The 72089-nt window shown below is 41.3% G+C and overlaps 1 protein-coding gene across 2 annotated transcripts; it reads right to left on the bottom strand.

The window, feature by feature from the left end:
- Nucleotides 1-45500: 45500 nt before the first annotated feature.
- TENT5A (terminal nucleotidyltransferase 5A) lies at nt 45501-53157 on the bottom strand. 2 transcript variants are annotated; one of them, XM_068183921.1, is made up of 3 exons: nt 52718-53157; nt 51383-51890; nt 45501-50387 (listed from the first exon to the last, which is right to left on the bottom strand). In XM_068183921.1, the coding sequence occupies exons 1-3, from the start codon at nt 53026-53028 to the stop codon at nt 49608-49610; spliced, it is 1599 nt and encodes a 532-aa protein (XP_068040022.1). In that variant the 5' UTR covers nt 53029-53157; the 3' UTR covers nt 45501-49607. The 2 variants fall into 2 exon arrangements, with proteins under 2 accessions (XP_068040022.1, XP_068040023.1); XM_068183922.1 differs by lacking the exon at nt 52718-53157 and adding an exon at nt 52098-52311.
- Between the last annotated feature and the right edge of the window lie 18932 nt (nt 53158-72089).

Here is a 72089-nt window from a genome sequence, read left to right on the forward strand (position 1 = left end):
GTTCATCAGTGGTAACAATAACATTCAAATCCATAAAAAAAAAACCAAACAAAAAACCCAAACAAACAAGCAAAAAAAAGGATTCATCTTGTATAGAGGGGCTTGGGTATATAATAGGAACTTTGCCAGATTTTGGTGGGGGATATTTTCCTATATTAAATAATTTGTATCTGACAGCGGTTGGATACTGAATCTTTGACAGAAAAATAAATCCCAAACATCTACCAGGTTCACGAATTGAATACAAACATGGACTTTGCCTTGGTTTTTCAGAACTGTAGTGAATTTGAAATTTTTGAGCTTTAGAGCAAAACATATCTGCATTAATGAGCTGTGCATTTGTAATGTTCATGAGGTAACACACAAAGACTAATGTGGTGAAATTTTAAGCTGCAGATAAGTGCTCCCAAGTCACTCATTATCTGAACATCTGGATACACATCTCAACTGAATCTACTGAAAATCTATTTTAACAATCTGTCACTGAGGTGCACATTTGTGATTTTTTCTGAAGACTGGAAATCATTAGAATGAATCTAATCAATAATCCCCAGAAACGCAGAAGCTGGATATTTCAGCAGCCAGCAGCAGGGGGAACTACCAAGTAGAAGACCAAAGGTGTGCAGAAAGGACCAGTTTAAAGTCAGGTAAATGGGAAATATACTTTTGGGCTCATGAACTAATGAGCAGACAATACACATGTTTTAATTGTCACTATCTAGTTTTAACACAGAAACACATTTCTGATTTCTTATTCCAAACAAATTCTAAAGCATGTATCCCTTGTATTCATGTAAGGTATCTTACAAGTGTATCCCAAGCGTGTTAGTACAGTGCACTTTATATTAAAGAATGTGTTTTCTGAACATTGCATTTTTCTCTTTGTGTCACATGAAAATGTGATAGTTTGTTAGTGATTAATTTGAACCAACTTAAGCGATTTAACCATCCTGCTTTATGGCTGTTCAAGATCAGTAAAACAAGTACAATACATTCCAATAGGAGGTATACATTAAATTGAGAAGGTTTTATTGTCAATGTTCACCACAAGCCTGGCCATTTTATGTAAGCTTCTGGAAGACAAAAATCACTGCTCCCCAGTCCTCACACAAATGATTTATTGGCTAGATTACATTTTGGTGGGAGTTAATGTAATCTCACTCCAAGTCGGAACTTGAATCTCTATGTATTTACTGTGAGATCACATGGAATAGTTATTACATTGACCTCCCTGCTTGTTGATGTTGACCAGAAATTCTGGCCCTTTGCCTTTTATCATCTCTCTCATAGTAAGGACATTCCAGAAAATCAAATCAGACTGTGGATCTTGTTAGAGCAACTAATTTGACCCTTATTTGAACATAAGCTGGTGTCAGCTCATCAGTAGTTTCCATTTTTATATAACCTGTGTCAATAAACAGCCTTAAAACAGAACTGCTACAGAAAGATTAATTTGTATTAATTAAAATACTAAAGACATATTTGATGGCAAAAAAAAAGCCCAAGAATTCTAGAAAAAAACAACAATAGAACAACCCTTTCCCCACCCCCCCCCCCCTTTTTTTTAATAATAGCCATAAAGGCTTTCTGGCTTTCCTTAGTGGAATAAAAACACTTGCCCCCTGAAAAGCTACTCACTCCTGTGAGTTATTATTAGGGTAGGCTATTCATTTACTGCTCATTTGTGCATGGATAATCAGTGTTATATACCCAAAATTGCATGTATTCCCATTTTTTCCAGTTCACACAAAGGTCCAAGCCACCACTTCATTCACAGTCATCTGTTATTCCCCTTCCATATGACAGCACACGAGTTGGGGGGGAAATAAAATTAGCCTAAACCCAGCTGTTTTAATGAGAATTACTGGGGATGTTTGCACTTTCAAACAAGCTCACTACTTTTTTTCGTCAATAGGTCACAGTTCTCATGCAGAGTATTCATGTGAGTTATCTCCAGAAGAATGAAGAGATTTTTCTTTATACAGAGGTTTCATGTTGCTTCACAGAGCATTTCCTTCTGTTCCACGATCTCCTTGAGCTCCCTTTGCTATCAACAGCTTTTCAGACTAGTGAAGCAGAAAAAGAAATTTAGGAGCCAGAACACCAGGTTCATAACATTAGTTTACCACTCTTCTCTCCCCATTTCCCAAGATCCTGAAGAATATAACAAACTTATATTTCTCGGATCCAAAAGGAATGAATTATCAGAGTACTTTAAAAGAATCTCCTGGGAAACATCTGTAAAATAATAGGAAAACAATTGCCTTACTCCATTTTCATTTTTTTTCCTTTTGAAGGGAAGCCTTATTTTATGAAGATATAAACACCACTAAAAAAAACTTTCCACTGCTTCACTTTTTCTGAGACATCTGGGTCTGAAGTACATTCTGGTTGACAAAGCGAAATACATATGCTTTTAGTTGTAAGAGTAAGGCATAGTGGCAAATATCTTGTCATCCTGCTATATCAAAAAGTACAATGAAAGCTACAAACATGAAAATCTTTAAGCAAAACCAAAAAAAAAAAAACCCACCAAAAAAAAAAAAAACAAACCCCAAAACCCAAAAAAACCCCAAAATTGTTGCTCATCACCTTTACTTACAAATATACTAGGCCAGGGCCAAGGGCCCTACGGTTCACTAGGACAAACTGCAGATAGCTGAGGAAGACCCTGATGGGGCAAGAAGTACATTACACTCCCAGAACTTCAGGCACAAAAGCTTCCTGAAATCATACTGCTTTCTTTGAATTTAAGTGCTAAGATAGATTTTCTTCCATAAATTACGTTGATAAAATTTGTGACATAAAATGATGTCTACAATGTCCCAAGGTAAGGAGTTTGGCAGAGTTATTGCTCACTTGGTGAATTATTCCCTCACCCATAAAGCTCATTCAATGCTCCCTAACTACTCTAGTGAGCAAGTCCCTGAACTGTTGTTCGCAGATCATCCTTCTCATAGTGCTTATGTGACACAATGTGACATGCTTATACCTCTATGGCCTTTTGTCATTTCCCTCCAGGATAAAGTCCTGGGATCCAAACCTGGCCACCCTTGTTTCCCTCTTCCTTTTCCAGCCATGACAAATAGTTTTGAACCAAACAATATGAAACGTATTGTGGCAAGCACATTTCTCTCTCTCTCAGGATTTTTCATAGAGGTGCACAGAGAGAAAGAAAGAGAAAACAATTTCTATTGCTGCTCCTTGTTTTGCTTATGTGGAATGTACTTGGAGAATTGTTTACCTGGGGTGATTGCTTGATTGGATTCTGGTGAGACTTGTTTGAGTCTGGTGGCCAATCGTATCCACCTGTGTCTGGACTCTTGAGAACAGGGTCACAAGTTGTGAGTAGTTAGATATGGTAGTTAAAGAAAGTAGCATGTAGTTTTTAGTATCCTCCTTTATGTAGTATATTAATGCATGTTAGCATAGTTATAATAAAGAAATCATTCAGACTTCTGAACTGGAATCAGACATCATCATTCTTCCCATCAGGTTCACCTGCATTTTGCAACAACGTATATTAAAAAAAAAAAAAGTATTTCCTAATTAGAAGAAACACTGATTTATAGAACATTTTGTACTTTCACTTTAAGTCTACTAGCCTTTGTTTGCTTTTCCCCACGCGTCCCTGAGAAGCAGTGAAGTAATGCTTCTGTAGCCTATTTTTGGCCCAAATCCTATTCCCAGGCACCAAAACAGATCAGCCTAGAAACAAGCACAGAACACTCAGGATTTAGATAATTTCTTCATCCCCTTTGTTTTAAATTTGACTGGATAAAACTTCAGCTTCTATTTCATTCTCTGGTATCAAGAAGTCCTTCTGTGACTCTCTTCACCTAGCACTTAAGATTCTAAATCCTTGGGTGTCATCAGCAAATTTTGATGCTTCACTACTACTCAAACCAGTTACTAAAATGTTGAGCACTGTATTTCCCAGAACACAGACCTGAAGTATTCCAATAAAACTCAGTTTTTCATAGTTTTCCAGTTTTTAAAATATTTTTATCCTTGTAAGGGCATTATCTCTTGTATTGCAGGAACTTAGACTCTTTAATTTTCAGTAGTTTGTCAACAGCATTAAGAAAACCACATAAGATGTATTAGCCAAATCTCCTTTGTATGCTCATGACTTCTGATGTAAGTTCTTTGAAGAAGTCCAAACATTTGGCTGTTCAGTTTACAAATACTATTTTGCTTTTTACTAGTAGCCTGCTCACAGAAAGAGAGAACTTTCAGCAATATAAATTGAACCCAGACCCTTCTTTGCCAAAAATTAAATGTCTTTTGACTTCATCAAAGTTGTAAGAAAAGAGCACTTTAATTGGTGTTAATATAATAAATGTGACAAGATGTTGGCAGCTTGTCCATGTAGGGTATTTAACTGAATGAGCAGCTCTCATGCTGCAGTCATTTTCATTTGGTCTTCACTTTGTATTTCCAGTCTCATGTCAATACAAAGATACAAAACCTCATTCACACCTTTGATTGCTGCTGATAGCTTCTTATAAATAAAGTCTCAAAGATGCAAAATGTGTATGTGATTGACCTAATGACTAACTAAAGACAAGGCACCACTGAGAGAATTTTTCAAGAAAGAAGAATAAATAGAAATCATCTTTTCTTGGCTTCCTTGATGACAATGACATTTAAATACAGTCATCAGGATGGTAACAAAATTATAGTTTGGAAAAAAAAACTCAATCAAAATAGAAGGTGTATACAAGCAAAGTGAGAATCAGAGACTGAAAAACGATCAAGTAAGATGTAAGAATCCCCCTCATTGCGTGACTGGAAGCCTGAATAGCCCTAAATAAGCTATTCATCCCATATGCAATCCATAATATTTTGTTGGTCTGATTTTTTTAAAAGGTCTCAACTGGAATTTCTTTTGTGAAAAAAATTAATTACATATTAAAAAAAAATGCACTTTCAAAAAAGTGGTCACAGTTCTATATAAGTCCCCAAAAAGAAGACTGATGTGGATTTAGGTCTCAGAATGAGGAGTTTGTGATTCTACTAAGAGATCATCACACCAGTTGTTTTCTGCACCAGTCAAAGCACAAAATGTAAACTTGGCTGACCTACTTTTGAATAGTTACTCATCCTGGAAAGTGTTCCTTAGTAGCCTTCCTTATTCCTAGTAAAAGCCAGTGAAATATATTAAATACGAATCACTGGCATGATAATTAGTCTGTTTCCTCAGAACATTTCTGCTACTTGCATTCTGCAGCAGAGAATTTGGCACTCTTCTTCCTCACCCCATATCACTAGTTGCTTTTATTTCCTTCAGGTGTGCAAGCAGGATAACTTACCACTTTGGCTGTATCTTCCAGAGAGAAGAAATCCTAAAAGGATTCCTGAAACAGCTCCTTCAATTCTCTCCAGCATTATTTTTTAGCAGAAAGAAAATACAAAGTTTGAAAGTTGAAAATTCAAATTACTTTATGATTCCCAGCATTTTACTTCTACCCCAAATGGAAAATATTGCCCAGTATCGATCTAAACTCAGGATACTCTCAGCTTTTGGAGATGACAGCAGCTAGGGGTGCTATTCAGTTTTCTCAGCCACATTAAATCCCAGTCATCTATCCTAACTGAAGCACCTCTGTTGTTAATGGTCAGCAGGGAGGTCTGCAGTCAGCTAAAAGGAAGGATGGCTCACAGAGGCCAGATCAGCCTGACCACCCTGCTCTGCTGTGGGATATGGTGAGGTTGCAATGTCAGTAAGGGGGCTCTCTTTCGTCCCATCACAATCCCACCTTCCTTTCTTCCTACACCCTCAATGCCATTTTCCATCCCCTCAAGGTCTCACAGATCTTCTCTGCCACCTTTGCCCAGCTATGGAGTTTCTAGCTGGCTTTACTCTCAGTGATTACAAAGTTTGGATTTTGGTAGTTCCAGCCTGCACGGGTTCTGTGCGTCCCAATCCTGTTTTTTCTGCTTTCCTGCACATACTTTACAGGTTATGAAAGCTCTAATAAGGTCAAAACTCAATCACTGAAAGGAGTGATAACAGGTTTTCCAGTCTTTCTATCTTCTTCCTTTTATATCAGCCCACCTTAGATGTCGTTAGTTATACATTAACTGCTTGCTACATGAAGCAGAAATTAAACATCTGGCAGCAGATTTAATGCAGTATTTTTAAACTGAGAAATTCTACACAATCAATCTGCCCACTGAATTCAAATGACAGAAAAGTATGCATTCATCAAAGAGGGTACATAGATGCTTGTGTAGATGTCTGAAAAAGATAAGTTTTTCTTCAAATTACATGTTACTGTTACAGGGACTAAAAGCAACCACGAATAGTGGTGTTTTTCCTTTTCATTTCCTACATACTCCTCCAAGAGTATGGAGGAAATGAAAAATACACCTGCAAGAGTCTGTGTAGAACACAGTTTTACCAGCGTCAAGTTTTAGCAAAACTTAATAATGCAGAAATTGTAAACTGTCCACTGAAGATGCAAAAGTAAGAAGATCTCCTATATCCATCAGTTGCTAAATTCATGAATTTATTATATTGGAAATCATCTGAAATGATAAGTAACTATAGTTATGAAATTGCTTTGAAATTAAAGGGGGATACCACCCCAAAAAGTTACTAGAATTTGCATTGTTAGCTCTTTTTTTTTCGTCTGTCAAATTCCTATAGTCCCATAGTCCAGATTCAGTATAGCAAAAGCTGACCAAAGTCAAATAAGCAGGTTCTGCTCAGTTTGGTAATTCTATAATGCATTCAAGAGAAATTCTACAGTAGTTCTGGGAAATGATAATTTATACTTTTTAAAAAACTGCTTATAGGTTACAAGTACTATGTACATTTTAAAGTTCCCACAATGGGTAGAAATGTTCAGTTTCCCATTTAAGTTGCTGGGATATCAAAGTTAAGTCATGTGTGCCAGCAATTATTGAACAATTACTTTCAAAAGTGATGATGACCTAGATTTATTTATTTTTGCATAATTGATTCCCTACACACCTCAGAGGAAGCACTTTCTGATTAGAATGTCATAAGTAAAAAGCATAGTTCATCCTCTAAATATGCTCTAAACATTATCTATTGCATTTGTTTACTGAGTTACTCTAGTTTTGTGTTCTCAAACCATAAGATTTCTTATACATGCACCACTCCATAAACCAGCCCTTACACACAAAGTAAAATTTTTAATTTTTTAAATTAAAACCATAACTTCAATATTTGAAATCATGACTAAAACCCATACAATCAGACAAGCTTCCTAACTTACAGCAGTGTCTCAGCAACAGAAAATTTTGAAGAAAACTAAAATTTTTCCAGTACTATAAATTAAATAAAGGAAATCTCATTAATGGAAAGATGTGACTATGAGTGGTGAACACTGACAAGCCTCAGACATTGTTGCTTGCACAGAAGACAAATTTGGCAGCAGGCAATACAGAGTACAAGTTTCTTTGCTATTGCTGTTGTTGCATTTCTGTCTGCCTTGCTGTTATTGCCATTCAGTCTCCTCTGCACTCCATTCCTTCATGCTGACTTTCAGATTATTTAGTAATACTGATTTCCATAGCTTCTAATTGTTAGATGTGAAACAGAAGACACCATTCAAAGAGAAAGGACAACATTCACCCTCAGCTTACCATCAGGAGCTCATTGCCTTATACAGTACTGCTCTTATCAAGGAAAGGAAAAATAAACAGAAGAGTAGCAAAGGAGCTTGTTGCTACTACTAAGGAGTCCAAGTAAATGGAAAATATACAGTGTAAGAGAGAAATGCTTTCTCTTGGTGGTTAAGATAAGCTTGCACCATATTTCATGATTTGTTAGTGGCAGCCAAAATTTAGGGGTTATCCAAAGTTATTCAAGCCCGAGTCAGTTAACCAAGCTGTTAACAGGGCACTATGCAGAATTTAAAAAAAAATAAAAAGGGAGAGGGCAGGGGAAGAGGAGGAGGAAAACCTCTTATTTGTGTAAATTGATTAATTGGACTAAACTCATTCATTTTTCCACTAGATTTTGCCAATATCTTCAGGGCCTCTGGTAGAGAGCAGTGGCAGACAATATCTTGCCCTGCAGATCTAGCACTACCAGAAAAAACAAGGGGTTAAACAGCCTGAGAGGTAAAAGAGCTGGGGACTGCAGGGTGAACAAATTCAGCACATCTCTGCGAGAGCATCTGGCAGCAAGAACACTTCCAGGGGCACAACGGCAAGAAGCAAACTCAGGTGCACTGGCACCACTCCCTCACCACTGAGCCCACGTTGGCACAGATGAATGCAAAACAATTTCACTGTCTTGTGACAAATTATATCAAGGCCTTTTATTTTGCTAATGAGTTCTGTATGTCTGTTTTAGTAACTTTAGTTGCTGTGCTGAAATGGAAATTTTGTTTCTCAATTACCGTTAATTTTTACTTAGAACATCTCTGCCAGCACTTTTGATCCAGGTGGAAAGAGACAACCACTCTAAAGGGTGACCTCAATCTATCAGGAAACCAGCTTATTTTTAGACTGTGACTGTTAGCTGTGCAAATGATATGGCAAGTTGAGCTTGCAGTTTCCCAAAGAATCAATCAGCAAATCATGCACTAGCAGAGCGGCATAATGTTAACACATCCCCTTGGCAACAAGATGACTACCAAACTAAAAGACAAAGAAGCAAACATATGTACAGAAAAAAAAAATCTTGTGCATGCTCTCATCCAGCTTTAAAATGGAGAAATAATTCAAAAGTCTGGGCATTAAGTAAAATAGTCACCTGTAGCAAGCAACAGCCCTGTGAGGTAAAATGTTTAGGTAATATCATAGCAGCAGTACATTAGCAGGCAACATCAAGTCACTCAAATGAAGTCATTATGTAAGATATTCAGGGGCAAAGTACCACCTCCAGTACAACTCTAAGCTCTGCTATAAAGAGCATGACTCCTATGCTTGGGTTATGGCTACTAAACCTAGCTTACTCAGAGGTCACACGTGACCTAAGCCCCCACTTCCTCCTGCAGCTGCCATGAGCCCTCAGTGAACTGCAAGGTGAACCACAAATAAAACGTGCTGCTTGTCATGTCTCAAGAGGAGAAAGCCTGGAACATAAGGTTTAGCTCCATTAACTCTTGAAGTGTAATACAATTACTTTCTTCACACCCTAATTTTTCCTGGGAAAACAAGTAAATATTTAAATATGAGGGAACTCCCCATTCAGCACACAGGGCTCAGAGCTGTGGATGACCTCTGATGGTTTCTCCTCCAGGGACACGGTACATGAGCTACCAAAGCACTACACCTTCTCTCATCAGCCAGATGAGCTTTATCCTTCCTGTCACTGTCCTGGACAGTGCCAGAGAAGAGAGAGCAGCAGGATACTGTAAAGGCCCAATGCTACCTCAGTCTGTTTTAAAGCTATGGCACCAGTACAATTGTCCTCCTGGGCCTCTGAGATTTTGTTCCATAATGAGCAGAAATCACCTACAGAGAACAAATAAATGGAAATAAACACATATCATCAAGTCTCCTAGATCTTTGTATTTGCACACATTTTCTTGCCCTCTGATGGGCAAGGATCCTCTCAGGAGACCTGCTTCCTACCACAGGTGCAAAACACAGTGTCTGTTAGGCCAGCCAAGCACCATTCTTCTTTCAAGGAAGGTAGCTGCAGCACCATTCCTAAATTACAGTGTACAGTCAGAAGAGCATAGCAAAAATTTCATCTTTGTTGTTTGTTTCCCCTACTTTTTGCACTTGTCAATTGGATGGGACAATCAGTTTCCCACAACATCAGTAAGCTATTCATTAGACAATTTAAATACAGGCTGGTGCAGCAGACAATGCAGGAGCTGTGCAACCAGTACCAGTGTTTATAGCACCTGAGTCATGGGCTAAAATAAGTTTCAAGGAAGGAAGCCACAAAAGCTTTATGATAAATGTCCTACATGGACACACGTTACACGTTTAAAAAAAAAAAAAAAAAGTATCCTGTTCAGCTAAGTTGAACAGTGAGTTGGCACCAACCTGATCCTGAAGTAGTGACATTTGTTCCACAACAGGATGGTGTCTCAAGGACAAATCTTTCCTGATGTCAATGGAAAGAGAGACAGATGCAGAAAATTCTCTGCCTCTGCTTTCTCCTGTTCATTCTTAAGCATTCAAAAGCTGTTGGGAAAAAAAAAAAAAAAAAAAAAAAAAAAAAAAAAAAAAAAAAACCTCCTCTGATTTTCAAATCTGCACTACTTAAACTTAATTTTTTTCTCCACATCTGATGTATGGAATGACCTCAGAACCATATGGGGCCACAGCACAGCCAAGGCTCACCCAGCTACATAAACTCTGTTACTAAGGAAAATGGATGCTCAAGTCTCAAAGAGAAAAAGAAATTATAAAACCAGCTACAACACAACCCAAAATCTGAGAGGTATCCTTATTAACAGCATGAGTTCAGCTCCACAGGTACTTACAGTCTGCAGTTTTGTAGTCCATAGCTCACAGTTCTTCCTCCTGAGTTCTCCCTGTTGCTTTGAGCTCTAGCTAAGTGTGCTGAAGTCTATAATGAATAAAGGATATATCTCAGCTCTTGCTTTCACAATTGCCCTCATAAATTACTGCATGGAACTACATGTACTGCTAAAGCCTGCAACACCCTTTACAGAAGAAAATGAAGAAGAAATTATGCAAAGGGACAGTAAAAATAATGGTGAATGATACAGCTTTCTTCCAACATCTATATCCACTTAAAGCAAGGGAACATTTCTGCTTCTGACTGTGCTGTCTTAGGGATAAAGACCCTATATGGAGGTTCTGGCTCTGTTACAATCTGTACCCTGAGAGCATTTTACCATCAGAGAGATGGTAAAACTTTCACTGTCTGCAGTGTCATTGTCCATGAACATTACAGTCACACTGACAATGTTTGAACAGGCACAGCATCCCAGCACTAAGAGTCATACAGACATATAGATTTATCCACCTCCAAATCAGTCTGTCCCCAAAGGTTTGCACCTTGCACTTGCTGTATTGCTTCCAGAAATAAGCACTGTTCACACCCCAGCTGAGTCTGAGTGCAAACTAATGCTCCTGTAGCACACACCACCAGGAAAGCATGCCCCCAACTTGAGGGCAGATAGGCTAATCTGACTCTGTATTCATGAAAATTCTTTTATCAAAAGAAAGTTGTCCCATTATTTAATTATCTTGGTAAATGAATCCACTGTTCCCATCGTCCAATTTCATGCTATGAAGTAAAACTACTCCATTCATTGTCAGACAGAGAAAGCAATGAGGAAAATTATATCAAATAAGAAAGTTGGGATTCACAAGCTATGTTAAAAAAACCCCAAACAAGCAACAACCCAACTATAAAACTGGGCAATAAAGAGTATTATGCTTGGTCACTCTGCTTCTCTGAAAGCTAATTCTTTGCTAGCACAACATGTGTAACTTGTTGGTAATTTAAATTTTTCTGAATTGTTATATCATTCTGACATTGGCAGACGTCAAGTCACATTGTTAGGCTCTCCTAGAAAGGGCTAAAATCTAGTCATTTGTTGAGCTGTATACAAAACAATCCCATTGCATGAAGTAATTCAGGCGTGAATTGGAAAAGGCACAGAATTAACCTGTGCCTGAAAACTTTTCTCAAGGAAGTTCACAAAGATGTCATAGCTTTGCTGGATTTCCAACAGGCTACAGAGATATGTCCCTACAACAGCAACAATTATTCTTGTTTTTCAGGGATGTTATTTACAATAAAGGAGCATTATTCAGTTACACTTTTTTATTCCAATTCTTGCTTCCAAAATTTTATTTCTTTTTCTCAGTAAAACCTGCATAGGCATGACAATGTTGCATTTCATCTTTAGAATTGAAAGTACATTGGTTGAAACTCCTGGAAACATTGCAAGGAGAAAGCAGTCAGAGCATCTAAGTAACATAAAGGTTTGAAGAATGTACATTTTTCTAATCTCAACAACACCCTTTTAAATAACAAGAAGATGCTCTCACCATAAATTGCCATATGCTATTTTTAAACTTCCTGTATGTTTTCCCTGACTGTGCCAGGGTGTATGTAGGTAGCACAAATACCACAAAGGCTTACTGTATCCTGGATAGCAGAACACTCAAGCAGTATAGTAATTAGTTTAATTTTTCTTACCCATAGATTCACTGCTTGCATCACATCCCTGGGCTTCTGCTTTCATGCTTCATACCTAAATACTGCTACAGCTTAGTCAGAAACTAAGTGATCTGTGCACATTGCTGACAAACCAGTCTAGATTCTAGGAAATACGCAAGTCAGCTTGTATGTCCTGGCTCGTGGATTATGCCTGCATGGCCTAGGGCACTTATGCAGAATTTTTATTGTCTCAGCAAACAAAAACAAAGATAAAACTGCAGTCTTCCTAAGGAATAAACAACAGCTTTGCTACCAGCACCTTTCAGCTCAGAGTTCCAGAAAAGCCTGTAAAGTCCTTGAACAAAACATCAGCCTCAGAGAGCATGGAAAGTCATCCTGCTTGGTAAAAAAAATTTCTTGAACAAAACAAAACACAAACCCCTCCTCCAACATAACCAAAACTCTTGGTTTTAAATATACATGTATGTTTTACCCTTTTTTTCCCCCAGCTTTAGTAAGGCAACTTTTACTACTGAAAAATACAGAATTAGATGTGCCTGAAACAGCACCTTCATGTTATTGAAAACAATGAATACCAGAGGCATCACATAAAAGTTGTCATCTTATCAAGAAGGGATCTTCTCTGACCACTTTTGGAAAGCTAAACATGTCCCAAGGGGGAATATTCAGACAAGCTAAAAAAAAAAAAGCATATTGCAGTACTTAAAACATGTTCCCTAGTCTGTGCAAAAGCACACAGGATCTCTACGCAGTCTGAAGGATATTCACAAATGCTTTGACATGGAGAGCACTACCTATACATTCAGGAGGAAAACTGCAGATATTTCAACAACATCTGAACTCCTTGGAGCCAAAACCAGGTCCATATAAATTTTCATCCAGCTACAACTTGAGTTATCCCAGTTGACACAAAACCACGATCAGGGGAAGTAGAGATGACAAACAAGTGGCAAGAGCCTTATCCAGGCATGAAATGGAAACAATGGCATCAAGTTCTGCTACCCTGGAGAGATTCAGGCCCATAACACCTGTTTTTAAGCAGACCTTCCCAAATCTGCCTATGCTTTTGATGGCTGATGCATTTTCTGATTCTTTTTTGAAGCAATCAGCCCTGGACTTGAGGGTCACTCCACCAGAAAGGCTGCAATGCAATACAGTGGTAGGCTCTGCTTCATAGGGATTACAGTGCCCACTGGAAAAGAGTAATGCCAAACTCTGCTTCCTTAAACTTTTGAGGTTTTTGGCTTTGGTTTTACTTGTCTTATGGAAAGTGCATATCTAATCCTAGAAACCAAACATTTCAAAAGCTGTATGTTCTAGAGGCATGAGACACCTGCCTGTGAACTCCAGTCAACAGAATTAGTGAGGATCAAAGAGCACTGCAGTCCTGAATGAATCTCCAGACCCAACCGTCACATTCCCCATCCATCTGCCTACAACACTCTGGGGTTTACTCTGAGGGGGTTTTTTGTTTACCTATACTGTTCAAGTTGCAACTGCTGAGAAGAAATGTCTTTTCTCTTTTGCCAGGTCAAACTAGATTCAAACTGCAAAACTTTCCTTCTTGTAAAAGAAAAGATATCTCCCCAGATACAAGCTTTGACAAGTGAAAATGCACTGAACTCCAACCCCTGCTGCCATCTACAGAGTGAGGGTCTAGACATGCAACCAGCAGGAATGACATTTCAAGAAAGTATCATCACATGGTGGCATTCACTGTTACATCCCAGCCTTAACAGGGTGTTATACAAACACAAGGACAGGAGTCCTTGTTTGCAGAGCAAAGCCACCAGAAACCACAAGGCGTTTAACCTCTGAAAAAACAAGCCCCACTGTAGGTATCAAAATCTGAAACTGGCTTCACCTAATCAGATATTTGGCATTACTGGAATCTGGCAGAGGTCAAGTATATCATTGTTTCCAGAGTAATTCTCTAGGAAGGATATGCTCTTAATTTTCTCATTTCCAACAGCACAGATAATAGTTGCTGGTACCAGCACAACTCATAAATTTGCTCCATGGCCTGTTTCACTCTTTATTAATATTGAAACTTTCTGGCAAAACTCCTTTCCAAGGATTTAAGAATTCAAATCTGGTGAGTTTATAAGTGAAGAGATCAAGAAACCCATAGATAAAAACAAATCCCCTAAAATCTTGCCAAATGTACTATGGGATTCCCTAAATGCTTACTTGAGAAAAAGAGATTCATTTAATTTTACCTCACTTAGAGTCAGAACAAAAGAAATAGTAACACTGGAAGATATTAAAAAAACAGGTGAAAAATAAATAAAAAAGATCTGTTTGGGGTTTGCATTACCAATGAAAATCCTAGCATATTAATCAATTTAACATTTAAATTACATAAGGTCAAGCATCTCACAGCAACGTTCTTGAAAAAATAACTATGCTATTGACTGGTGGGGAAATAGCAACTAATAAGTAACTGCATGTTCAGATTACAAGAAATGATTAGGCCTAGTAATAAGTGAAATAACAGATGAGTCCAAGTCATTAAAAAAATAGTCTTCAAATATAGTATCAGAATCCATTTCATGTATATGTTTATTATCATCTGGAATAATATTTTTTTGAAAATTGAAAAAAAATGCTCTAATTTTTTGTCTGTAATTTATGATTAAGGAATGCATCCAGATATTCTATTGGAAGAATAACATCTATTGTCATTTTTACAAAATGCTGTTGACAGATATAATATTTTAAATACATAATGTTTAGAATTTTAAATACAATTAATTAATAAGAAGTAAACTGATAACAGAGATCCTCATCTATCAGACCCTCTAAGTTAACCTCAGTAGAATTTGCCTAAGATTTTAATAAGGTTTGAAGCTCAGTAATAGTGAAGACTAACAGTCCCATTGTGAGTTGGTTATGCTTCAAAGCAGAAAGAGTTTTACTAAATTACTCTTATTAGGCTCTTAATTACATTTTGATGAAAGGCCAGTTACAAAAGCAGAAGAAATGGTATGTATTTTCTGTCTACCTTAACTCAAAGATCCTCTTTATACCAAGAGCTGCACACAGAACACAAAATTACAGTGCATTTTAAGATACTGACCTACACATTTGTGCAAACATGCAGAGACTAAAACAAGGTCTAGGCAAGAATATTGGGGGAAAAAAAGAAAAAGATGATTAAGTATCTTCACAGATTTCTAAGGTTGATTCCTTCTTGGCAGAAGTGTCTGCATATTCTAACTTGAACAAACATTGTCCTTTTAGTATGATGTGCTTCAGAATAAACATTTCCGTGAAAACCTCCAGCATCAAGTCACACAGGCAGCAGACACTGACATCTGCTCACACCTGGCACTGCCAGAGGTAAATTCCTTACTTCTGGTACTGAAGTTTGGTTGTTGCATAACATTTCAGGGGAGGCTGGACTTGGAGAAGAACAACTGATTTCAGCCTACAGCAAGTCAAATTGGGCAGGTTCCCACTTTCTCTCCAAATCATAATTAATTTTTCACTACCTGTCTCTGTCCCAGTGTTAATATCAAACCTTTCACATCTTAATAGCACATGGCTTACATTTATTGATCAGAAAAAAACACACAAGACTTATCAACCCTCCTCTTCTTCTCCCATCATCGCAGTCGTAATCAGTCTTGTAATTGATCCTGACCATAATTGATTGGGACAAATTTTTTGAGCTTTCTACCCCTTACTAAAACCTGCCCTAGATCATGTCCATGGGATATAGCCACAGCTTTCACTGTCTGCAGTGTCATTGTCCATGAATATTACAGTCACACTGACAATGTTTGAACAGGCACAGCATCCCAGCACTAAGAGTCATATAGACGTATAGATTTAACCAGCTCCAAATCAGACTATCCCCAAAGGTTTGCACCTTGCACTTGCTGTATTGCTTCCAGAAATAAGCACAAAATCAACATTATAGTTTTAGCTGGCCAAAGTTTCCAGGAAAAAAAAAAAAACAGCTTTCTTCGGGCAGTCAGTGCATAATGGCCAAGTGTGACAGCCAGCAACACCAGTAGGAAAGCAGCTGCAGGTTCATAAGGCACATTCAACTTGCCTGCCATAGCTTCAAAGTTAAAACCAGCAATGAGCAGCTCAGCTCTCCTGTTGAACATGTCAATGCTTGACTTTCTCAATAGTCATAAAGATGCTGGGGTCTCACTTCGCAGAATCATAGAATCATTAATTAGGCAAGACCTCTTGACCTAAGACCAAGTCCTTCACTAAAACATGTCCCCAGGTGCCACACCTATGTGGCACCTTTCAAATACCTCCAGGGATGGTAACTCCTCCACTTCCCTGGGCAGTCTGTTCCAATGCTTCACAACCCTTTCAGTGAAGGGATCTTTCCTAAATATCCAATCAAATTCTCCCCTGGTGCAACTTGAGACCATTTCCTCTTGTTCTATCTCTTGTTGTCTGGGAGAAGAAACAGCTACAGCCTCCTTTCAGGGAGTTGTACAGAGTGATAAGCTTCCCCCAGTTCCATCAGACAATCCTCCTAAGACTTGTGCTCCAGAGCTCTCAACAATTATGCTGCCCTTCTCTGGACACGTTCCAGCACCTCCTTCTTGTCTTTCTTGCAGTGCGGCACCCAGAGCTGGACACAGCTCATGGGCACGTCCTCAGAGCTGGTGAATATACAGGAACAATCCCTTTCCTGGTCTTTCTTGCTACACTGTTTCTGATGCAAGCCAGGATGTCTTTGGCCTTCTTGGCCACCTGGGCACACTGCTGTATCAGAAGGTCTAATTTGTACCTATTACAGGGTATCTGGATATGATCCCAGCCAGCAAAACAAGAAAGCATTACGAAACACACAGAGATATTCTTTTAAGTTTTCCCTGCAGTTTCCTTAGGGAGGAGGGAGTAGGCTAGGGGGAGAAAGTTGCTGTGCAAATGAACAAAAGACAAGGGAAGCAATTTGCCCCTGAGGGAAAACACTCCACTCCTGTGAGCAGTAGACATAACCCATGGCAAGAGGTGCTGCTGCAGTACAACCCACTGACCCACAACGAAGGCTGTGAACAACAAGAGCTTGGCAGGGCTAGCTTGCTCATTGAAAATGCTTTCTTACAAGTCAGAGTTCCTTGCATTTTAACAAGGGATAAAATAGGAAAGTCATAACACTTATTATTTAAAATACTACTAAAAAAAGATGCCTGTTCATATGCTTTCAGAAACAGATATAATGTTTAATGCCATCCAACCCATGTATGAAATTTACAAGTCCAGATTTTCCTCTTATCTTTTTTCTGTGGTGCAACTTTTGATTTGTCTTATGTTTAAAATTCTGTTTGGGTTAATTTTGCAAAGGCACTCAATCTATCCATGGAGGATGGAGGAAGGCAGCAGATCGTAGATGCAGGAACCCTGTGTGACCTTGCCTCTTGAGAAAGACATGGATAGACAACAAACTGACCTCTGTGAAAGCTAAAATTATAGAATATCCTGATTTGAAAGGGTCTCAGAAGGATCAACAAAGTCCAGATCCTGGCCCTGCACAGGACAGCCCCATGAATCACACCATGTGCCTAGATATTAGACAGGGAGATGGTGCAGAAAATACTCAAGGGAGATAAACTGTAATTTGTCCTCTCTTCCAGGACCCACTGCGAGAACCTCTATGGCTTGAACATAGTCTTTCCCCTTATTTTCCACCAAGCTCTCACAGTGACACTATTCAGATGAAACTTCTCAGGGATTTACATAACAAATTTTAAGACATCGAAGTGCCCATCAAGGCAGGGAATAAAAATGCAGCCTGGCAATTAGGGTGATTAATTTAAGATTACATGTTTATACTAAATAACTACTTTAAGATGCTATGATTCAATTTCATTTGAATTGCTTCTTGGTGAACTTGTAACCTTTCACTCCACTCCACCCTCTCCCTCTTGGTCCTGCTTTTACTGAAGTCACCTGGATCTCAGCCATAACATATATGAACTACAAGCAGTGGTGTAGAAAAAGCAGTACAGAAATCTTGTGAGATGGGAGAATTTGGCATCCTTTTCAAGGAGAAAAAGAATAATCACCAGCTTGGCATTTGAGTTTCTAGAAGCTGTTCCCCCCCCCCCACCCCCAGCCCCATTCTCCAATTCTGGAGCAAATACAAAAAAGCAAAAATAATCTTGATTTAAATAGTACTGCTTATAGAATCCTAGCTTTTGCTGTAAGGAGTGTCACAGATCTGGAATAATAGACATGTCAAACTTTGGAAAGAAGTTCACTGGCAGTGAAAATTAATATAGCCTCTATCCATACTTGGTCTGCTGCCTCTTAGCCAGTGCTGTGTTAGTAATCAGTCATTTACAAATATTGTCAAAATTTTGATTTAAAGTTACAGAAATCTACTAAAAGAGCACTAAAAGATCTCAGAATTGTATTATGTGTGTTCAGCTTGTATATCTAATAGCATATTTTTTTAAGACACCCCTCCCCTTCCCTACTTTTCTCATAATAGCTTCCTTTAGGATTCAATATGGAAGTCAGGAAAAGGAAAGTCAATTGCATCAAACTAATTTCTTACTCCCACTCTACATATTTGTTTTTTCTTCCCTGCATTTTACTGCCAATAGCATCAGCTTAAGAAATATCAAGGAATTAAAATGCACAGAGATGAGAAAAGCTTTTCCCAGAGGAGAAAAAATGTTATATGTAAAACAGTATCTCCACACACAAAGAAAATTACAATTTCCCAACTTTCTCACCAGTTCATACATACCAATGTAGTGAAAAATGGGAATGTATTCCATGCACCGAAGTATCTAACCACTATAGACTTAAAATGAGATAAAAAGGCAACAAAAGAATAAATACTTCTCTGTAGTTTCTTCATTGAAATTATTTGATGTAAAATGGAAGTAAAAATATCTTTTAACACCTACTGTTTCTGAGCACAGAGGCCTGGTTTGAAAGAATTCACTTACAAAACAATTTTAAATTTTGCTTTTAAGTGAGTAAGACTGAATCAGTCTTCCCTGTCTCACCACACCTCACTTGCTTGGCAAATATAAATAAATAATATTATTTTTGAAAGACTGAAGAAAGCCTGAGAAAGGAACTGTGTGGCTTGATAACTAAACCAAAGCACAAAATTTAAATATCTAAACAGCACTAGGTTATACACAGAGGAAAGAGTAGTGAAAATCTTTAGTGCAACCAGCAACAAGATTAATTTAAAGAAATCCAGTCCGCAGGAAAACACATGAGTGAAATTTATGTGTTTAAAACATAGCTGTGGAAGAAGAGTGTCAAAGAAAATATTATGGAACAGCATTCACTATTGAGTATTAATAATCTCACTTTATCTAGAATAAACTCAGCTCCACATGATGCCAGCTGCATGAAAAGCTTGAAGTGATAGCCAGCTGGATCACTGCACAACTTCCAGGTATCTAAAACTTATCTCTGCCTCAAAATAGTAATGAAGCTGAAATTTAACATCTGATCATTCTTTTAGACTCGGATGTCCCAGCAGCCTCATTTCCTCTCAGCTTTTCAGCCATCCCATTAAGTTACATGTCGACATACCCCTCAGCCAAGACAGTATTCTAATTGTCTGTTCCAACCTCCTGCATTAGACATGTCCATATACCAGCTCACATGGGAACTGAACTGCATGCCCTGAATTCTTTACTGGGACAAATCTTCCAAAAAAAAAAAAAAGCCTAGTATTCCTCCATTTACAAAAGCATCTCTAGATTGCACAAGGTTGTTTTGCAACCTGCACTCCACAGATTTCATCTGATACTGTTACTGACCTCTCTTGAGAGACCAGATAGAAACTTTACAAACTTGCTGATCTTCATCTTTCTAGCACCCCTGAATTATCAAAACCTCTGGAAGCAGCACCACCTGTGATAAACAGAAAACCTGTGTCCCAGCACAGCGGTCTGGTTCAACAGAAGGGAAACAAATAAAATAAGAGAGGGGAGGAAAAAAAAAAAAGAAAAAAAAAAAAAAAAGCAGCAACAACCAAAGTCATCAGTCTAACACACTGAATACGCTGGAGAATTGGACTGGACTTGATGAATACTCCTATTCTATGAAGACTATGAAGCTAAGAGGCAAAAGCTTTCATGTAGACAACTTTCTGTTGGCATCTACAATAAAACCAGTCTTGACTTTTGTTGTCATGCTATGAAATACAGATCCATAGTACTTGAGAATTCATTTTTCAGCACAGTATCTAATAATCCAAATGGCAGTAGCTAGCACTGAGAATTAGAAAAAAGTTTGAGCTCTGCAACTGGAAACTGGGTAAAATAATACATCCTTACCACAGATGTTATTATTACTTAGCAATTAATGGATAGAACACAAAAAATTTTGGGCACAGTTTACTTAATGCAATCCATTTTTTCTTCTGAATACCTCAGTCCAGCTCTTTCATCTACTTAGGCACAAAACAACCTTGCAGATCACATGAACGGCCAGAAAAATATTTTCCAGACATAAAACTAATGGCACTGGTTGAGTTTTGGTGTAACAAGTAGAGCCGATTCAGAAAGTGCCAGCGCCTCAGAGCAGCTTCCGTTCTAAATTAATCCCCAGGAGCTCCTAAATTGCTTGATATTTCAAGAGAGCTATAAGGGTAATTCATCCTTTCCAAGTGCTGCTGTCTCCAAGACTGTAGCTGCTCTCAGCAGGATGGGATTTATTTTTCATCAAACAGGAACTGCATTTTCAGTTACAGTTTTACCTACCACCAGAACACTTAGAGTCTGATCCTGTGAAGCAGTGATGGATTTCTGCAAGGTGAGAGACTAACCCTGAGGAAGCCAAGAAGGATCTCTACTTGGCATATTAGGGCTTGAAGTTTTATTTGTGATCATGCATGTCTTTTACCAGCCAGATCATCCATTTTGATGGCTGTACTGTATAAACCTCTTTGCATCGCTGAGCAGGGATTCTCATTGAGCCCCAGATCCTGCAGCCAACATCTCATCAGGAATTTATTCTTGCAACCAAAAGCTATTCTTATTATTTCATAGACAATCTGGATCAGCAAATATATATACTCCCCATTAGAGAAATTTAAGAACACTGACTGGAAAAGAAGACAGATTTTTTCCTCATTCCTTAGCTTCTTGCCCACCAGAGGTGTTCTTTTCACCATATTGGTAGTTTTCCAATCACTGATCTGTTCAATACATTTAGAGAAATTTTTTTCGTTTTTTTTTTTGAAACAGTCACTTCAGCAGAATTTCAATTGCTTACAAAATTATTTTCTTCATGTGATTATTTCTTATCTTTCACTGCCTTCCTCAAGTTGTTCAGCTGAAAATACAGGTTATATTTTTCCATAGTCTGCAAGAGCATACACCTCAAAACCTTACAGACTCTGTAGGTCTTCTGCATCAACCTTGAGCTGCTGTCCCCCACACATCCGAAGAAAATCTCTGCCTTTACTCCATGCCTACACAAACCTTTACTGGCAGCTCCACTTCAACGTATTCACATCTTCCCCTTTCTTAGACTATTTATATTTCTCTTCTTCCATGTGAATGACATGGTCAGTATACAGAGCTCAGTAGTTAATTCACCTCACATCATGACAAGCTGAGGAAAGGCTTTTAGTGCTCACACCTTTGCACCTGTAGTTATGCACCTGTAGTCCCTTTATATTTATGCTTTTATATATATATATATATAAATAAAGCTCCCTAAATGGACACAGCATTAGCAACCAAAACACACATTACGGGCTGCTATTGCAGAAAGGCATATAAGAACAAGCTTCAACCCCAGAGATCCAGGAGGTAGGTGGGGAGGACATAAGAGTAAGGAGGGCAGTCAGCTGTAAAAGGTGATGGGAGTAGACTGTAATTATCTGCTTTGAAAGTGTTATCACTAAATTTAAAGGCTGGCACAAGACACCCCATGTTGTAAGAATGCTTCTGAAAGTCATTTTATGTTAATAGATTAGTATGAGCTAAAAAAGGAAGAAATGGCAGTCAGAGGAAAGAAAAGTGCAAAACTATTTCTGAATCCTAAAAAAGTGGTAGAACTGATTCTCAGGGTTTACAAAAATGAACAGGAGACACAGCAGTATATTCTATTTGTTGATTTGATTAAGCTTACCTTCACTATGATCTTATTTATTTTCTATTATTTCTATTAAAGCTACATTTAGACAATTGAATATGACTTACATTTCAGGAAAGCACATGTGGCACTTCTCAATGGTGCTACTTCTGCCTTCTGCTTTTTATGAGAAGACTTTTTCTATAGGTGTGTTTTGAAAATCTCTGTTTAGGACAGGGAACTGGTCATGTGTAGCTGGGCAGGGACTTTCAAACCTGTTTAGTACAACTATTTCATATCTCCAACAAATTCCAACATGTAAAGAACATGGTGAAAAAACAGACCTTTGAAAAGTTTGTGAACCTACATTGAGGTCACAACCGAGTGCTATTTTTTAATACCTTCAATTTGGACTCATGATGGCATTTCTATTGAGGATCTTGCTTAAAAACCACTCTGAGTCCTGAGAAACTCAAAGACAAAGGCAGAGGAGTGGCTGGTATACAGGGAGTTTGCAGTCTGTATCTTAATCAAATCAGCCTCTGTGAATCATGGGTTTTGCCAAGTGTCATTCTCCTCCAGGTAACTCATAAAGGTGTTAGGTGGAAAAACTGATATTCCTTCCAATTGTTGACATGAATGCAAAAGAGGAAGGAAGACATGGTTTGGCACACCTGACACGATTGTTGGCCATCAGAAAAGATGGGAGATATCAGAGGTGTGCAGTTACAAAGAGCTTTTTAGCATGAGCATGAGTGACCTCTACCTACAGTGGTGTCTCCAGAACAACATCCTGCACTACTTGCTGCTCACTGACCTCCGTTCTGCTCCCACCTGCATGCCACAGATGAACTCACCCTTGCAGACAGCTTTACTGGCAGAGCCAACAGGGCAGTCCATGAGTGAATGGAGATGAGGCCTGCAGAGGTGGCACAGTAAGGATGTACTTCATACTACTCCTGTTCCCATGCAATAACTTCCCATCCTATCCATGCTGATCAACTCTATCATGAGGGCTTTTCTGAAGACAGCTTTTTTCAAAGCAGGCATGGGCCTCTCATTCTCATGATTCTCTTTCTTTTACGTATGATTCAAAGAACAGTGATTTGCAATCACAAGAGGACAGAAGAAAAAGCCACTTCTGGCCCAGACCCATTCCCACTCAAACATTGTTACTGACATCCTCCAGATATCTGGCTGAAGAATTCTAATTCAATATAAAGAGCTATTGGCTTTATGTTTTATTTTAGCTTTCTCATTTAGCTTCTATGCCACAAAAGTGCCTTCTTCAATTTTAAATCAGGTAGAAAGTCACCATCTTGACTCCAGCATAGAGGGTGAAATATCAAAAATGTCAGTATCCACCTAAGTAATTTTTAATGAATTGAGTCTTTTGTCCAGAACAGATGAACTTGTCTCTTTGGCAGAGTAATACAATCTAATCTGTTCTTATTTTTGGATTAATTTCAAAAACTGTCTCTCTGCATTTGAGAGCTTTCACTTATCCTTCTATGTGCTATTTTTCTATCTTAAAATAAACTTTAAGCCCTATTTTTACCTTCATTTCTAATTTCAGCTTGGGGTGGGGGGAAGATGTCTTACTCTGAAAGGCCTAGGGTTAAATTAGAAATCCTTGCCAACATGTAGTTTTATTTGCATTTACCTTGCAGAAATATAAATAATGTATTTCTTGTCCTGACTTGAATTATGCTGGCCCTGAGTTATTAAATCTGTAGGTACTACTCTGATATACATATTTTTTATTGGCTGGACCCTACTATCCTTTTACCATGTAGACCTTCCAGGAAGTAGAAGACAGACATTGGTGTTGAAGCATTCTTCCAAAAAACATCTAATGTGCATGTTTGATTTATGCAGGTTTTTAATCTTGAAAGCTTGGGATTCCTCTTTTCATTACATATAAGCTCAAATAATGAACACAAATAAATACATATTTTGTGTATTAAATTGTATAGGTCACAGAAGTCTTTTAAAAAAAGATAAAATATATTTTGAGTCTGTCTATTCTCATGAACCTTAGATTTTCTGTCACATCAGAGTTCATGACAAATTTCTTTGTCTCCTTTGCATGATATGGAGCTATTTCTGTTTCTGTTCACCCACTGCCAGAGTCTGACCTCAGTAACATTGGTGTTATTCCAGTGTAAATCCAGAGTGGCCCCCAGTGTCTGGATGAAAGTCTGATACTCTTGGTTCTATCCAGATAAAACAGTAGTAATGCTTGCTGGCAGAAGGCAGCATTTTTGGGGATTTGACAAGATTGTGACCAGACTTCAGACTGAGAGCAAACATGTATATCCATCTGTTGTCAAGGCAATCTGCAGTCCCAGGGTCTGTTGGGTTTGGCTGCGGAGGGTCTGCTGTTGGTCCCCTGGGCAGGATTCGCTGGCCATGTTCTCAGGATCCTGCACTCCAGCTTTCTTTCCCACTGCTGTCTGCTGCTGTGGGACCAACCCCAGCCCCATTGTACTATACAAGAACTCTCTGGACCAGCTTGTTCCTCTTTGGCACAGGCCCTGTCCTACCCTTAGGCAATCATCTCTTCTGAGCAGTGTTCTGTGTGTTCATGAGGCAGGCTGTGCCCTGCAGACGAAGGGGACTTTTTCAGGATATTGCAACACATTTCAGCATAGATGTACAAACTCCTATTCAATATATTTAGTTATCTTAGTCACACCAGAGAGACTACAGAAAGTGTAAGAAACTTTTTTTAAAAAATCAAACCAATTATAGTATTATATAGATTGAACAACACAAGCATTAACTCCAAAATGTATCTCTGAGCTTTCTGATTCACTGATGGCACTATACAATCTATGTCTATGGAGGCCAAGAGAAACAAAAACAGTTGTGCTCTGACTAAACATCTCACTCATCCAGGAAAGAATTATTGCTGGAGAAGTACATCTTGTTGGGTTCTTTTATGAAGAACTGGAACCTTTAACAAAAGCCAGTGGACCATACCTGAATTTGAGTCAACATCAATGGGCTAGAGCAACAAAAATCTGTTTTTATTATGTCCCGCCTTTTCAATTTCATTCAACCTTTCTACTGTAGCAAAATGCTATTTCCTATAAGTAAAAGACCAATGATGTTTTCTCTGCTTGACACATCCACAGATATACAGATTTGTCTCATTTATTGTGGTCTTCCTTCTGGTATTTCCCTACTATACTGTTTGTATTCCACAAGTCTTTAAAACATCTTCCTTTACTCTCCTCCCTTTACTGACTCACTTGCTAAGCCTCACTTCTGCTCTGTTTCCATTTCAGTTTGGCTGTATACACGGTCCTGCTTCCTGGGTCCTTGCACAATTTGCATTTCCTAGATTGCCTAGATCCTTAGTTTTAACTGAAGTCTGTATCAAACTGTAATTTTCCCTTATGTTTGTTGATCAGACAATAAAGGGACTTCTAACTAGGGAAGAAATTAGAGCTACTTGTGTTTCTAATATATCTATGCCAAATAAAATCAATATTAGAATAATTATATTACCATAACCTAAGAACTTCCTGAATATGTGGGCTGGTGGAGGAAATCCAAGGCCACTGCATGCAAGTATGACATGACTGTCATTTCTATTTTTGTGCATGCCAACCTAGTGAAGAGCAGTAGCTGACAGGCACTGGCTGTTCTGGCACCCTCTGAGGGTGATATTTTTTTACCATGCTCAGTGGGGCCATTACTCAGCTGGGAATTGCACCTAATACACTTGAAAAAATAAAAAAGAAAGAAAAGAAAAGATGCTTTTTAAAATGCTTGTTGTAGTTACAAATCAACGTAATGCAGAGTGGTGTCTGAACACACATGCTGCAGATGGGAGTGCAGAGCACAGCTCCTGGAGCTGTTCAGCTGTACCCCAGAGCTGTACTTATGGAATACAAACAGTACAGTACCACATGCCCACTCTCACAATGCCCATTTCCCCTGGGCCTCTTCTCCCAGAGCTTGGGCAGGCAGACACAACTTCTCTCCCTCAGCAAAGATACACCTGCAGCCTGCCAGAGGAGCCTGACAAGGGCTGATTAAAGCAGTGTAGGGGGAGGAAGGATAACATACCCATGGAGTGGCTGCAGTCTGATAGACTGACAAAAGCTGAGACCTTGGCTGGAGTGCTGGAGCAAGAACTACGCTCAGTAGTAAGACAGGACTCGTGGGGGTTGGTTTTTAGGTTTGGGATTGGTCATTACCCTGACATTGTTTTCTAAAATATAATCCAATATGCATGACCTGGAAGAAAAACCTTTAACTAGAGTTTTTAGGAGGTCAAGTGGACCATAAGTCAGAAGTGGAGAGTCAGCATTTAAATCTTGAGGAGACAGCTGCAAGCACAGAGCAGGAAGACCACACAATGTAATGGAGATTGAACATGCAAAGGTTTGTACCTTCATTGGGCAGTGACAATGTGACGGGGGGGTGGTACACCAAAGGTATCCAACCTGCCAATGTTCTCAGCATCATGGATTTTCCATCAGCTACCAGAAGGAGACGGGGATCAAGGAATGTCTTCAGTTTCTTCATCGATGTCTCCTCATCACCTTTGTCTGTCAAAATGGTCAAGTTGTTTTTTGTGGCCTGGGTGTGAAACCCTAGTTGTGACTGAATCTGTCTTGTGTCTGATAGGATCAGCTACCTCCAACTCATATAATTGGACCTCAAAAGGGTGGAGGAGAAAAGTCAGGAGAATGTGGTTATTTTTCCCCAAGACACTGTGAAGTTTATAAAGTGCATGGTTGGATTTTTTCACAGTGTGCTGCAGCCAGCTCATAGATCTTTCAGAAAGGTAAGTCAGAAACTAGCAGAGAAGACATCAGAAGGAGAATCACTAACCATGATGGTGTCACAATTTGCAGGTTAACATGTTGAATCATAGGTCTTTCTGGTACGAAGGCTTCTGAAAAGAAACACAAAATGTGTCTATTTCCAGAGGTGAGAACACAATGAAACACGGCTTAAATGAAACCCTCTTCCCACACTACATGTTGCATCCAACACACCTTTTAAAATCTCACCTAAAAATGGGAGTTTCTGAAATGTCTCTAGGAGGGCATGTGCTATCTTTCTCTTTTTAGTTAGACCATTCAGCACATCCACCATTCCCTGAGCTGTTTAGTGTGGGGATGTACTTCTCTGGTCTTCTAGAGACAAGGTACATACATCTGATCTTATTTGGCTTTCCAGGCTTACAGTAACAGCCATCACTGAAGGTTTTGCTGCACAGTGTTTGTTGCTAGCTTGGATCTGTGGCAAGCTGTACCATGAAAATAACCTGCAATGCCCCTCCAGAAGTTTTGCATAAACAGAAATAGTCCTTCTTATTCATTTCTTCCAATACATTGATTACTCTTCTGTGAGTGTGTAACCAGATCAGCATGAAATTATTGTAATAGCAGCCTGTAGTAATGGGGGAAAACCGGTTTTTATTCCCTCGCATAAAATGTCAAAACATGGATCAGACTGGCTGAACATCCAGAAATTCTTTCCATTGGATCACCATATTTGCCAGCCATTCTAGGATGTCTTTTTCCAAAAATGAAGATGACTTACAAAATTGTCTAGCTTGAGTAAAGAGAGATACTGTTTCTAAAAGGAAGGGTGAGTTTATTTTGGAGTTTTATATTATCTGTTTTTAAAGTCTTATATTTAGGAATTGCTTTTCTTTCCAAAATAGTCAAAGATGCTTTATGTCATAGCAAAAGGCCCCTAAAATGGTATTTGTTTCTTTAAATGGCACATTATCTTATTCTTAGCATTTAATATAATCCTTTTAGAGTCCATTAGATCTTGTCCAAGTTGCTGATCATGTAAAATTCCAAAATATTTAAACAGAGACCAGCAACAGCCCAAAGATTATTAAACAAAATATGACTAGTCAACTTTATGGGCAAATTGAAGTTCTCATTTGGGTATTTCTTTTTCTTATGTGAGCACAAGGAGAAGGGGAAAGAAAAGTAGATCATCCTTGCAAAGGGCAGCTGGTGAAATTTTAAGTTGCATGGTAAAAAGCTCTTTAGCAATGAAACTGAGTGTGAGAAAAACAGGTGATGTACAGTCATCAAAGACTTATCTATACCTTTCTGTTCAGGGATTTTGTGTGTGCACATAGCAAACAGAATGAAAACTGACAGGTATGGATTACTAACTCAATTTAATGCTGCATAGAGCAGCCACAGATGGTGGTGACAAAATTCTCTCAGATTTCTCTGCTCTGCATGCACAATCAGCAGAGCTTCAGGAAAAAGCAAAAGAGCATTTGGGGAGTCTGTGCTGTGCCTGCTTACAAAATGTGAAGCTTAAACAATTAGAGATCTGGTCAGTGAGAATAAAAGTTGCTGCATATATATGTATATGCATGTATGCATACATGTATATGCAACATATGCATAGACATGCTGCACTGAATAAGCAAGAAATATTTTCCATCTGAAGAAGCCATAGATGAAAACTGTGCTGGAACAGCCATAAAACAGTAAATCTGACATTATTTTTCCTACCTTTGTCACTAGAGTTTCTCAATGTGTTCTTCTTTGGCAATGCCTTTTAGTGTCAAGACACCCAAACTGCAAAGCCCTCAACTTCTTGAAGTTATTGACTCTCAGATGAAGGCAGAGTCCATCTGAGAGCATCTGCTGTTCTGAATTCAACCAAATATCTCAGCCTGAACATGAAGGAAAACAGCACTGTTCCTGAGCAGTCACCAAATCCTCAGACCAGTTCTCATTAAACCAAGATTGTTCTTCAGCTTCACTGCACACATTGTCTTTTAATGTTTACCAGGATCACACCAGTGCTTAAAACCGTAAGTTTCATACAGCAGCATCTCTGCACTGCGTCCTTCACTGCTTAGCTTAGGAGGAGACAAATGGTTCCACTCAGCCTGGCTGCCACTGTTTTTGAAGAAGTACAGCTCCCATGATGGCAGTGCAGAGCACACACTCCAGTTTTACCCTTGTGAGAGACTGGATCTCTGAAGCAAGCCACTTAGAAGCTGAACTGCTTTTGGCCTGAGGCTCCTGCTGCTAGGGACAATACCCCATGTCACCATGTGTGGCAAGCACATTTCTCTCCCTCTCAGGATTTTTCATAGAGGTACACAGAGAGAAAGAAAGAGAAAACAATTTCTATTTCTACTCCTTGTTTTTCTCATGTGGAATGTGCTTGGAGAATTGTTTACCTGGGGTGAATGCTTGATTGGATTCTGGTGAGAATTGTTTGGGCCTGATGGCCAATCGGATCCACCTGTGTCTGGACTATCGCGAACAGGGTCACAAGTTGTGAGTAGTTAGATATGATAGAGAAAGCAGCATGTAGTTTTTAGTATCATCCTTTATATAGTATATTAATGTATTATAACATGGTTATAATAAAGAAATCATTCAGCCGTCTGAACTAGAGTCAGACATCATCATTCTTCCCATTGGGTTTGCCTGCATTTTACAGCAACCATGGGCTGCACCAGCTAGCCCCTGAAACCTGCCAGACTTCAAAGCTGCAGGGAGCCAAGGCTGGATCAGACAGGCAGCCTAGCAAGTGGGAAGAAGCATCACTTACTGGCCAGCCTAGACAGAGGCTCCAGGCAGCAAGAGAAGGAAGGCTGAGCTACCGCTGTGGGACAAAAGCAGCTGGAGAAGGAGACAACCCCATGACAGAAGCACAAGAGAGGCAACACATTAAGAATCTCACACTTACAGATTGACTGGAATAGGGAAAGTGCTAGGTTATTTTTTGTAGGTAGTAACAAACTCTGTAACAGGAAAGTTAGTGCATATAGTCTGTATAGTATATAGTGTATCACATAGGCCATGATTTTCCCTGGTTAACTGCTTCCCCAGATGCAATTTCCAGACTGAAGATAAAAAAGTCAAGGCCATGAATACAGCAGTAGCTGCTTTTATTCAGTACTTCCCAAGAAAACCAGGTGGATGCTTCAACAGAGCTGGTTCTTTGTCAGAAGATAGATTTACAAAGGAAAGGTTTACCTCAAGTGACCTTAGACTAAGGATGCAACACAGTCCTCTCTGTCCTTCAACTGTGTAGTGGTGGATTTCTCCATGGGGAAACAAGCCAAGATCCAGGTGTTGACTCCTATGGAGAATGATTTCAAATTTCAGGACACTGCTTTATGCATAAAGACCATCTAACCTGAGTACTTCAAATAAATTTATGTTGCTAAGATTTAGTATGAGTAACTTTTCCATGGGAAAGGTGATATTTCAATTGGCAATTTCCAATTTCAAATAAAATACTACAGCTGGAAAAATATACATACTGGAATTCCAAAAATTCCCATGAAAACAAGAGAGGAAGTCTTCTCCTAGTTTGAAGTTGTATGTGGAAAAGACATTAAATACTGTCATAATCTGAATTGAAGCCCGATATCTTTTATCCTGTCATTAATGTGGAAAAATCAGTGACTTCACGGGTAAAAATAATGTCTATATGAGCAGTCAGTTTCTCAGAATGTGGAACTTAAGGTACTGCAGTGGAGTACATGGCTGGAAAATTCAGCCTAGAAATGCTACTGTTTAAAGGCTCTATCCTAGGGAAACATATAAAATCTGATTGCTTTTCTTTTCCTTTCTTAATAGCAGGATTTTAAGTTCATTGAGATCACAAGGAAAGAGAATTATCACGGACCTTTTTTTGACATGGTTAAGATTCAGATATTTAGATAAACCCTAGCTAAAGATCCAGATTTTGAGATGGCAAGTTAGTCCAAACGTTCTCATATCCATCCATGAGGCAGGTGATGGTCAATATCTCACTGAATAAATCACCAGGAGAAAGTCCACAGAATCACATGGTTCTCTGATTTCATTCCCTTACAGTGTCAGAAGAAATGCCAAATGTTGTGATCTTATATAAGGGAGTATATGCTTTAATTGCATGAACACTATGAGTAAGAGCAGGAGTTCAACCAGCAATCCTAGCTAGAGTAATCAACATTCAAAACCAATAGAGCCCAGTAGGGTTTTGGGTGAAATATTCAAATCCTGAGGATTTTTCCAACTCCTGGTTAGCAAGAGTGTAGAAATTAAATGTATTTTTCTCAGGGGGGCTAGAGGAACACAAAGCTATTGTAACAACTAAAGAGAAAGAATTGTGCACCATACATCTGGAATGCAGGGCTGCTCACACATTACTGTTTTTTTTTTTTTTTAATCTTAGAATAAACTGTGGGCATCTTGGAAGAGCAGAGATTATCAGGATTACTGCAAGTAACCCTGCCCTGGAATGCTGGACATCCATCACTAGTGGTGAGGAAGCAGAGGAAGCTGAGAGCAGTGTGCTGTTACCTCAATGGTTTTTGCTTCAATTATAGAAAAAGAAACAGCTCCAGGTCCCATTGAAACCAATGTGAAATCATTGGTCAGATTTTCTATTCTGATTATTAAGTACTCTTTCTGTTATGAAAATTAGAGATTGCTTTTAGTGATATTCTATTTTCTCATCAACATGCTATTTGTTATTTCTAGGCAATTCTATAACCTTGTATGATTCAATTTATAGAATCAAATGTAGGCCTCTGTGCAACTTTCACTTTTGTGCTTATTATCTTTCAGATTTCTCACTACTTTTATTTATAGATTTTAGTGATGCTCAGTTTTTCACATTTTCTTATGTAATGCCACCTGCTGCCATTATCAGTTTTCCATGAAGACCTCAGGATGATATCATACTCTCCAGCAGACTCAGCTGTCTAAAGGAAATTTTCAGCTCAGTTTTCACTGTGAAGAAAAGAATTTGCTGGACAGCACATGAAGTTCCAGATGTGACAAAGTCTGGCTCTCCAGCTTCCTGATGTGAAGTACAGCAAAGTGTTAATAGTTTTTACTGAGTAGTCAGCTTGAAAAGGAATAGGAGATTTAAGACATCCTTTATTGGTAGGAACTCCAGACAAGTGGGCAACTCTCAAAGGTTTTTTGTGAAGGTTTTTGGTGTCTCATGACCTATTGAATTTTGCATTTGTATTAACTTGAGCAAACTTCTGTGGTTCTTATTACAATTTATGTATAACCTGCACTGTTTGCAGCCAAGGTCTAAAGATGAGAACAAATCTCTAAGGAGTTAAAAGTAGCAAGAACGTAATCTGATCCCAGAGGCAAATAGGAGAAGAGTGACTGGGAACAGGGCCACTTCAGGTAAAATCTGCACTGTCACCCATTAACCATGCCAAAGAAATGGGGACACTGGAAATAGTCTCCATAAAGCCTTTTTTAAAAAGGGACAAGACTACAGATGCCATGTGATCAGAACACTCTCTCAAAATTAGGCTTGTATCAATAAAAACCTGTCTATTCTTTCATCCTGTTTTCTACTCTCCCTGCTAAAGCCAGCGTCATCTGCAGAGAATGCCCAGATCTAGAAAAGATATTTTATGAGTAAGATACCCTTCCAACAGTTTCCATCCTTTAGTCCTGTTCTGTGGGGCCAGGGGACACCACAGAGCTGTTATCTTTCAACAGGTAGTTGGTTATTTGGTTCTTGGGGTCAAAGTCTGAGTGGAACGACAGAGTGTGCATTTTGCATATCAGGAATGAACTAATTCTGCTCCAAGAAATGCTTTCAAACTCCACTCAAGCATCTAAGAAGAAGGCAAACAAAATCCCTTGTATGTCTGGGGCTGCCAATATAGCTGGAAGTTAAAATGCAATGTGAAAAGCATGTTACAGATGAGCCTCTGCAACACATCATAAACTGCACCCACTCCTCTGTGGACTTTGTTCTTCACGGGCTAGTAATTTTTCTTTCTTTACAGTCCTTTTTCAGCAAGAGATCCCCTAAGCACTGAACAACACTGCAGAACTGGGGAAAAGAAAAAAAAAAAAACAAAAAAAAAAAAAAAAAAAAAAAAACCAAAAAAAAAAAAAAAAAACACAAAAAAACAATCAAAACTCAAATTCTGTTTGGAGTAACAGTAGCCACCCAACATAAATGGGAGAGGAACATTAAGCTGCCAGGCACACCAAAACCATCAGGACACACTATGCAGATCATGGCAAAGAACTGGAGGAAAGGGGCTGGTTATTCAGCTGTGCTGGGCAGCATGGGAAAAATGAGAAAACGATAAAAAATTATTTCAAGGCAGAAGAACAACAAAAAGTGCAAACTGTTGGAAAGAGGAGGAGGAATGGGAATTTATTGCACCATTTTGGAGTAGCTAATGGTCAGGACTAGATTTGGGATATATCTAAGGAGCTACTCTTTAAAGAAAAGGTGTACACTACAATACATGAGAAGCAACGTAGAGCACATTGCAAAGCAATTTCAATAGCAGGATACAATGCAGGCAGCAAAGCCTCAGTATCCATCTCCAATAACTGTATGCATGAAGCAATTCTTCAGGATTGAGCTCTGATATGCCAATTCTCACACTGGCATAATTCAGAAGAAGAAAAACCCAGACAAGAGTCACCCTGATGTTATCAGTCCAAGCCTCATGCCTGCAGTCTTTCCCAGAACTTGTCTCTCTTGCTTAATCCTCTGATTTTAGATTTCACATCCTCTCTTTGTCTTCTCCTGGAGAACAGTGAGCTCAGTGTGGGAGGGGCTGCAGCCCTGCACAGGTGCACAGCCATGCAGTGACTGCTGCAGCCACGCCGGGCAGGCAGCTGCACACCAAGAGCCACACGGCAGGGGCAGCAGGAAACAAAAATTCTGCAAAAACTCTGATGTCACTTCTCCCATTACTTTTTCTTACTGCCTTAAGCAAAAGGCCTGTACCTTAAACCAGCCTCTTCCAGATTCAGTGCTGAGACAGCCCACAGGCTCAGAAGTACTGCAATTCCATGGGACAAACAGACCTGCTGGCTTGAAGTTCTCACTTTGCTGATCCTTTCTTTCTGCATCTGCTGTGAAAACATTTTAAACAGAAATATTTCCACTCCTCTACTCCTGGGCAGATCTTGATGAGATATACTGATCCCTTTCTCTCCCTGTACCCATCCCTCAGCACACCTTGCTTCCTGCTAGTGTGAGATATTAAATGCTAATTATCTGACAGCTTTGGAACATGGTAGATCTGTGTCATGGTTTAACCCTGGTCAGCAACTCAGCCCCATGTAGCTGCTTGCTCATTTTCCTTAGCTGGATTAGGGAGAAAATCCAAAGGGTAAAAATGATAAAACTTATGAGTTGAGCTAAAGGCAGACTAATAGGGAAAGTAAAAGCCATGCACACAAGAAAAGCAAACCCAGGAATTAATTCCCACTAGAAGGCATGTGTTCAGTCATGCAAAGGAAGGCAGGACTCCATCACACATAACAGGAACTTGGGCAGACTAAAGTTGTCACTCTGAACATTTTCCCCCTTCCTTCTTCCCCCAGCTTTATATGCTGAGCACGACATATGGTATAGAATGCTCCTTGGTCAGCTGAGATCAGATATCCTGGCTGCGTTGCCTCCCAAACTTCTTGTGCACCCCCAGCATCCTCTCTGGTGGTGTGGGGTTAGAAGCAGAAAAGGCCTTGCTGTGCAAGCACTGCTCAGCAATAACAAAAACATCCCTGAGCTATCAATACTGTTTTCAGCAGAAGTCCAAAACATAGTTCATATTGCCTACTCTGAAGAAAACTATCTCAGCCGAAGCCAGCACAATCTCCTTCTGCCTAGCCCTGGCAAGGCAGCATGGGACATTTGCTTACAGCTGACAGCCAGGGAGGGCAGAGGATTCTAAGAGCAAAAGAGCTAACATGAACCAATTTTCTACCATCCAGCTTGAAGGGTTTGCTATAAGAAAATATGTCAGATATTTGTTTGCTCTGGCTATGAGTGTGCAGTAAGGAAGAGTTTAAGAGCAGCTGATCCTGCATTTGGGCAAGGGGACATTGCAAAACATCCTTGCTGGCTCTTCCCACACCATAAGAATCTCATGTTCTTCAACAAGTGCAAGGTGCAGCACCTGGATCAGGGCAACCCCCAGTATCAATACAAGCTGGAGGACAGACAGATCAGGAGCAGCCCTGCCAAGAAATGCTTGGGAGTGCTGGTGGATGAAAATCTGGACATGAGCCAGAAATGTGCACTTGCAGACCAGAGAGCCAGTTTTATCCTGGGCTGCATCAAAAGCAGCATGGGCAGCAGGGTGAGGGAGGGGATTCTGCCCCTTTGCTCTGTTCTGCTCTGCTCTGCTCTGCTCTGCTCTGCTCTGTTCTGCTCTGCTCTGGTGAGATCCCATCTGGAGTCTCTGGGGTCCCCAACACAGGAAGAACATTGACCTGCTGGAGCAGGTTCAGAGGAAGGCCACCACGGTGGTTAGAGGGCACCTCTTCTATGAGGAAAGGCTGAGAAAATTTGGATTATTCAGCTTGGAGAAAGAAGGCTTTAGGGTGACTTAATTGCAGCCTTCCAGTTCCTGAAGGGAGCCTACAAGAAAGATGGAGATAAATATTTTACAAAGGCATGTAGTAATAGGAAAAGTGGGAACAGCTTCAAACCAAGGGTAGATTTAGAGTAGATTTTGGGAAGAAATTCCTTATTGTGAGGGTGGTGACGCACTGGAACTGGTTGCTCAGAGAAGCTGTGGATGCCCCATCCCTGGAAGTGTAGAAGACCAGGTCGGATGGAGCACTGAGCCACCTTGTCAAGTGAAAAATATCCCTGCCTATGGCAGGGGGCTTGTAATGAGATGGTCTTTCAGGTCCCTTCCAACACAGGCCATTCCATGATTTTTTGACTCTATGATTTTCTCTGCTAAGGGGATCACATGGAGTTGCACACCGAGCACCTCCAGGTGTAGAAACAGATTGTATAAAGGGCCTTTGCTGCTTTACCTCCCCACCACCCTGCTGCACTCCAGCAGATTCCCAACAACGGGCTGTGACCCCTGGGAGGAGCTGAGCTATCCAACAGTTATGCTAGGTTCTTTCAGGGTTTGATGTGGTTTCTGCACACTCTCCAAATCACATGGCTCATCAGTGGGAAAAAAAACTGGTCCACAGTAGGTCTGCAGCATCATGAGGGAGGGGGCCAAAATCTTTGCCACTTCTTTGGTAACACTTCTCCAGACACAATGATTTCTTGCTAGGAGGCTAAAAATCCTGATGTGGTCTTTGTGACAGCAGACATCCTTTTGTGGATTATTGCCAGAACTTGGAGGCCTGTAAAGAAAGATGGGAAGTGTCTTTTGGGGAAAGAAATCCCTCCTGCCTTTCATGAGAAGTTAATAAATGTCAGAGAAAAATCTGAAGACATAATAATGGCTGTGAGAATTAACTTTCTCTTACAGCAGCAGTGCCAGATTATTTATTGGAAGTATATTTTTCCTCTTTGAGATTTGTTTGAGGGTTTTTCCCTTAAAAATAGATAACCAAAGGTTTATGAATGAAAGATACATTGGGGAAAAAAATCAACTTGACACATAAAATTAAATTTCAGTGTCAAAACTCTTGGATTTAGCAGAAAAGGAAGAAAAGCATTTCATGCAGGCATCCTACTGCAAAAAGGAAGGCCACTGGAGATTAATGGGGAAATAAATGAAAATAATATATGAGGACTAAATAAGGAGGAAGTTTAGGCCATACGAGATTAATGAGGAACATACACTTGCTCTAGCTTTGCCACCAGATGTATGAACTGAATTGTATTTTATGGCTTTCAAGGTAAATTGAAAGTGACTGAACAGCAAAGAAACTTTACACGGAGTTTTCACTCACAGTCCTCCTGGGACTCTTCCCTTCGGAGGTGGGAAAGGCTACATATGCTAGCTCTGCAGTTTTCGGTGATGAGCAGAGGAAGTCTCTCTATAGAAGGCTTTGTTAGCACATGCTTCCTTCTCTTGAGCACGAGACAGCCAGTGAAAAGCCTTGGTTTTGCACAGAAGTCACTGAACTGCAGCTGAATAGGCCTTAGTTAAGTTGCTCTTTAAATCATATAATTAAAAGCAGAAACAAAAGTCTTAAAAGGCATTATCCAATCTTTATATTCTCACTGCCACGTGTGCCCATATATACAAATGCACTTGCTGTCAGAAAAATTTGGTATTTCAAAATAAATTTTGCCCACAATTTGAGATAAATCTTTAGTCTATGAAATGTCATAAGAATTAATATAATTATAGTTTGGAAATCACATTTTTTTATTTCTACATTTACTTTTTCTTTAAATAGTATAAAAAGCATATTTTAAAATAATAAAATAAATTACAATAAAATTATCTGTTCTGTTAAAGATGGAATAAAATGTCTCAAAGCTAAGATAGACAAAATGAATTGTTTAATTATCTTAAAATCCCCTGTTTCAGTATCAATTTTCTGCATTTTCTATCCCTTCTATTCATTTTCATTTCAATGCTAACCTAAGGCATTTTCTGTCCCCATCTGCCTTCTGAGGTTTTGTCCCAGAGCCAAAAAGTGCTTTCCTGATTGATCTCTCAACTTACCATCTCCACTCCTGACATGGGTTAGGCACAACCAGGCTGCTCTCCATGGCAGCTGAGACCCTCAGCTCTGCATCGTGGCAGCGTACCACCATTTCCCTTGGTCTCTTTCCCTGCACACCAGGGGGTGTTCTTTTTTATTTCAAGTCCCTAACTGGGTGCAAAGATGGGAGGAGGTGTATTTGAATTGCTCTGATCACTATATCCAAAATCATGACAGCCTGAGAGAAACATGACCTGCCATGGGGGCAGCTGCTGGAGTGCTGAATGGGCCACATATGAGACTGGAGTCTCTTTTTTGTTCAGTATAAGAAAAGAGCCCAGGCAGGCCTGCCTGAAAACCCTGGCCAGCTCAGGTCCCATTATAAGCAGTGTAGGAAATCCCATATCCTGGCTTCCCCTCAAGTAACACATTGTTTTTTCCTACAGCTCCATCAAAAGCCAGCTCTTCTTTGTAAGAAGAAAGTTGGCATCATCCAGATGTACTGAAAAAGGATTTCATAAGTCACTTTCCCCCTCGTTCACGTCCAACAAGTTAGGTGTACACCATGGCTACTGCACAGGTCAAGGCCAACTGTGTGGTGACCCTTTACCTGACCACACTCATTCCAAGCTGTTCTTGCCAGCATCGTGCAAGGGCTGTGGAAACTGAGGATGGATTCTGCCCACAAAGCTCTGGGGTGATGAGAAGTAAAGGACAAAGTAGAAAGTTGTACTTTCTATTGCAAGCCTCCTTCAAATTCAAGGGAACAGGGCAGAAGGCCCTCCCCAGCCCCTGTGATTTTTGCTCTCATTTGTCCAAAGAAGAGAGTAGAAATGACATTAGCCTCCTACTATGTTGGGAGTCTGAGCCATGAGATGTCCCTGGTCTTTGGGAAAGTCACCTTGGACCAGTAAGAGAAGGACATTCTCTATAGTAGACTGGCCATACCTCTGATTACTGCAGCAGCTGCTTCCCAAAAAATCAGTGGGGTTTTTGTTTAGATTTGCCAATTTTTGTTTTTACTATGTTTAGGAAAAGCTGGATCCAAAATTATTGGTGCAAAGTAAATAGGTCTTAGCCTAACCTTTCCAAACAAGAATGTTTCTGTCTGTTGCACAACTAAAATGGGCAATATTTGAAATATTTCAAAAAAAGTTTATCCTTCTGGTCTTTCTTGGCGTTTTATTTAAATGATACCTAACAAATAGATTCGTTTAGAAATCCATATGCCTTTCAGAAAGTAAATACACTTCATATTTGAATAAGTTCCTATATTTCATGCCAAGCTTTCAGGGAAAATGCCCACTAATGTTTATCAGAACATCAGAGGCATGACCCAAACTTTTGGTAATGCACAGCATCAAACTTTGGGGTGGAAGAGGTGGGTTATATATTTAGAAATAGCTCCTATTAGGCAGCTAATATAAGAGCTGCATGGAGAAGAGTGCCCACAGGCTACCACTTCTCCCAGCTGGCAGCATGACACAGTGCAGTAGTCTGTCAAGGGGGCAGGACAGGGAGTTCCAGCCCTAAATCTGAATTTCTTGCCTTTTGTGGGTTTAAGCCATATGTGGACTCACCTAATTTGTGATGGGTGTTTTACAGCTGAAATATAAACCCTGAAAACAGGGAGAGATGATGAAAACACAGACTACGCCATGACCACAGTCCAAGTCTCTCGCGGGAGCTGCCATAGTCACAGACTTACAGCTGAGTTTCAAATATTTTATTGAATTACTGAAAGGACTGCTATTAGGCTCCCCTTCACTTCAGCTCATTATATACAATGGTCTTCCATAACTAAACTTTCTTTTTAGCAACTTTTGCCCATAAACAGCTTAACACTTCAAAATTTTCCAAACACTGCAATTTGATATATTCAGGAAGCAATATGCATTCAGTGAAACTGTGTGTCCCAGGATAATGATTCTCTTCAATCAGTTTAAGCCTGGGACATTGTAGATTTATGACAGTGAGTATTATGGGAATGTGGATTCACCAGTTGACTGGGGCAGGCAGCCCTGCAATGTGATCAATCTTTGCTTGTTCAGGAAATTACTGTACCCTCATGCATTTGTCTGGTGGCTAGCCTAAAAGAAAAAAAATGGCACCACCTTAATAGAAATAAAAAGCAATAAGCCCAGTCAGGAAACCCACTCATTTGGGGGAAGCTCAGTTTCAAGAGATTCCAACTGTGGGCTCAGTTTCTTCAGCAGGTTTGCTGGTTGTGGCTCTGCAGTCATTTAATGTCACTGCACACTACTCCACAGTTGTTTCATTTCACCTCCTGAAGTAATTTAAATTCCAGATGGAGGGAAGAGAAATGCACCTGTGTCTGCATTGACTATAGAACTGATTTCAGGTCTCTGACAAAAAAGTATCGCATTCAGTACACAACTTTTTAAGACAGCAACTGAGTTCAGTTATTCATGAAGGCAATCTGAGATTATGACATGACAGACTTAGCAGGGGAACAAATTTACAGAATTCCATAATATTTCATGAAAATTGCCTCTTTGGGAACAATTTTTTCAGGTTTTTTTTTCATTTCTTAAGAAAGTAAGGGTCTGCCATAAGCAAATGAGTTGACTTACTGTGAGACAGTTAAAGGAAAAAATAAGCTCATTGAAATCTCCACACAGAGAAGCTCTAAGGGACAGGACTTGCACAGGGGTGTTTGCACAGTGCCTGGTACAATGGGTCCTAACCTGGTCATGCCCTTTGATTGTTACTGCAGAACAAACATTCGACAACAAAGAAGTAGCAAGTAATGCTCAGGTCAAGCTCAGCTACCAAATCTGCATTGTACTTTCCCCACATGCCTCCTCAAGCACTGAGGCAGCTGCTACCACTGCATACAAAGGCTGGCTAAAGCCAAAGGAAAAGTCTATTGACCCCACAGTTTCTGCTTAGGTGTCTGATACATTGGCTGGAATTTCATCAGATGCTTCCTGTCACTCATGGATGTTCCCACTACTGTGGGAGGGCATTTCTGTGATGATGAAAAGACTATAATGAAAATATCTTGACACCAAAGGTGGAGCTTTTAGCAGTGAGCAACATCTGCTGGGTACCTTTCTGCTATAGAGAATACCCTCTGAGCAGTCAAAGAGCAGAGTTTAAAGAGCACTTCCACATACATTGGTCAATCACATGCACCCATGACAACTAAAATGCAAGTGATGCAACAGGTGATCTGTGGCAAATATGTCTACCCACGAAACTCCACAAAACAAATGTATCGCATTCAGCATTGAGCCAATACTGTGTGTGCATTTCTCAGAAAGACAGTAGTTCCTACCAGAATTGGAAGCTGTTTTTTATCTCTTCTTAGTAGATTACTGTTGGGATGGCCATCAGTGCAGCCCTGCAGTCTCTGCTGCCAAATGTGTTGTCTTCATAACAGCAACAGCAATAGCCTGATCCAAGGTAGATGCTGTAATCATCAGATACAGATATTCTTCCTGGGGGCAGAGAATGGCACGTGGCAAGCTGTGTCTGTAAGACCCTGGTGACAAATCTGGGGCTGTCTGGGTTTAGGCTTGGAGGAAAAGTGATTAGTTTCAAGTTCTTGGAACTTCTGTGACTTAAATAGCTTTATGAAGTGCTGCATATGTAAAGAGCTATAATGGCTGCAGCAAAGGAGATTTTGCTTCCAAAGCATCTAGCACACAGCACAAATGCCTCTGTGTGACCCCACAGGGGTCCATGACTTCAGCAAAACCAGGCAGGAATGGTTCTGCCAGACTAGAAAATACAGCCTTAAATATTTGACATTATTGGTGACAGAGGGTTGGGAAGAAATGAAAAGCATGTTGGAAAGCTCCATCTACAGAAGATGCACTGTTCAATTTTATAGTTCCATAAAAATGCAAAAGAACTGTTCACAGCTGGTGAGAAGGAAGCCCAAATTCTTGGTTTCGCTTCCGCCACTGGCTAACATTTATAGGGTTTTACTTATAAACAGCACTTACATAAATCAGTCAAGTCATAGTTTACACCACCATTGCAAAGCAGACCCCCAAACAACAAAGACTGAGGTGAGGAACATGAGATGCAAACCGTTCTTCAGTGGATAATTTAACCCAAACGCAAAGTGTATAAACAGCCTGCTGAAACCCAAATAAAATAAAATACTTCAAGCTGAGGACAAGCTTCTCTTACTAGTTTGCATGCTGACATTTTAGCAAGTGCTTTGTAGTGCATTTTCCCCCTGCTTTAAACATAATTGTTGTTTTACTAAATTATGAATTAATTTAACAGTTATTCTGCACTCCTTGAGAAATTCAAGTAACTGTATAAGGCTGTATGAATAATTTCCCTGTCATGAAGAACTGCTAGTGGACAGCGTGGCTTGAAATATTTCTGAAGAGAATTTCACAGGATACCCAGGAAACCTGGTTGCACAGAGATGTTCCACTCCTCTTGCTGAACCTCACCTAATGACCCATCTAGCACCAACCTTACATCAGTGGCTATCAAACACTAGAGACCAACAGAATTACTGACAGTCTGAAGAGAAGCATGTGGTGCTGGTCCCGCCTTCTTCTGCAAGAATCAGGATGAGAAGGCAGCAAAGAAGCAAGCAGAGAACAGCAATGCAGAAGTGAAACTGTGAGAAACTACTCAAGGACAAAAGATTAAAAACCAAAAAGTACTATGGTTTTATCTTTTCCTCAAAGTGTTATATTAAGATTGGTTATGATTACAGAAAGGTGTTCTTGCAATTACTATTCCACATCAGAATGTACTGCAGGAACTCCACAGATGTCTTGGATTGAGGGAATAACCCAAGAAAGGGAGGCACGGTTAAAACAATGGCCATGCAGTTACTGCAGACACGTGAATCCTCAAGCACACATTCACTTAGGAACATGTTCCCTGAGAGAAAACTATCACAGAGCCATGTACATCTCCTTCAGGAATGCCTGTCTCCCTGCTCCAGGCACCCCTCATCACCTTCATTCAAACTGCAGAGAGGCGACCACATACACACACAGACGAGGATGGGCTGGACGTCTCCAAAGCACATTCATTGTCTACTGTCTTTAGCTGTGACTTTAGAAGGGACACTGTTCTACAGCCCCCAAGGGAGAAACTCCAGAGAAGAGACCCTGTGTATGTTAAATACAAGAAAGTTTCATTTTTTAAAACGGCTGGCTGTTCTGGATGTCTCCATTTTCAAGAAGAAAATTAAACTAAGGAGAGTTGTTCACTCATAAAACATTTTCACCCCTAAGTCCAACAGAAGGAAAAGTATGTTTAAGAGCAATGTCCTCTTGAAAAGCAGCAATTTATGCCCTCAAAGCCATTATGGAAATCTAAGGAATGTTTTCACCATGAGGAGTATCTATGTTGTGCGCCCAACATTTAGGTATGTATTCAGGACATAGCTTTTTTTCCCAAACAATGCAAAAAAGAAAATTATCTGGCAAGTATTGTTATTTCACATCCTGGTGCAACAGCCACATGAAATAGTGAAATTTTGCATCCACAAAGCACATTCTCTGGACAGCCTAAGGCTATGTAAGTATGTAGGAGATGAGTCTGTTCATGATAGCTTATGAGGCTTTTGAACAGTGAATATTATAGATTTTGTGCTCTTGATCCTTGCATGCAGACTCATAAATAGAGTATAGATTTTGATTTTGTGCTCTTGATCCTTGCATGCAAACTAGAGCCCCACTGCAGAGCTGCTTCTGACACACATCTATGGATATTCAGGGCATTGCTGCAAAAGTACACCAGCTCCAATGCAATAGCATATAGCTGTGCTTTACCTAAGTTCATATAGCCACCTGCACTGAATTTCACTAAAAACACATAAATAAATGGGAGGAGGTTGCTTGGTGGCAGCTTCAGGAGGGCATGACTAGATCCACACAAACACTTGGGAAAAAGGTGCATGGAACTTCTACAAAACTCTCTGCAGAGGTTTCACAGGCAAGAGCAAATGGCCTGAAGTTGCACCAGGGGAGGTTTAGGTTAGATATTAGGAAGAAATTCCTTCACCAAAAAAGTTGTCAAGCATTGGAACACACTGCCCTAGGAAGCATAGTGGAGTCACTGTCTCTGGAGGTATTTAAAGATAAGCAGACGTGGTACTTAGGGACATGATTTAGTGGTGGACCTGGTGGTGATGGGCAAACAGTTGGACTCAATGATCTTAAAGGTCTTTCCAACCTAATAATTCTATAAAACCTAGAAACTCAGTTTCATTCCTGAGTAAAGAGGTTCCTGCGTAATTTTTTTTATGGCAATAAAATAAATATGTGCTGCTGCAGCCAAGGAAAACCGCAGACTGTAACTTATCTTGATAAGTGACAGCTTCTCTGATCTGACTTATTTTAGCAGGGTGAGCAGAAGTTAAAGACTTGAGCAATTTCTCCTCTCCTACTGTAATCTATCACTGTGTCCTCCAGCTTTCCACGGTGTTGTTGTTCAGATGATTTCCACTGTCCCACTTCGCTTTTGCCCTCCCTCTTCTTCAGTACTGACCGCTTCCTCCCTCCAGAAAATCACATCTTAAAGTGAGCATTCAGCTGGCTGTGTCCGCATCACACTCCTCCTCAGTTTGGGAAAGACGACTCACAACGCTCCAGACACTCAACTTGCTCTCCAAAAAATACCCCCAAATTTAAGCAGAGAAATGGGAATTAACTCGCCCCCAAGTGCAAGACCATCCATCTGGGCTTTGATTTTGAGATACAAGCAAAGGCATTTAGATTTAGATGATTTCCAATCCCCCAGTTTTCATTTGTGTCTTTGGATAGTTGCCTTTGTCAAACTGCTTGAAATATTCCCTAACTGAGCAAGTTAACAGGAGGAAAGGGTAGGCCATGTACCCCTCCCTTTTCTGGCAATAACATGGGAGGAAAGACGATGCTCTATGGGGCAGGGATGCTGAGTGCATCCCCCCCTCCTGGCCAGGCTGATTTCAAAAGATCAGGCACCTGGCATTCAGCAAGGGGGCTGCTCCTGTGCCTGGAAAAACGAGCAATCCCACCAGCTTGTTTGGTTGTTTTTTTTACAGAGGAATACAGGTTCACTCATCATTACAATAAGCATATTCACACTCCCACTGAGCCAGTTTGAGACTTCCAAGACCAGCACAGTATATGAATGAGCCTAGTAAGAGCTACATACTGCAGACTCTTAGCCAATATTTTTCAAATTTGGGTCAGTCTGAGGCACCATGGCTGAAAAAGTATTGCCATGAGCATTGTAAATTAATATTTTATATCCCCTTGAAGTGCTTTTTGAGGAAATTAGCATTCATTACTGAGGCATCTCTCCTGTAAACATAGAAAACAGAAAATAGCTCTGCTTACAAGGGCAGCACTGTAGGGCAGGGAAGAAGAGTAAACATTGAATCTGCAGGAAGAAGTGGCCTGATTCAGCAGCTGAATCAATCAGGCATGTGCATCCCTTTTCCCCAGCAGTGCCCCAAGCTTCAGGACCCACCCGCTACCACCTGGCACCACCTTTACACCCAGGCAGCAGCACATCATTGCCCTCCGGACCAACCAAAACTGTAAGGTGGAGACGTCAGCCCCTACCAAATAGACCTCAAGGACACCAGGACCCCCACATTCCTGCCAGCATGGTGGTTTGTGGTGCACCCACCACAGCCGTCACAAATGCCCGGTCCCGTGACCTACACTGGGAGGGCAGTGAGGGCGTGGGGTTGCCATGGCACTGCTTCCTTTTCGTGTTTCAGACCATTTGCACGGCCCAACTGGTGCTGGAGTGCGTATTTTTGGCAGTGGCTGGGGAGGTTCCTCTGCAGCTGAGTACAGCCAGCCAAACTCATCTGGCACAAGGCAGGGCTTTTCAAAATGTTCTGTGCTCCAATCGCAAAGCAGCCGAATGCTACTCTTCTCAGAAAAGTGCTGCCCTTGTCCTCTTCTAATGAAAGCTAACTTGGTATTCAGTAGGAGCAGGCCAGAGCTATTTCAGACATGGAAGACAGCAGACACAAATCAATAGAAAAAAATAACTTCTTTTTATTTACAAAAAAAATCCAAATATTGGATGCTGTAAACAAAATTCACAATCTGTTCCCTCTAGAGTCTGTTTTCCATCAGCTCTTTTTCTGTCTGTGACAAAGCCTATAGTCAAAATGTTCCAAAAGAGCAATCCAAGGAGCAGTTTGCTGCAACAGGATGCCTTGCAGAAGGCAACAGTTGTAAGGAAATTTGAGGGAAAGCAAATCTGCACAGACTCCTACAGACTGCAGGAGTCTGCAGTGCCTTTAGCCAAGATGTCTTGAAATTTGCAGGCCATTTTTTTTTTACTATTTATTTTGTTAGCAAACCACTATTACAACAGCAAAACAGTACACTGATTTTCTTTCTTGCAAGGGAAACTCTGCATAAAGAAAACCATACAAAATAATATATTCAAATAGGAGCTGAATATGCAAATACAATTTTTTCTTTTCTGTGCAGTTTTATCTAACAAACTTAATTATCTCAATTTAAAAAAAGCACATTTTTTGAACCGGTAGGAGCTTCTGATGTGAGGCAAACCAAGCATTTAGTAAGAGCTGTTTTTAGAGGATTTGTGTGAAGGCCTTTGTGCAAGATAAAAAATATTTTAAGTGCAATACGAGAAACTAGAAAAATATCATCTTTTTGGTCTTCTAATTGCCCTTCTATTTTTAGAAGAAATGTTCTTGCATTTGAGAGGGCAGCTACGTCTAAGGAAAAAAAAAAAGAAGAAAAACCCCATTTAAAAGCTCTTGGTTGTTTCAAGATCGTTACATTTAACCAAGTTTAGCGCCCTGTTGGTTAGCAGGAAATTCAGTGGTGGCACAAACAGTTTTACTGTAATCAGGTCAATGTCTTTAATCAGTTCAGCTCTTTAAAAGGGGCACTGTCTTCTGTAGCACAAGCTCTAACCTTACAGCTGATTGGATGGGACAGATCAAGTCTACAAAGCAAGAACACGGTTATTAACTTTAAAAGTACCAGTGTGCTGAAGAGGAGAGGGAAAGAACAGTTAAAAAGAAGTCAGACTTTATGGAGGGAAAGGTGTGCAAACCACAGAAATAACCCCGCTTTGAAAAGGGCTTCTTATTTTACTCTTGGCCTGAACTCATGCCTTCTTCCCACCTCTAACACCAGGCACATTTTAAGCCACCAGTCACAAATAAAACAAAGCTCTACCAGTTCCACCACTTCATCATTAACATATGCAAAACAGATCTGGAATACCTATATAATATATATAAAAACATATTATATATGTATCAAAATGCAAATGCCAAAAGGTGCAGTTTAGCTCAGAGCCCTGCTGTACGCACTACAAGGTAACTAGCTGCTGTCAATCAAAAAAAAAACCCAACCCACAATTAGATTTGAGCTGAGAGGAAGTAATTCAAAACTTTCTTTCAAGCAATGGCAAAAATAAAGGGTCCTTCAAAGCAAAAACAGCACTGTATCATGTATTATCAGCATTCTGTGGTTGTGGCACAGCTATAGATTCTCAAACCCTTTTAAAGAGAGGATGAGTCATGTATTTGCCACAAATAGTTGTGGGAGAGAAGACATACCACATTACCAGCTGATCCTATTTCCCCAGCCCTCCCCTCGCTTCCGCTAGCAAACCAGGAGCAGGAGGTACGGGGAGCCAGTGGGCCAGGAGCACCCAGCCCGGAGCCTCAGGGGGCTGGAGGGAACCTCGCTGGGACAAGAAGCCAGCACCAAAGGAAGGGAAGGTGGGGACAAGGTCTGCACGTCAATTCTAGCAATGGCAAGGGACCAGCTTTTAAGTTTCCTGAAGGACTCGCAGGGAAGGTGCTTTAGTAAACAAATCGGGTTCCTATTAAAGTGCCTGCAGAGTGAAAAGTACAAAGCACGACAAAAATAGATGTACCTTACTCACTCCATAGGGAAAATACACTGCCAGGACACGAGTCCTCTCCCTCTCCCTGCCCCTGACTCCAACGTCAGAGCCAGACTGTGCCTGTGACCAGGAAGGGCACAGACGGATTTCCTTCAAAAGCCTGAATTCCCTTTTTTTTCTCCCCCCTCAGAAAGAAAAAGCAAATATCAGAGTCAAGTGTCACTTAGTTATTAGGTTTTCAAAGCACAACAAAGAATTTAACACCTTCAGAGATGTCACTGAAGTGAAAACAGCAACGGAGGAGGTTGGTTCTTTCCCCCCTGCTGGTCTTTCGGGAGAGGAAATGAAAGTGAATAGCTATTGTTCCAATGTAAAGTGATTCCATTTAAATAAAGTACAGTACTAAAATTGTAAATGCAGTGTGACAACCAGATCAAAGATGTTTAATATTTGCATAAAAATATATATATATATATAATATATATATAAAATATAATTTTCAGCAATCGTGCAACACTCTTAAAAAGGGTTCATTTCACATTTGCTAAATTCTAGTGGTCCTGGAATGCATAATGCATTCAATTAAAAATACTCCTTTAAATATTAACAATTAGTGTTCAAATTACCAACTAATACAATATTCTTTAGCTGTCAGGGGGTTTAAATAAACCTATCTTTGATCCACGTTCCACTGAAATTACACATCATGGAGATATGCAGTCACAACATTAGTGGGTTAAATGTCAAAATGGCATTACAGTACAAAACAGTTAAAAAAATCAGCTAGTCATATGTTTCTCCATCTGTGGAATTATTATGGCTCACAAGCAACCCACTGAATTACTGTAATCCTTGTTCTTGCAACCAAAGACATTATCTGAATCCCACCTTAATCCTGACTGGTTCATTTACTCCAAATTTCTCAGGTGTGGGTTAAAATTTCACTGCAAGGTGCCCACTGTCCTATGATATCCTGTTGCAAACTGGAAAACAAGTAGTACTTTATTTAAACATTCCTTAATTGCTACATTTTCCTAGACCACATTAATATATATTGTGTGTGTATATATATAGATATACACCAATAACATGTACATATATACACACACAAACATATATACACACATACACACACGTACCTAGGATAATAGCACACCGACAAATCATTAAGTCTATACAGGTATTTGCCAAGAAAAAAATAGGGCATTTCCTCCACCACTTATTCACAAGCTTATGGGTTGGTTTGCTGTTTTTTATCCTTGTGTCCCTGATAAAACAAAATGCATGGTTAAACCACAAAACTATATTTTTTTTTCTCACTTCAGATTTTATGAAGGCATCAGGCACTTTTGATTACTATTGGTGTGTACAAATATAAGAACATCTCCTTTTACATATATATATATTTATATATATATATATATATATATTCTCTACTGTATCTTCTTTGCTTGGATAACTTTTTTGTGAAATCTTTGGTCCTTAAGTATATACTTCTTGCCACAGCTGGTTTTCCAGCATTCCCACATTTCTAAAATGTGAGGCATGCACACAGCTGGAAATAATGGACTTTGTCATCGTACGTGTTTCTGTTTCTATAACTGTACCAATCTACTACTGTTCATTTGGAGCAAGCTGTTTCTGGTAAAGCATTCTAATCAAGCAAGCTATACATTCTACATGGTCAATCCATAGACGGCACTTGCTGCAAGCCCCAAATGCAGTAATTCCAATATACAACTTTATTCAGCTTATCTCTGCTTTATGCCTCTAACTTTTAACTCCTGAATATATGTAGAACTGTTTTTTGTGAAGTTTTTTTCTTTTGTTGTTTTTTTTTTGTCTGTTTTGTTTGTTTCATATTCTCCCTTTTGCAGATCCCATTCTAGAGTAAGAATAAAAATTAAAGAAAATAAGGCTTTCCCACCTTCTCTATGCCAAAGCTATGGGAGCAGATATTGCCAACCCATATTGTCATCAAGCATTCCTCCCTCACTCATTTCTGGGGAAGCTGGTTGCTTTTAATGACAGGCCTCTTGTGCTCTGGGGTAGGATCCAATTATTTTGGGGTTCTTTCTTGATCATGCTCCCATTAATTATTAGAAGAATCACAAGCTTGTCCCAAGTTTAAAAACCAGAGCAGATCATCATTGCACAAAACACCCCATTTCAGAGGGACCCGTCGCCCCTTCCTACATCTTAGAAAAAGTTCTCTCCACGGGGTCTACTAATTTCAGTTCTTAATTACAGGGCAGCCAAGTAGAGTATGTGTGCTGCTGGCAAGGGAACACCGTCTGAACCTGGGCAATATAGTAATTGCTGAAGTTAGCATCTGCTACGTATGGGGCTGGCTGGTAATAGCAGGTGACATTGGCCACGTTGGGGATGATATTTTGCTCAGCTAGGACCCGGATGGCCAGCATGGTGATGAGATTCAGAGTCTGTCTCCTCTCATGTCCCATCAGGCACACTGTGCTCTCATTCACCACACCGTGAAGGGTCATGAGATAGTCATACTTGCGGTCTTCTAATCCCACAAAGTGGTTCTGCAAGTAGGACTCCAGCTTTCTCTGCTGTTCGCCAATGTCTGAGAAGTCAATGAAAAACCTCGAACACATGTATCTCTGCAGGGATTTAATCTCAGATTCAGAGGCTGCCCTAAAGCCCCTTACCAAAAGGTTGCAGTACTTCAGAAGACCACCTCCTCTGATTTCTTCTGGGTTTCTGGTGGCAATTATCTTGTTGCAGAGGTGATCAAAGGCTTCCTGGAAATCCCCATAAACGCTCTCACCAATGATAGTTGGGTGAAAAGTTTCAGTCATCGGATTCTCTGAGCACTCATAAAAAAGCAGCAGGGAGTCCAGCTTGATCTGAAAGGAATCGACACTGAATTCAAACTGCCGCCTCAGAGAGTCCACAAATTTCAGCTCCACATTTTTGCCACTGTTGTTGGACAGGGAGATAAGACTCCATCGGTCTGAATCATTGCATACTTTTACCATTTTCTGCACATAAGCCTCCTATAATCAGAAAGACAAAATGAGCAAATCAAGACAAAGATCCAAGAAATTTCTACTTAATTGTGTCTGCTCACCCCTCCCAAGCTCCCCCCATATCTGCATTTCATAAAAGATTTCAAGGAGCCTGCAGATACAAACCACAGAGTAAGCGCTTAATGTGAGAGCTCAAAATGCTGTCACTGCAAGGGTTTGACAGGGGAGGGTGTTCTGCAGGGACTGTGTAATGCAAGGGAAGCATATAGCAACACTACTTTGTTCAGTCACTTCTAAATACATCTACAGACTAAGTCCATGGTACATCTGCCAAATATGCCTGCACCCATATGCAGAAGGTCACTACTACAATCTAAAAAGAAATATTATTTATTGGTTTTCACTTCTCTCTCTAATTCCCAAAGAACAAGTTAACAAATGTTCATTCCCCTAATCCTACCAGTGCAGGTTCCATAAATTGGTCCCATATTAAAAAAAAAAATCCCTCTAAAAATTTGAAAATATTTGGATTCAGCCTAATCAACTCAAGCAAAGTGTCTTCTAGAGGAGGGAATATGCCTCTCCGCTGGAGCACTTAGCACAGCTGGAAGAATGCCTTGCAGACGGGGCTTCCTTCTTGCAAATGTTAAATCCATCTACGCTCCCCGTGCACCCGGGAACCGGGGCCGGCACACCGAGCTGCCGCCGAGCCGGGCTGGGAGAGAGGTGTGCAACGCCTGGCACACGCCCCAGGTGAAACAACGCTCCCAGCAAATCAACCGGGAGGGAGAAAAAGCTAATTAATCCTGAAGAGCCCCGCTCAGGGCGCTTCACTGTAAACTCCTCCTCGGTTTTAAGCGTGGGGTGAATAAATCGCTCGGGGTTCCCATGGGTGGCGGAGGTGTGGGGGGGAGCTGCGTCCCGGAGCGCACCACTCCATCCCCAGGGGGAAGGCGCCCACTCCCCGCAGGCAGGCGCTCACACCTGCCCGCTCCGGGCGTCTGGACAGAGGGCAGATTTACCTTGAGTGTGAGAGGCGTGATCTTCTCCTTATTCACCCCCTCGGGTAAGAAATCCAAGAGGCAGTCCAAAACCACGTCCTTCACAGTCTGAAATTCGGCTTCTCCTTTGAGGTCGGCGCAGAAGATGAGGTCCAAGTCCTTGTAGCCCAGGCCGCTGTCCTGGTGGAGGACGTGGCTGGCGGCCGAGCCGTTCAGCCGCACGTCCCGCAGGCCGATGCCCTTCTCTTCCAGCCGGCTCCGCACCACCTTGACGATCTGGCGAGGCTGCATGGCCAGCGTGGGGAAGTTACCGCGGCCGTGGATGGGGATGGTTTCGCTGAAGATGCGGTCCAGACGCTGCACTTGCTCCCAGCTCAGCACGTTGCAGTGCGCGCTCTCGCCGCCGTCCGCGGAACTCCCGCCGGCCTTCTCATCGTCTGCCATGGTGAGCGGCCGCCGCCTCCCCGGGCTGGATCCAGGCACCGCTCCGGCTCCCCGCCGGCCCCCCGGGGCCTCTCTCTCTCCGCGCCTGGCAAAAGAGGAAAAGCCAGCGGTCAGCAGCTGCGTGCACCCGGCACCCGAGCTCCGTTCCCCTGTGGCCGTCCCTTTCAGTGGGGAAGCAGGAGGACACACCTACTGATTAGATATTTAAAAATAAATAATTAAAATGGGGTGTGGGGGGAGAAAAAGCCCCCCGGAGCCAGGTGGTGCTGCAGGATAAGGGAAGGTGCCCGACCTGCAGCGCCGCTGCTTGCGCCGCTCTCCGCGCTCCCGCCGGGGCAGAGGCCGCCCCGCGCCGACGGAGAGGCCGCCCCGCACCGCCCAAGAGGCCGCCCCGCTCGCTGCCGCCGCAGGCTGCCGCCGTCTCCGGAGCTTTCGTAGTTCTGGCCGGGAAAGGTCCCCAGTAGTTTTTATACGGGGCTTCTCCGCGCTTCCGGGGCTCCGAGTCACGGCGCCCGCGTCCCGCCCCCTCTATCTGCATGGCCGGCCGCGGCGGTGCCCCCGGCCCGCCCACACCCCGAGCACCCGCGGGCCGCCCTCCCACCCGCCCCTCCGCGCCGGCGGAGCGCCCAGCGCGGCCGTCCCGCACCGCCCCGGGCTGGGAGACCCGCGCAGCGCAGCGCAGCCTCCCCCGCACGGCTCCGGGGAGGCAACAAGTGCAGCAGCGCTCCCTGCCCCGAACGGGCGCGGCCCCTCCCGCTCCTGCCGTGCCTAGATGCGCGCCCAGGAGCGCCCAGCTCCTCCGCGCTGCCATTCATTCCCGGCTTTTTTTTCCTCTGCCTTTTTACCCCCCCCCCCCCCCCCGCCCTCCTCCCCGACATTCCCGGTCATCCCAGGCTCAGCCAAACTTCATACCAGAGCGACGGAATTTGGCAAGAGCCCCTCTCCAAGCAGATGCCGAGGATCCCGAGCCGTGTGGTTTGCGCTGCTCGGCTCCTGACCGAGATTTCCAGAGCCTCCTGCGGCAGCGCAGCGGCATCGCGCCGTGCCTGCCCGGCCCCGGCCCGGCCCCTTCCCCCGTGCCCGCCCGCCCTCCTCGCCGGCGAGGGGAGGAAAAAGACGTCTCGAAGAGCACGGAGGAGCCGGTGCCTTCCAGAGGAGTATCCTGCATATAGAGTACAACTTGGGTAACCGCGGAGCGTAAAAATTACGTGGAAGACAAGCATATTATATAAACATACCCCTATATTTTATTTGCATTTTCTTTTAAATAACGATGAATGCATCTGCTTTTCACCTGTTACATACATACGCATACATATAGCTATTATTTAAAATACATTTACATACTATATGTATATCGATACCATTTCAAGACAGATCCTATTTAAAACATATACATACTATTTAAAACAGACTAAGCGCACACACCCGATGCACGCAGCAGCACCCGGGGCCGCCGCCGCCCCAGTGCGCACCCCGCGCACGCCAGCGCGGTGTAGACAGCGGGTTGCGCGGAAGGATGCAGTGCTGGGGGACACGGCGAGGGGCGGTCATGGACGGTGTTGCGTCACCGCTCGCAGCTTTGTGACGCGCGGCAGGAGGGGCTAATGGGGGTGGGCTCCCTCAGCCGAGCACTTCGCCGAAAATGGGTGGTGGGCGACACAGGCTGACGGGGTGTGCCGTCCCCTCCCCCCATTTTTAGCGCGCCCCCCATCTCCCCCCGCCCCGGGATGGGGTCAGAGGTGTGGGGCCCGGCATTCTCCATCCGACCCCACACCCCGGGCGGGGGTCCCGCCGCGCTGCGCCCGCCCCGTCGGGGCGCTCCGGGCCGGCAGCGCGGGGCAAGGGCGCCCCCTGCCGGCTCCCGCGGGGCGGGGCGGGGGGGCCGGGGGCGGCTCGGGCTTTGATCCATTGCCCACATTCCCTATGGCTTCAGCTGCGCCAGTCTGCTCCTCACGCCGGAGCAGACACGGCGAGCGTGACTCCACCCTGTGCCCCGTCATGTGGCACCGCTGCCCCCTCCCCGTGCCGCTCAGGGGGCGATAAAAATGTTTGTATTGCTGTGTCAGTGTGTTATAGGGGAAAAAAAAAGAAAGTAGAAAGCTTTTAAAATACGAACGTGTACAAGGGACTGCGGCTTAACAGCAGAAGCAGAACGTTGTACGTCTGCCAGCATACTGAATAGGGTTTGCAGGCTTATTCCTTTATATAAAATAAATATTCAGACTAAGCGGCCTGCTGGCAGGGGAGCCTGTTGAGGGGAGCCTGCAACTGGCTGCTGGGAACCTGGGCCCCTGGCTACTGCCGCTTGGCACAGGGAGCCCCCACTCTCCCCCCGGGTGCAGGAACAGCATCTCCTCACACTGACCGTGCATCCCGGGAGGACAGTGACAGGCACTGCTCGTCTTCCTGCAGGGCAGTGACAGCCGAGGGCAGGGGCTCACAGCGGCCCCACCACGGGGATTGCCTGCCTGCAGAACTGAGGTGTCACTGCCCTCCCTGTGGAGTTAGGAAGCTTGGAGAGGTTAAAACATAACCCCATTCCCAGACTGGCATTACTCAGGTGAACCACAGTTCACTAGGGCACATGATTTAATCTTTCAAAAGGGGTAACTACCACCTTATTTATAAGCAAGTTATCATTATCAGTAATCAGCTGGATTACTGATTTCTAGAGCAAGGACAAAGATCAGACTTGGAGGCTCATCCCATATTAAGCAAGGCCAGCTCCAAGAAACGGAGACAATTTCCTGTCTGGGGGTAACCAACATTTCATTTAACTTGTGTTTCTCAGCATGTTGCAATGAAATTTTACCGGTATTTTGAATACTGCAGAATGTACCAGTGCATTTACACTGGTCAGTAGGATTCAATGCTATTTTGTGTGGATCTTGTTTCATTTCCCCATGAAGTGTGACTTTTGACCTCTTTAAAGTTGCTATCACTTGCCCACTTGAAAAGAAAAATGGACAGAAGTTCATAGTGGAGAACACTGATTTACTAAAGGCAAGGTGAATGCGTCTCAGAAGGAAGACCTTTATACTGCTGGGTTTTGCTAAAGGAAAAGGGCTAGCCAAGCCCTGTCCTCACCTCAACCTCCCTTTCTCGGTGTAAGCACCTGCAAATCACCTCCCACTCACCTGAAAGAAGACAGGAAATAATTTCCAGTCAGAATCACTGCATTTATGTTTTTTTCAGTTCAGAAATGTGCAAAGAATGGTAATCATTACACTCTTTTTATAGATTAGGAATTATTTTCACTGATGTGCAATCCTTTTAGCTTCTCTTCCCCTAATTAATGGACACTTGATAAAGGGTATTTTATATATTTTTTTAAAATAAACTCTGTAAATAGAAGAGAACTAGAACTCCATCAGTGCAGTACTTTACCTAGGGTATATATACATTTTGGATTTTTTGCTCCTCTGTTCTACTTGAATGTGAAAGCCTACATCACTTTAAATCAGAAGAAATCATTAAGAGTTGTAGCAAGAAATTGAATTATGGTGAATTACATCATGAGAAATTTAGAAATATTTGTATGAGTTACAGAGATTATTCTAATTATGACTGATACTGATAACGCTGCTGCTAATAAAAACCATTTATTCAGCTCATGAACATGCTCTGTCCCTTTAATGACAAACTTACTTTTGGAAGGAAAAGGTGGGAGTTTTTAAATTGTCAATGTGAGCAGTAATTCTTTGACAGAATTTTGATTGTATTACTCACTCAGGTTATTTGTGTTGTCCAAGCAATTAGTAGGAATGCAAGATGTGTGATGTGAATCATGTCTTTCTGTATGTTCGCACAATATTTTTCAATTAGTCCCTTCATTCTCACCCGTACTGTCAGTCCTGCTCTAGAACAAATGAAAATTAATAGCAATAAATGTGTTTCTTGTGTATGTATTTGTGTATATTTGCCTAATAAAGTCCTCAGTGTGAGCTCTTCATTCAGCTTGGCCACGTAGCAGAGAGTGTACTCTCCAGGTGAGCTTTGCTGAATTTAGGAATTTAAGTAATTTATTGACTCAACTACATCTACTGTGACTGTAATGTTGTTCTGCCTTCCTTCTGCCCAAGACGTGGTGCCTAAAACTGGAACATGCTCTTTCTGGCAGAAAATATCAGCCAAAAACTGTGAGTCTTCATCTATGCCTAGTCTAGGAATTGGCTCCCATTTAGTGCCCAGCAGGGGAAAAACTTCTAGTTTTAGTTTTTTCAAAGAGCAATTGAGTTTGTGTGACAGCTGCTCTGCCAACATGTGTTACCTACAGACAGTCAGGGGATTCACTTCTGAGCAGAAACACTACTTCAGTCCAAAAACTAGTGTTGACCCAGACAGAGCTGTTTTTTTTTTATTAAAAAATGACAAACGTCACTGCTGCTATCATTACTATGCATTAAAAGCAGCAGTCTGGATTGGTTTGACATGAACAAAGAAGTCTAGGAAGTCCAAAAAACAGCCTCAGAAGGAGTTCAGAAAAAAAGATACAACACAATTCTATCACAATTGTGTAATGAAAAATTTGGTAATGTCATTCTTCCTTTCTTTTATTTTTTTCTAATCCTTCTATTAAGAGCAGTTATTCATATTGAAGAGACAAACAGCAGGTACCATCATGATGATTTTCCCTACATCCTTTTGACAATGTTAAAAATGCAAATAGATGTTCAGAATAGTAAAAAAGCAGTAGTCTGTAGCAAGATGGACATCGAGAGCTGCAATTTCCAGGTGGCTAAATGTGCAATGTGTCAAGTGCGGATGAACAGGCTGTGCAAGGGGAGCCCTGGGGCCCCTCGGCAGCCCTGGCTGCAGTGGGAATGCTGGCAGTTGCACAGGGATACAGCAGCACTGAAGCTTCCCACCCAGGCCTGGCACGGCAGCTCTTTCTGTCTCTGCTCAGATGTGCCTTAGCACAGCTGGCTTGCCCTATCTCATACAGAGGCCAATGGCAACTAAAACACTACAAATGAGATTTTGACCTAGATTTTGCTCTCTCTTGAGATGGAGAGACATTGCTGGGCAGCAATCACCGGAAAAGTTCTTTATGTTATTCTGTGTGTTGCTACAAAATTATCTTGCTGGAAAGAGCAGCTATAGGACTGAAGAATATTCATAGTTGTTCTCCACCCAGATAGCACGTGAATGTATCAACTCATCTCCAGATACCAAATTTCTGAAGAATGCAGGCTGCTGTTCCCTTTTCCTTCCCTCCTTGTCACTCCATGTGCAGCTGCTGGCAGGTGCTCCGGGCAGCTGCTGGCTCCATCCCACTCCCCTCTGCTCGACTGGGCAACCCACCGGAGTACTGAGTGTGCCACAGCTCTTCTCTGCTGCTTGCTGCCCCAGGCCAGAGAGTGGGCAGAGCTCAAGGAGCCATCAGCCAACAGGACAAAAGTTCAGAGAACTTGGCTTGAGTGGGAAATCCTGGGAACTAGCATGAAGTCATCAGATTCGAACAGAGCCCAGCCTCACACTTGCACCAGACATACACAATCCGAAAATTAGTTTAATGAAAACAGTAAATGGACACTTGGTGGAAATACCTTTGAGTACCAAAAGGACTAGTACTGTTATTGATAATAGGACAGAATAAAGTATCTTCAAAATAAGCTCTTAAGGTTTTGTTTATACAAGACACACTTGCAATCCATTCCAAATTTTGTTTGATTCATATTATTCTTCAGAACTAGTCTGGGCAAAGTTTGAGCATGGGTGTAGAAGCACAGCTTAAAGTCTGTTTTTGTTGGGGTTTTCTTGTTTTGGTTTTTTTGTGGTTTTTTGGGTTTTTTTTTTGTTTTGTTTTGTTTAATGGGGGGTTTCTTTAGGGGGGTTGGTGTGGTTTTTTTTTTTTGTTATTGGTGTTGTTGTTTGGTTTTTTGGGGTTTTTGTTTTGTTTTGTTTTGTTTTTTGGGGATTTTTTTTTTCTCACAAAAGGATTCAAATCTGATTTTAAATTTGTTTTCCAAGGCCTTTGTTTTTCTTTTGCATGCATGCACAAAGTAGTCTTCTGATACCTTGGTATTCTATTCACATCAATTCACAATTATTTATTTCCAAAATTTATTTCCGTGTTTGACATTTTGTGATGGAATAATCAATACTAGGAATCTGTACTAGAATTATCAACTGCTGGAGTAGTCAATATAAAGGTTCTTTGAATAAAATGAAAATCAGAGATACTAGAAAATGATCTTTCAAAGATAAAATAAATCTTTGTGCTTTCACAGTACTTCTCTTTTATTAGTTTTATTTTCCTTTTGCCATATTTTACTGGAAAGATGTTTTACTCATCCTGAGAAAAAAAGTCAGTGTTTGGACTAAATATTGGGATGTTTTGAAAAGGTGCAGTTTGAAGAAGGCCAAATGATCAGAATTTTCTGATGGGCCTGCCAGTTATTTTTTGCAATGCTGCTGAGAGTGTGTTAAATGAAATAGTATTATTCAACACGTGCATTGCTGAAACAGCCACTGACCAAGTCAAGAGATCAGGACACCAAAAGGTTCATCTATCAAAAGACCTATTCCTGCCTCATCTAGGAAACTCATGGCCTAAATACAACAGTGCATTGCAGTAACTTATATTAGACAAACCCATCAGCCTTTGCTCTTGAGCAGGATTTTTCAGAGCTGGTGCTGAAACACAACAGGAAATGGCAAACCTCTCTCCTCCATGCCAGGCTGGCAGCCATCCCAGCCTGCAAAGCATGGGATGGTGTGGTCCTGTCAAACCCTTTTTCTCTAGGTCGCCTGCATAAAAAATAGCCATGCTCTCATGTTCAGTTATGTTTTACATCCAGATATTGTTGTGATTTTGCCCACATTGGCCTTTGGGATTAAAATGCAATAAAAATGAAGTATACAAGATCTTAGGTATTCCTAGTCATATGAAAGTCAATAATAAGACTTTCTTTTTCTTTTTTTTAATGTTTTTTTTAAGAGGCAACATTTTTCATTGGTATGTAGGAGAGTTTAAAGCTTCAGTATTTCTACCCCCATAGGAAAGACACCCCTGCAATTCTACATGACTCATGCTTTCATGCAACCTCATTTGCTTCTGACTTGTAGGATTTTATGCTGATTTTATTTTTTCATGTTTTGTTTACCCTACAATGAATTAGGCTCACGTGGGAATACTCCAGTGGATTTCAGCATTCCTCCTTTTATTCGGGGGAGATGAAGAAATTTCAGATTTAAACAAGCTGTTCTGCTTTTGGAACAGCAAACTGAAGAGTGAAAATACTCAACGTGAACTTACAGAAGTCGAGTTACTGTTCATTCAGACAGAATTGGTTTCACAGAGTCAAAGCCATAATGTAGTTTCACCCACTAAAAAGCAAATGCTGCTTTACCAAGTGCTTTCACTGCCAGGACTGTGACTCCTGATGGAGTCAGGACACCTTTCAGTCTAGATTGCAGTCCATAAGTGCTGGAAATTAATAACTAGATTACTACTGAAAATGTGGTTTATTACCCAATTAACTTCACTGTTAAAAATGTGCATTATACTCCTAGTCAGAAGTCAAGTTTGCACAGAACAGGAGTGTTTGCATTGAAACTTGCCGTACACTGAAATGACATGCTTATTCCCAGAATGCTATTCTTAGCATCTATAAAAAGTGGAATATAATCTCCAGATTTTATGCTCCTCCTGTTAAACTGCCTGTTGAAGTAATACTGACAAATACCTGCATAGAGGCACAATAAGGATTCTTTAGCTGTCTTCCCACATGGCTTTATGTCTCACCCAAGTCTGCCGAAGGTAGCAGGCTGCTCTTAAATAAGGTTGCCTATCTCTAGCTGTTTCCAGGGAGGCAAAATGTGCTAGTTTAGATCCAATATATAACCCTTACACATACTAGAGCAGATTTTGGTTATCTAGAGTTCTATGGATGGATTTTTGGCTTAAAGGCAAAGAATTAAAATGCCATGAAGATGAAAGAATGAAACCCAGCACGTTAGGACTGTGCAAGTGAGAACACAACCAAAACTCTGTGTAGCAATGGACCTAAAGGGTGTGAGAGCACTCATCCAAAGAGGAAAAGAGCTGGAGAGTATCACAGTCTGTTTGTGCATCTTGTTAAGAGATGACTAGGGGAGCTGATGGCTGAAAAATCACTGATTGTGTCAGACATCTTAGCAAGCAATAACTTTGCTGGTGCCCATGGAATGTCACCGTGCTGGGCCAGTGAGCACTGTCATTGTACCTGAATCCTGGTGCTGCCTTGGCTTTTCCAGAATTGCGAGATGTCAGTAGGCATCCATTCTTAATCTTAATAAACATGCAAAGTTGTCCCTTTTCTGTTTTGTTTGTTTTTTCTTAATCCTTTCTTCTTTCCCCACCACCAATGATTCTCAGCTCTCTCTATGCTAATGATGGCAGCTGGAGCAAGGACCTGGTTTGGAATTGCACCTCTCTCCCAAACAAGAATACAGCTATATACTTTGCCACAGCACCAACTACAACACTCCTTTCTTCTTCCATGTGCCTCCTTTTCTTTCACAGGAAAACCTGCTTCTCCATACCATCCATTGTTTTGGTATGCCAGGTTCAAAGAGAAAAATGATGGCAGAGATGAGTGTTTAGTCAGAGTACGGAGGAAAAATGAACTAGGCAATTTATCAAGTACATTTCAAAGCAAAAGCAGGGTATTAAAAACAAACCAACAAAAACAAACAAAACAACCACACTTTTTTTCTAATTACAAAGGAAAGCATGTGCCAAAAAAAGGATGTTTTTTCCCATGGAGGATTTTTCCTTCAGATCAGTACCTTAGGCAGCTTATTTTGTAGCAGTATGCCCTGCCACCTCCTCAGTAGAAGAGAAGAGAACCACCTCTGATGAGGAAACGGCTCCAGTCTGTGCTGCCAGTTCTCTTGCTGAGACCCTGCAGGATCCCAAATGGAATGAGCTGCATCAAGGGCCACCGCCTACCACAGCTGCAAGTTACCACCAGTCTTTGTGCAATGCAAGCCAAGGACCCTGGGGCTCCTTCAGCCCTTCCTGAGCACCACCAGAGCATTGCCAGCACTGTTTACTGCTGAGAGGGATGGGCAGTGGCACAGCAGCAGCTGCAACCCAGTTTTAGCTCAGAGAGAACTGCAGACTCTTGCTGTGCAGACGGGAGAGTTGTTGCTTCCCTGAGGAGCAGTTGCCAGAGCACAGATGTCTTGACTGACCTGTGCCACTAAGACATGGGTCTCACTGCCTTTGAAGATCTCAGAAATCAGCAAGACCCAGGAGCCAGGAGCCTTTACCTGTCTGGGAAATGACCAGACCAGATCCCACGTCCAGCTCCCACTGAGTTTGGAGATCAGCTGCTGCCCCCTTCCCAAGAGGCAGGAGCAGCCTCTTCTTCAGAGCAGCAGCTCCAGCTCCTCAGTCCTGCTGAGCTCAGCAATAGCCCAGCTGAGCTCTGAACCGTAAGCTGGCTTTGTGCGTAGATAAAAATAGTACGGCACAAATAACATTAACACCGAAATAAGGGTAACTGTCACATTTATGCTCTTTTTTTTTACTGTGAAGCCCTCACAAGTATAAAAGATCAGAGACGAGAAGTCTGAGTGCAAAAACTGTCTTAGTCGCAGCACTACATGGTCCCTTTAGCTCTCTTTTTTTTTTTTTTGCGGGGGGGGACAGGTTCCTTGGACATGCAAACCTTCAGGGGGGCTCTGCTAAGGAGTTAGGAGGAGTTGTCACAGTGTGTAACCTCAGCACAGCACTGGGATTGCAAAAAGGCACTGAACTGGGAATGGAACCTTCCTTTCCAGCCCTGAAGTTTAAATGTTGCCCATCACAGTGAAAATCCTCTAAGCTTATCTGAGCCAAAATGCAGAGAACAGTTTGTGAAATTTTGTCCTTCTGAAATAGAGCCCTGAGCTTGCCTCCTACTCATATCCAAACCTAATCTTATCCTGAGCAACAGCCTCAGCTCCCTTGCAGTCCAGACTCCTCCTCAAGTCTTTTTCTTCAATTTTAAGAAATTTCTTGTGATTGTACCACTGTGCATCTGAAAGTGCTGTCGAGTGTTATAAGGTGACCTGGTAAATGAAACCAGAGTGAGTGGTGTGGGAATATTATAAGTCTATTTCTTGTTCCTCTGCTGAAGAATAGTCTTTGTTTTCAAAATTAACCCCCAGAGGTTTTTATTTATCAGCATAACATTTGTTTCATTTGCCATATCGCTTTGCCCTGGAGACCTGTTGTACTAATGCAGAGCCTCAGAGAAGGATTTCTATTCCACATGCCAAATGTTGCTATGATTCCTACTAGAATAATAGGGGAAGGATTTTGGCTCTACATACAGAGAATTTTAGGAAGAGACAATCTGTGCTTTTACATAGAAGACCCCACAAACAACCCTGGATTATTTCTTGAGGTGGTGGACAGAATTTCCCTATGAGAGGATTGATTCCCCATCAGTGTCTTCCCAACAATCAGAGGACATAGTTTTGGTAGGAGTCTTGTGTCTCTGGCAAGACACTGATGAGGCAGTTTCATATGAAAAAGCTCCCTGTGGTAGGTGTTGCTCTGCCAGCCATCCAACATCATAATCCCCAGCAAGGAAGCAGAGGTGCACTATTCCTTTTCTGCTGCTTACATCACACTGTGAGCCCACTTGAGGCAGATAATACATTTTTATCTGTCTATGATGTTAATATCCACCACATAATTTACAGCTCTTTGTTGCTCTGAATAATTGCACCTTGATTGCTGATAAGCAGCAGATGCCCAATAAACGTTGGTGTTGCACATATCCAGCATCTGTCTTAAATCACATCATCTTTATAAGTAAACCAGCAACCTCTTAAAAGCAGCCAATCCCCTGCAGGCAAAGTGACTTGGTGTTCCTGTTAATCAAAGTGTGCAGCTTTTCATCACTCATCACCTTCCACACCTAAATTTCAGTCTTAGAGAAGCTCAGTGTTTAATTACTAACCACATTTGCCCTGGTTGTGCCCATAGGCCAAAGAAGCCCCATGTCCTTCTGTGCCAGTCCTGTGGAAGAGCCAGGGGCACTGGCATCTCCCATTGCTTCTCCACTGACTTCATGACAAGTCAAAGAGAAGCTGAAAGCAGGCAGTAGGGCGGGTGAGCAGGCAGATGAAGGAAGAAGCCCTGAGGCTTAGGAGAGTAGGCTGCTCAAAGAGCTGGTCACAGGAGCAGAGGAAACCCAGATCTAGCTGAGGAAAATACCAATGCCATTTCTGCTTTCACGGCAGCTGCAACTGCTCCGCCAGCTTTCATCTCTGGCTGCCTCCTCCTACGTTTTCTCTCCCATGGGCGGCGTGCCGGGGTCTGGGATGGAAGTGCCAGGAGGCTTCTCACAGCACTTCCAGCAGCTACTCTACTTAGCGGTGGTTGCCTCCGATTGTTTACATGCTCATGTACTAAAGGCACAGAATTATCACATGCCCTTCAAACCACCACACCCGGAGAATGCACAAAACTAGGGATAGGCAAAACTGCTCTCTGCTAACAACAGCATGGGACAAAAAAACAGCCTGGAAATGATTTCGCCATTTTGCCTCTCATAAACTGTAATCCAGAGCTGATTTGTTTTTAAGGAGTTCTGGCGTTACTCCAAAGGGCTGCATTTTCCAGAGATGAGCTATCCATTTCCTCTGGTCTTTTTAACATGGCTGCAGCTGAACTTTTAAGCCAGATTATCCCAATTTGCCAGGCATGAGATTATTGCTGGTGTGCAAAATGAGGCAGAGAATTAAAAACAACCATGCCAGTAAATGCGCAGTCAGTTGGTTTAAGGCTTAGAGGTTTATGTGTCTTTTGGAAGTGCATGAGTTCCAGAATAGATTGTTCAGTAAGTCTGTGTGGTAGGGAGCCACAGACTCCTTTGAGTTTCACAGATCATCTTAGGATATAGAAGCTTGAAAAAACACCCAGGCACTCATTTTAGAACTGAATAGGTCAGTGCTTTAACTGCACGTGATGAAAGCCAGAAGTGCACTTGGGTATACTTAGCTCATCTTAGCTCAAATTAATTGTATTGTGCATGTGTTAGGCTGTATCATAGAGTGTTGCACAGCGAACATGTGGTCCTCAAAGGCAGAAGTGACTGACTCCAGCCACATACAAAAAAGATGCTGGTGAAATTTTAAGAGTCTGATCTCCTACTGATTTGATTACTTTTGCCAAAATTAATTTTTAAATGAGATCATTTTTGAATTCCTGATTTTTACTGCTATACAAATGCCCTAAATTTAAGTGCAGCTCATAAACCTTCTGTACTCACTAATGATGAAAATGTTTGTAGACCTCAGACACAGCCCAGACAAAGAACAGTCACCCAGCAGCCAAAGCTTTTCATGTATTTTAAGTCCCTCTTATTCATTATCTCTTTTTCTGGTGTATGTTTGTATTCCTATATAAAGAAATGACACTTTCTCTGGTCTTTCAATGCAAATTTGGTGCAGAAGATATTTACTTCACATATCTCTTGTGCTGTTTAAAGAGTCTCCTTAAACTAGTTTTGGATACCAGAATCCTTTAGCAATTCATCACAAAAAAATGTATAATTTAATGTATCATTTTGCATTCAGATATTGGTATCTTTTCTTAACATTAAGAGGTTTGCTACATTATGGTCAGCCTGCTGACAACCCAGGTAAAGAGATTCTCATCACCTTTTGTCTTCAGTTATGGCTGCCTAAGGCCTGGGCCTCGTGTGCTTGTACACCATGGTCGCTCTTTAGCCAGCAGTGGCTGTTTGGAGGAGAAATGAGGAATGTTTGGTTCCTTAAAACAGTTTTTAGTGGAGCTGAAGTCCTAGATTAATCCTTTTTGCTTAATAATTGTGCCTTACTTTCATCTTGCTAGCTAGCATACATCTTCTTTTGCTGAGGTGTCCAAAACATGAAAACTAAACTTCCTACTCACCCTGAACAATAGAAATGCATCAGTCACCATTAAACATCTGTCAGTTTCTGCCCTGTTCCCTCTGAATTATCTACCAAGGATTTAGTATTCTGATCCTTATCCTAAGAAGGGGCACAAACCACAAGTGTTTGGGTTTGTTGTTAGTATCCAACAAAGGAAAACACCTAAGTGCCCCTAGGAGTGGATTCAGGATTTAATAATCTTTCTGCATGGACTATTTGACTTCTAATTATTTCCTTTTTATGGGCTTCCCCCAACCCTGGTCCTCTTCATCCTGACCAGAGTGAACACACATCTTTCCAGCCCTTGCTTGTTCCTGCCAGCATTCTGGGAGTGGCAACAAAGAACCCAATCTTTCTTCAAAGCCGGGTACTGCAGGCAGGGTGTCCAGATGCTGTGGGTGCCAGGGCACTGGCAGCTCTGGGCAGTAAAGCCTGCTGGATGGGTGACACAGGATCTGCACAGGTGGGTTATTCTGAGCAGCTCAGGCAAAAATACATCCATTGTTCAGCAGTCCCCAGAACAGCTAATCTTGCTCCCCTGTGCCAATTGCTGTCCTATTGAATATGTACTTTTCATAGACATAGTTCTGCAAATTCCATGTGATACATCAAGATCGGTGAAAATAAGGTCATTTATAAACACTGCCTTCTCCTTCTTCCTCTCCCTCTCTGCCCCCCTCCTAAGATATGCCTTCTAAGATATGCAGGGTGAACCCTGCCTGTCACACACTTCACCCACTTCACCCAAGACCAAACAATAAGGCATGAAAGGCATAATGGTGGTGAAAAGTTAAAGGCAAAAAGAAAAGTGAAAAAGCAATAAAAGAGAAGCAGCTGTAAACTTGTTGGTGCATTTACAGCTCACCCAACATGGACTAGAACCACCACATACATTTCTGCTGTCCTGTGTATAGTTATTGAATGCCCTACTCTTTTTGGAGTCGCATGTATTTTCTACAAGGTCTCACCTTCCATTTTAGTTAATGTAGCCCATTGATCTCAAAACTTGACAAAAAAAAAGGCTCCACTGGGGCCTCAAAGTTATAACAAGCTGTGCAATCTCAGTATCAGACATTTTGGCAGAGGCTTCCTGACACACAGTGAGTTTCAATTCTGCCAGGCCACTGCTATTCTGGAATGGTACAAGGACTGTGTACAGAAATATACCTTTGGTTTTGTCTGCCTCTCCCATCTACAGTCACACCAGCTTGGGCTTCTGACAAGACACCTGGACTCACCTGGCAGGGACTGTGCAATTTCAAAGTGCCATCTGGATGCTTTAATAATTCTGATCATTCATGTAATAAGGAAATGCTGAAGAACAAGACAGCATGTGTGTGCTGTCCTCTTTTTTTGCTCTTCTACTTTTCTGCTCATGTACTATATGTCAGAGTTCCAAAGGGTTGTCATTCATAACACTAATCTGGTGCCAATCATGTAAAAACTTCCTTTTAACAGAGATAAGATAATTCAGTCTACCAGTTCTTTAACTAAATAGGATTAATTAGCAGGAAGCCAGCTGCTTAATTCACCACTGACCTGTAAACCTGATAAGAATGAGGTCACTGGACATAATAGAGCTATTTAGGAGTTTAGGTCAAACTCTAATAACTGAAAATGTAGTTTAAAGATCAGTCTGATATCATAAAATTCTGGGGTAACAAAATACTGCTATTAAAGAGAGATCCAGTCTTTAAAATTGTGTGCTCATTAGACTCAAAAGTACATTCCTTCCAAAACAAGCAATTGCAACATCTAAGCACAGTCAGTGGACACCAGACTTTGACATTCAAACCCATCAAGCTTTTATATCCTTTCCCCCCAAATTTGTTATATAAAGCTCACTTTTTGCAACCTTAAAATCTCACAGGAGCTTCACATTAGGAGAACCTTTTCATGTTTCATGTTTCAATGAGTAAGAACCAGTGCTTCTCTGAGCTTATCCTGAGTAATTGTCTTGATTAAAAGAAGCTTGTCTAAGGATTAGAAAAAATAAATAGTGTGCATATATTTCTACAGCTCCCCAATTTTCCTCCAACTTCCACCTAAGTTTTCACTATTTTTGTTCTGAAAGCAATTGTTTGCAAATCACTATTTCTATTACTAATACACATGTGCATTTGTATAATTTCTGCCAGAATAATGTTCCTGTTTACCCCAGAATCCCTGATTTCTTCCCCAAAATTATGTCTTGCCTCTTCTCCTCATCATGTTAGGAATATCAGGCAGGGTTTTAATTGCTTTATCAATAGTAAATCATATTATAGTGTGCAAGCTATAGTTTGCAATTATAGTAAATTGCAATGTGCATGAACTTTCAAAGAGCTCGGTGCAGAACCATGTACAGATCAGAAATACCACCTGAAGGCACTCTTGGAAACTAACTGGACGTATTTTAAAACCTTGCAGTCATGTAAAAACCAGACACAACATCTGAGACAAGAAACTCAAAAAAAATAATTGATTTTCATGTATCAGGCCAATTTGTGCTTCTGATCCCAAAACAGAGAGAAGAATGGTTACACCTTAGCTACCCATCTGGAAACAAGAAGATTTTCCTCTTTAGTTTTTTTCCCCCTTTTATTATTCCCTCCATCTTCAAAGCCTTCCTGTAGTAACTGGCTAGTGTCCCACCTTTCCTTGGCAAGGAAGTTTAAACATATTTCTTCAGATAGCCAAAAAGGTTGTTATGGTTTGGAAGAAAACATTTCTTCTACCCAGGAGCTCAGCACACCATGTTCCCATTTCTTCAGCCTGCTGCCAATACTGAAAAGTGAGATTGCTTTTCAAGCCCACAGCTCAATAACGAAGAGTTTTGTGAGTCTACTACAAAAGATCAGGAAGCCAGGCCCACTTTTTTATTTAATATACAGAGCCAGATTCTCAGCTGGTATAAACTGAAGCAGCTCTACTGGTGTGAGGGAAAATATACTGATTAACACCTGCCAAAGTTCTGCTCTACATATTATGTTTGCAGAGTCAATGGCATAAATCATGGAAAATGTACTTAGTTTTTCCATTTTGAGACATTCTTCTTCCAGTAGAATGGGAAAACACTGTACCCTTTAATAAAATGCTAAAGAGTCAATTAAAAAATGTAGGGCCAAAGTGCTTACAGAAAACTCAAAAAATATGCTAGTGCAATTCATCACAATTACCTCCACAGCCACAGAGACAATGTTCCTCATCCAGAATTCCCGCCCCCCTCCATCTAGTATTAGTATGCCAGAACTGGATTTGTGAAAAGAGGGATGCACACACATGATACACTCCTTCTTGTTATGCACTGCTGTCATTCTGTCTGGTATACAGAGCTTAAGCTACTGGAATTCCTATTAGTTCAGTCTATTCAAATGGCCAAATGATTCATCCACAGAAAAGGAGAACTTTTAAACTTTGCCCATCTTTTAGAGAATGTTATTTGTAAAAAGTGTTGCACATAGGAAAAAAAACCCATGTGCTGCTATCTTTTATTGAATTAATCTGTCTTTCATAATAACAGTGCAGAAACAACATATATGTGACTTTAAACAGGTAATGTCAAAAGTTGTTAGAGCTGAAAATTAACACTTTTTTTAGTCTTATATAGAAGTTCATATCTTCAGAATCTGCTACTCATGTAACATTTTGGGGTATGGAAGCAACTCTACAAAGAGGAATGCTACTTGGTGGTATATTATTAATCCTTTGATTTGATTTTTTTAAAAAGTAGATGTACAAATCGCTGCAACACTCACAGTGAGTAAACAAATACTCCCACGCTGCCAGAGAAGATAGGGATGTGTGCAAGGTGATAACACAGCTAGTTTACTTTGAACTTCAGATTAAATACGATTTTTTTACCTTTTTGTAGATATCTGAGATGGCAAAATGAGAAGGAAGAAGGAAAGACAAAGCCAGGTAATGGAAATTTTGAGAAAGACTGTGAGTCGTCTTTCCAGTCACTCCTGCCAGCTTGGGATAGGGGAAGAAGGAAGTGAAGACAGAAAGGGATCATCCTTGTGTTGCTACAATCTGTCCATGAGCAGAGAAAACCTTTCCAACCGTGTTTTGAAATGGATACACTCACAGGATTTCCAGTTCCTACACACATTACTCTGTCATCCTAATTAAAAAAAAAACTGTCAATGACATGAAGTCTCATTGCTTGAGATTAGTTCTCCCCTCCATGCTCCAGTTGCTCAGGCTATAGCTGGGAAAAATTTAGTAGCCTTTGAGAAAATCCTGGCTATGCCAGATGCAACACTAATCCTAGGAGAGACCCAGGAATTCAGAAGTGACTTAAGTCTGCTGATGTGCCTGGTTCATGCAGCACCTCACATTCAAAATGATTATTTGCCTCATTCCCACTGTTATGAGCAGGACTCAGACAGCTGAATTTGTTCATCCCAGCAAGGCCATCCATTATTATCCAGGCCTTGCACACCGAACTTCTTGTCCAGGGCTGCATCATGCCCCAAGCCACAGCCAGGACTGGTAAATTGGATCGACTAATGGGAGAGCTTGTGCCGCTGTCAGCAACTCCCCAGATACTTCTCTTTGTGCTCAAACTGTTGTACAGGCTCCACAAAAGCACAGGTCCCCATCTTCACCTAGGATGGCCCATGCCTCAGAGACACCCTCTCAATGCCCTGAGGGGGGATATGCCCCCCAAGCTCCTCCTGGGCACTGTTGGGGTACATATATAGCAACAAAATACTCTGTCCAAGGCCTGCTGAGGAGTTTGGACCTCCAGAGTAGCTTAGCTTTAGAGATACACACAGCTGTTTGAAAGTCACTGCTCCAGTTCTTTCACATCCAACTCTATTTTTTTTTCTTCTTTGCTATCCAGGAGGTATTACATTTGTCAGCTCTGTCAGCACCAAGGTTTTATTTTCTCATTTTGTTCTTCCCCCTTGTTACCCATTCATCTGTTTTCCTCCTGCCGTTTCTCTGCCCTCATGAACTCAGGAGCCTGGAACTAACACTTATTTCAAAAGTGGTGATGAAGCCATCAGCTGAAAGCAGATTTTTTTTCCCAAGCCTTGAACATCTGTCAGCAAACATTATGAGTGAGTGCTTGTTACCATAACAGGTTGTGGAAAAACACCGCCATGTCTCTCTCATCTCCCCACAGTCTTCCTCGGATTTGATAAACGTGAACTGTCCTTCATCTAAGGCCTACGAAGTGGATAAACAGAAATATTTATCAAATCAAAATGAGTAGGCCATACAGCTAAAGAGACCATAGGCTAAAAAAGCCTCCCCTGCTCTGGCTAGCTTAAAGCACAGAAATCATTGCGGCATGCTGCTACTATCAAATCGACAATAGATATTCTCATTTATTACTCATCATGTTGCCATTTATGAGAAAATGAATGAAAATAGCAAACAAAATCAAGTTTCAAAAGAGACGTCCTGAAAACATGTGAGTGATGTATCCCTCTGTGCACATGCTGGCTTGTAGAATCAGTTCTGGCTCAAAGCCTTGTACGTGAGAAACCCCAGTGATAAAAGGTCATCAGAATATACAAACCCTTCAACACATCTGTTGACCTGTATCAGTCTCACATGAGCCTTTTGTTTATTTGCCTTTTTTCATTAGAGATACAAGGTGTAGAACAATAAGCTGCACAAGTTATTGTACCCAGGAGAATAACAATGACCCCATCTGATGCACAGGAGCAGCCCTGGGTTTTAACTGTACAGTATGTGACTAAGAATAGTTTATTTAACCTCAGTGACCTTTCATGAAGGTGCTCTGTGTTCAGCTGCAGCAAAGGAAAAGTAAACACTGTCACTTTATTAAAACCATTTATCTTAGAGTATAAATGACCAATACCCTCCAGGCATCACTTCTTGCACACACACTCTGAGTTTGCACTTGTACAGCAAGTGTTTTAATTTAGAAAAGGTATTTCCCCCAAACCCAGAGCCACAATGGTAGGTCACCAGAGTACTTCACAGAGTACTCTGCTCCTCCCCCTTACAGGTATGTTGCAAAGGACATTGAGACCAGTGTGTGATTTTCCACCCACTCCACTGGGCTTCAGACCAGGTTGACTACACCTTTGTCTCTTTGACTCCCCTGTGGATTTGGCACTGGCCCTACCCAAATGTGGAAATTGTCTGATAAAGGCTGACTGGAAATTGCATGATCTTGGCTTAGAGCAGCTGGCTTTACCATGCCGATATTCAGCTTTTTCTGTATGCTTAGTTTAATGGAGGAGCTTGCTGTTGATAGTGTATTTACTGATAGACATTTGCCATCATAATTTTCAAGAACTGGGCTCCTGAGCTATGAAATGTCAGTACAGAGGAATTCTAGTGGGGATTATTGCTCCTCAAGAGTGCAACCAGACTTCTGACTGTGTGGAGACAGCAATGGGGAAGAAAGGTGGCAGGGAAGGAAAGAGAGATGGCAGGGAGGAACAGAATATTAATAACCGCATCAATTTCTCTTCTCATTGCTTTCTGGTTAGTTTTACTGTAACTGGACTTCCATAATACCAGCAAGGTCCACCCACTTGCACTGCTCTCTGTGTCCCAGTGCCAGAGAAGAGCTAGCATTAGTAGATGACATACTTGTTTTGCATTGTGTGTGCCATAAATAACACAGAGACATTACCATCTTCTGGAACTGATTTTGTCCGGTCATTGTTCCTCTTGTATGAGGTAAAATATTAAAATAACAGTGAAAAATACAGACAAAGCACCTTTTAACCCAGGTGCTGTACCTATGTGCTACCTGCTCCCTTTTTCCTGAGCCAGGAAGCAGCAAGCTAGATTTCTGGGGATTGTGCCAGATTAGATCTGTGGCACTACTGCAGGTGTCCAGGCTGTGCTCAGTGTTGGTAAGTGTCACTCCACCCTGGGTGGAGGTCTGAGCACTTCAGCAGCCAACTTCTGGGGCAGCATTAGCACCTTGGTGCTCATGCCTCTGAGCAGCACAGTGCTGTTAACTTTTATGCCTCTTCCATTGATTTTTCTTAGCCTACGTGTGTGATGGAGCACTCAAATGCAGACTCTATTTCCAGCATAGGTCATTAAGCCATTCCTTCCTTGGTCCAATGAGACGGATACACAATGCTGTTACTCAGTCTGTATTTCCCAAACTGCTTTGGCTTTCCTCTCTATGGTGAGCTCTCCAGCCAAGGTAGCACTTGATTCCCCATGAACAGCCCTTCAGCCACCAGGCAGAGCAGTCCTCAGTGGGAGTGTCCTCAATGAGAGTGAGCAAAGCCTTCTTTTGATACCTGTGTTCTCAAACTTTCCTTATCACGCAGAACAAAAAATGTAACTTTGATTGGTTTTGGTTTTGGTTTTGGTTTCGGTTTTGTTTTCCCCACAAAGTCTTAAATGACAACATAAATTCTAGAAAAAGTTAAATTTGAAAGGC

Source organism: Anomalospiza imberbis, chromosome 3, assembly GCF_031753505.1.
Source record: "Anomalospiza imberbis isolate Cuckoo-Finch-1a 21T00152 chromosome 3, ASM3175350v1, whole genome shotgun sequence".
Lineage (NCBI taxonomy): Eukaryota > Metazoa > Chordata > Aves > Passeriformes > Viduidae > Anomalospiza > Anomalospiza imberbis.

Bases quoted from the DNA above. Each gene is read 5' to 3' on its own strand.
- TENT5A (XM_068183921.1), bottom strand. From the start codon at position 53,028: ATGCTTGTCTTCCACGTAATTTTTACGCTCCGCGGTTACCCAAGTTGT. The intron at 51,891-52,717 runs GTATGAAGTTTG...CTCTTTTGCCAG, and splicing joins TGCCAAATTCCGTCGCTCTG to GCGCGGAGAGAGAGAGGCCC. The intron at 50,388-51,382 runs GTAAATCTGCCC...TTCTGATTATAG, and splicing joins TCACGCCTCTCACACTCAAG to GAGGCTTATGTGCAGAAAAT.